Source organism: Colossoma macropomum, unplaced genomic scaffold (assembly GCF_904425465.1).
Source record: "Colossoma macropomum unplaced genomic scaffold, Colossoma_macropomum, whole genome shotgun sequence".
NCBI classification, from domain to species: Eukaryota; Metazoa; Chordata; class Actinopteri; order Characiformes; family Serrasalmidae; genus Colossoma; species Colossoma macropomum.
The window spans coordinates 6,125,529-6,197,617 of NW_023494802.1; the positions used below are offsets into that span (position 1 = coordinate 6,125,529).

Genomic DNA, 72,089 nt, shown 5'->3' on the forward strand with positions numbered 1-72,089 from the left:
AAGCAGAAAATTCTTCAACTGCTAAGACTGAACTTTGGATGTCTAAAAATATCCCTGCAGATTTACTTAAAAAACCTCAAGCAGGTCTCCTATAAAGAATGGAAGCTATAATAAAGACAAAGTGTGGACACACTAAATATTGAAAAAGTTATATTTATTTCCATTTTTATTGTTTGACCTAATATTCTACTATTAATACTAATATATATAATACACAGCTCTAGACTAAAGTAAAAATGGACTGATTTTTCTCAAACACAAAATATATGCCTAGTTTGAAACTACTAGAGTGAATAAAAGGGGAGGTTTTGAGTTTTAAGAGCCAGAAAACTTTTAACCTTCTCTCTCTCTCGCTCTCTTTCTCTCTGCCTCAGTCAGCTGGTGTAATCATACCTTTCTAATCACTGTAAACAACCTCAGCAGGTTGTAGGAACTTTAATAATTGTTTGCTGTCAGTATATTTCCACACAAACCAGCACTTATAAACGAAAACAACTCACGCAATGTGCAGTTGCAGCGCATGACTAACCCGTCACCCATTGTCTTCCTGTTTCTGCCTGTTCATTCTGAGCTGGATCTTTGAACAAAACAACAGACAGGCCTGCGGTCAGTTCCTTTTAGCTACTGAATCAAAGTCCTCTGTATATTTCTGTACATGAATGGTGTGGTTGAATGACTTTTGTTCCTGTCATAGATCAATGTTTAATTCCAGCCTGGTGGAGGAGTGACCTTTAAATGGTTCTGAGAATCCTTATGGTAATTTAGTCTTCAGATTTATAACTCACTTCATTAGCTTTTTCCATTTACCTTTCCAACTGTTACAACTCGGTGCCAGGACTAAATGACAGTAGAGAGCAGAAGGGGGAGAGAGAGAGAGAGAGAGAGAGAGAGAGAGAGAGGTAGATATTTCCACACAGATAATGCACTGAGTTTCCTCTCCTCTTTTTAGGTTATTTCCTCCTAGATGATCTTATGATAAAGGGACATTCCAGTGTTTTTTAACCTAATCTCTATCTTCTGTATCTGCAGCATATGCTCAGTGACCACAGAGAGTAATTTCCTCATACTTGAACTTGAACTGAAACGAACTGTTGCCCAACTGGAAGCTGCTTCAGCATCTGCCCATTGATTTCTATTATAAGCATGTTTTGAGTAAACAGGTTTTCTACCTTTACCAAGTTCGGGGAAGTGTGTTGAAATTAGTGTCTGTTGTAAGTGACCATGTGCTACAGATACAGCAGATCGAGATTAGGTTGAAAAAAAGCTGAAGCATTCCTTTTAATAAAGATCACGATACAAAGAACCTCAAAGATACATTTGCTTATATTTCTGAAATGTGGGTGGACTTGTGTTGTGTATCACCACTGGGTTCCATGAGCTCCCGCAGACTTTCCACTGGGGCTTATCTCTAATTACAGATTTTTTCCACTAGGTTGCCCGATTTTAGAACACTAGGCTGGACTGTGTTGAACTCTGCTCCTACATAAATGATGTGTTGCTGGATGCTGAAAGCAATTAAACAGAACTATAATATATACTAGAATGCAGTGTTAGTAGTGCTACTTTGAGAGTGACATGTAGACACAGATGTTAACTGTACAGAAATGCAGTAATGGCCTCACTAAGCAGACCAGATATTCCATAACTCAATGTTTACTTTTTATTTAACCCATTATTAAACCAACCAAGATGTTAAGAACAAATTCTTATTTATACTGGCCTTCTAGCAAGCGCCAAAGGACACTCGGAAGGCGGAAACAGAGATTTAAAAAAATAACACAATAAAGCAATAAAGACAGCAATACAGGACAAAAACAAGCAAAAAGAGGAAACACAACAACATGACAATGATAATAAGGAAATATATCACTGCAGTCGGAAGAAAACCTCGTGTTTCCATTTTTGTTGTTTTTCAGTTTTAACATAATTTAAAAAAGGCCTGTTGCTCTTTACATTCTATGTAAATTTCATAATGCATATACCAAAAGAAATGGCCCAAAATTGCTTGGAAAAATGTCTGGTTCCATTGACTTACATTAAAAGTAAAGTAAGATTGTTTCCTTCTCCTGTAATATTACCATTTTGTAGATACAAGGTTTTGTTGCAACAGCAGCAACATAAAAGTGATTACTTTTTGAATATGGGACAAACTGGCGAGGAGGATTATGAGGGTTATACAAATATAGCTACTCATATTTGTGCAGTCTCTTATATTTGCTGATCAGGACATTTGCTGATTACATCAAATTCCCTATATATTTATCTGACACCTTCTTCAGTTTTTTTCACTGCCTTTAACCCCCTCAAATGCCTAGAAAATGTCAGTTAGTCCAGGCTTCTACCTATGACTTACTCGGGAATTCCATCAAATTTCCAATATTTCTGCATAATTCATTTGTTAACATGTAAACAAAGTCATCCAGAGTAGTTTAACATAAAACACACTGTTTTAGATAAACTTATGTCACCAGAATTGTTCACAGGAACCAGACATCTAAAGCGTTTAATGCCTCTTAAAGCTCCCTCACAGAAAGTTATTACATGGAATGGTGCTAAATACACTGCCTGGTGGTTGAGACATTGTGTTATGATAGTTCTGAAGTAACATTTATAAGTCCATTCATGAAGGAATAGCAGTCCCAATTAAATATTTTGTTTATATCACAAAATTGGTAGCTTAAATTTGCCAGCATCCAAGAGATCTTTGCTCAAAAATGTAAACTTTTATGAAGGTCCTTATTGAACTCATTGTGCTGTGATTTCTTCCCACATTGTTTATAATGCTAAGTTTACAGAATTAGCTACATGGAGTGTAGCAGTCTATCTTACCCACAAGCAGTCCTGTCAGGACGTATCACTGGCTAGATTTTGTCTAGCTAATTATTTCCAACCATTTGTTTTACAAAATCTCATCCACAAAACAGAACAGACAACCTTTTTTGACAATATGTCGCCTAAAACCAACACTCAGGGCCTTCTTGGCCTTCAAAGAAGGCTTAAGGACAAATGAGTATTTCATTGATCTTCAACCTTGAAATTATTTGTTTGTTTACATTATTAGTTTACATGAGCTCTCTCATTGGTTAGGACTTCAGGAGCTGAACTGAAGGCCTAACTGCGTCCAATTAACCATCATAATTAGGAAGTGACAGAGAAACAGCCAATCATGGTTTGCTTTACAATGCGTGGGACAAATTTTATGAGAGAAAACATTACTTTAGGCCTTATATGAGTCCTATATATGGTATATGACTGTGATTATTAGCCATAGACTAACCAGGACACAGTGTTAGAAATGGAAAACAGCGGCAGCACCTCTATACCAGGGCTCTTTACTCAATAGAGTTGCTGTAAAACAGCTACATTGGTAAAATATGTGTTAATTTGCCTGTTACAAGGTCTATTACAACCTTCGTATATATGTGTTTATTCTAGAACAGCCTACATATTTTCATGTGCACCGCTGTTAGCTTAGTGCTACTGCTAGAAATCCTATAGTAATGCTAGCAGTAATTAGCATTATCAGGGAGATGTGTATTTTTTAATTATTTATTTATTTTTTGGATGTTGTGACATTTATGGCCTGAACTGAAGGCTTAATAGTTACAGTCAGAATGTGCAAAGTCACAGTTGGGTCTGTGGGACCTGTATGAATGTGCGGATGTGTGTCTGTCTGTGTGTTATTCATACCTTATTCATCCACCTCACTGAACCACAGCATTTGTAATGTGCTTCTTAATCCGAATCGTCTCTGGGGAGTGTGAGTGTCCATGTTTGTGTGTTTGTGTGCACGTGTGTGTCCACGTGTATGTGTTTTTATGTGCGTCTGTGCGTTTTATGGATAGTTATATAATACATCTGAACCCCAAAAACACTGTATGATCCAAAGCCACATTAGTATGCATAATGGCTGGTTGCTGTATTCAAGGCTGTAGCACATTTTTAAAGCATTTTACATAATCTCCATCTTCAAATGCAAATAAACACAGCGTTTGGACACCCTGCTGCTCATGATCCTCTCATCACTCTTAGATCATCCCTCGCTTCCTCCATCCAAGCCATCTCTTTTTCTCTCTGTATTTACAGATACCCATTTATTCATTCACACACTAGAGTGAGAGAGAGAGAGAGAGAGAGAGAGAGAGAGATTGAGAGAGAAAGAGAGAGAGATGGAGAGAAGGAGCCAGAGGGAGAGACAGAGTGACAGGCAAAGAAAAAAGGAAAGAGAGTGAGAGAGAGAGACACGGAGGGAGAGAAAGAGAGACAGATGAAGAGAGAGACACAGATGGAGAGAGACAGAGAGAGAGACACGCAGGTGGAGAGAGGGATAGAGAGAGAGAAAGGAGGAGAGAGAGACAGACAGAAAAAAAAGAAGCCATAGAGAGAGACAGATAGACAAAGAAAAAAAGAAAGAGAGAGAATGAAAGAGAGAAACACAGATGGTGAGAGAGAGAGACACGCAGATGGAGAGGGAGATAGAAAGAGAGAAATGAGGGGAGAGAGACAGACAGAAAGAAAAGAAGCCAAAGGCAGAGACAGATAGACAGACAAAGAAAAAAGGAAAGAGAGAGAATGAAAGAGAGAAACACAGATGGCAAGAGAGAGAGAGAGAGAGAGAGAGAGACAGACAGACAGATGGAGAGAGAAAGAGATACAGAGAGAGAGAGAAAGAGGAGGGGAGAGAGACAAACAGAGAAAAGGAGAGAGACGGAGACAGAGGGAGAGACAGAGTGACAGACCGGCCGCTATAAGAGATCCTGGCTGCCTAAAGAGCAGAGACTCTGCCAGCAGTGTGACAGTAACACTATAGAGACAGAGCTGCACTTCCTCACTGAGTGTAACAAACACAAACAATTACAGAAAATATACTTTTTAAATTTGAGAAGATTCACCCCCAATTTAGCCGCCTCAGTAATGATGAGAAGCTGCCCATCCTGCTAGGAGAGAGGAGAGAGAGCAGCGCCTTAGCAGCACGATATGTATCTGCCTGCCACAATATTAGGGACAGTGAGTGACCCACCCAAACACACACACACAGAAACACAGACACAAACACACACGCACACACGTGCGCGCAAGATATCTAAAACTGCCCTGTTTTCTATTATTTATTATTTTTCCTCTTAATTTTTCTTTACAACTCAATTCCAAAGCACTATTTTTGCTATTATTTTATGTGATTCTTGTCATAATTATTCTTATATCAAATGAAATTAAGAGTTCTTATGCTCTTGTTCTAAAGCTCTATGTTCTAAATGTTAATTCTTCTTGTTCCTTTTGATGATGCTTTGGCAATACTGTAAATGAATATGGTCATGCCAATAAAGCTTATTGAATTGAATTGAATTGAGTGAGAGAGAGAGAGACAGATGGAGAGAGAGAGAGAGAGAGAGAGAGAGAGAGAGAGAGATTGGCTTGGTGGGACAGTCCTTCAGAGCAGACTGAAGACCTCTGCTGTATAGTGTCCTTAGCATGCAAAGCAGATACCAGACCACTTTCTACTTGACTTTCAAGTTCAACCTTTTAACCTCCATCCTAATCTCCCTACATTACAGCACCCCCTGGTTAAACGTCAGCAGCGGTGGGAAACACAGGGTGTATGTGTTGAGGCTTACAGAGTGAACAGTTAGTGTGAGCACAGTGAGTCAGCTGTGATGCAGTATTTATGATCGCTTTGCGCGGCTATTTGGTGACAGTTGACGTCAGCTGATGACAGATGAGCGGTCAGACAGCACACACTGGACAAATGCAACAACAGAGCCTGAAATCGTCTGTCTGGTGTCTGTGTGTGTGTGTGTGCATGTGTGTACATGTGTGTGTAGTGTGTGTGTGTGTGTGTGTGCATGTGTGTACATGTGTGTGTGTGTGCGTGTGTAGTATGCCGATCGACTGGCTTTATTGACCTACAAATAAACGAGAGGCTATGCATGGTTAATTTGTATGTAAATCCACAGAAATATATTAATATATTAATCATGATAACTAGTAGATTACTAATATAATCTAAAGTAACAGCACTACAAAAAATATACAGTACATGTGCACCTTTTCCTTTATATTTAAGGGTCACTGACATGATGTACAATTTTTGTGTCCATTATTTTCCCAAAATATAATTTAATAAAAACATGACATAAATTAACAATGCTTCTTTTATGTGAAACAATTTTTAGTGCATCCATGTAAAATTTACTTTAGGTTTTTTTTTTGCTTCAAAAACTATGAAAATATCAGGTGATCAACCATCCAACCATATATGTTGGTTAATTAAACTTTTAAAAAAGATAATTTAGTTAGATAGAATTCTAAATAAAATAGTTTTGCATGATTTTATGTTTTAAAACTTTAAAATAAAATTCATGTTGCAAAATAAAATGTAACCTTCACGGTGCAAAAATTTTGATTTTTAAGTCATGGTTAGAATGGTTCAGTTTACCATATCAGATAGTATGAGCTCAGGAAAATCATGAAAATCTGTAATTACTATAATAGTGTTTATTTATTTGAAAGTAAGTATGTAAGTATAAACCCAAGTTCAAGGACACAGGTTTCTACAGGTATAAGTATATGCCTGTTTAATTTGAAATTAGTCTGAAAAGTCAGGTAGCACATCAGTCAAAGTCAACTGGTGCAACCAGACCAGCACAGTTTTAATAACTGAAATTAAAGGCAATTAAAAGCTTTGATAACACTAATGCAACGCTAATAAATGAATGGTGGTATCTGACTTTTGTACAGTACTGCATATGTACACTATCATTCAGTTATATTTGTGCATGTAACTTCTAAACTGCTTTCATAATTTATGACTTTGGGGAACTTGGGCCAGCATATAAGTTATTATATAATGCATGGAATGAGGCTACTGCATACTAATTAAAGAGCAGCACAGAGTGCATTTCCTTCTTTTGGTTCTTTGAAATATGCTAAAAAAATACACTTACATAAAAATACAGACTGACTGCAGCTTAGTGGTCAACAGCTTCGCCCAATTAATTTGACCGGCGATTTATTTGCAGCCAAGTAATATGGTTTCTGCAACTTCTGTGCAAAAATATAGACAAATGTATCCATTTAAATGGTATAACACAGAACAAATATGTTTTTTGTTAATTATTATTATTTTATAATTTAATGTAAATGATGCTGGCAAAAAACAAAAAATGTCAAGCAGATTCAAATGTTTTTTAAAAGCTATTGAGGCACAGTGAAGCAGAGTAGGCCTTATGACGCACATGTATTGTTGATGCACAACACTGATCGCTTCTGTTTGAGTTGTGTTTACTGTTGGTCTGGTGTTTGTCTGGTGAGGTCTGATGTAGCTCTGAGCTCACCCTCATCCGGTCATGCAGTTGTGGCTGATTGTTTTGGTCAGTTGCTGGTCTGATCATTGTATGTGCTAGAAAACATTAGTTTGCAGAGCTCTGCATCAGCGTTACTTCTGAAATCAAGGGTACTACTAGGGAGCTTGCCCAGCCTTTTCTGCAGTAACAGCTTCTACTCTTCTGGGAAGGCTTTACTCTAGATGTAGGAACATTGCTGTGAGGATTTGATTGCATTCATCCACAAGAGCATTGGTGAGGTCAGGTACAGATGATAGATGATTAGTTCTGGATCAATCCAACTAATCTCAAAAGGTATTGGCTGGAGCTCCATTAATCCAGAGAATGCAGTTCCACTGCTCCACAGCCTAATGCTGGGGGCATTTATACCCCTCTAGCTGACACTTGGTATTGGGCATAGCAAATCTGTCACTGCCAACAAAAACAACATTCTAGAGGAGCTCTAGAACCAGGATTGGAAAAACACTAGCTTAGCTATCCTGTTAGCATTCCTTAAGAACTGGCCCAGATCGTTGGGCCTCATTCACCAATATCGTCCTAAGTTTCTACTTAAATGTGTTCTTGAGAAAGATCCTGAGAAAAAGTCTACATCAGATTCATAATGTGTTCCTAAACCACAGAGTTATTTGCACCTTTGTGCTCTTGAGTGTGTGTAGATTCTGTTCTTACCTATGGAGAAATACCAAATAAGAAAACATTAGTCAATGTCAGAATCTTCGTAAAAAAACTGCGGAAGTGGGCCCATTGTTTTTTCTCATTACTCTTTGTGGTACATTGAGTGAGGACGTTTTTGGAAATTCCATTCACCCTAAAGTGGAACTACACATTCTTCTAGACATTTTAAGGACGATGTTAAACTACAGAAAATGAGAACGTTCAGTTCGAAGAGGACTTCAGACACTGTGGGAAAGTAGTGAATTACAGTAACAACTGAGGAAGTTGACAGGAAAAGTTAACTCATCAGTCATTGCATGACTGTTATTGCGTGACTTTTATTGCCTTATGTTTTCTCAATGCACACTTTGTCTGCTGTTTGACGATGATATTGCAGGGCATTCACACTCAAGGAGTTTAATCAACTCCAGTTCACTTAACCTGTAATACAACCTGGGAGTGGAATGGGGTCACCACAACAAAGTTGCTTCAAACTTTTGAGGACCACCATACTCCTGTGTTTTGTCATAGGCTGTCATGTGAAAATATGTCTTAATCTAATTTTGATAGCATTATGAATGTCATAATAAGAATAGCCATCTCATCAGAATCCACACTTTTGTATATGAGTGATGCATGATTTTCTTTTGTTCCACCATCCTAATTTCCTAAAAACAATATTGTGAAATAATGTAATATAATACATAATAAAGTGTATTTAAATTGTAATTAAGCTATGCTTTTCAACAATTTAGTTGCCGATTTAAGAATGTAATTTGTAGATATAACTGTTACTACTTCAAATATATTATAAATACACCACTGGATGTGCTGATACATCTTCTTATTGAGTTATTAAAATGTGTTAAAAAACCATTAAATTCACTTAAATATTCAATAAATAAAATGTCTGTACTTTAAACACAACTTATGCTTAAATGATATTAATGTTCAATGCATATGTTATGTATAAAAGTGATTTTCTGGTGCAACTCATGTTGTAATAAAGCTCAATCAGTTGCTTGTTAACACTAACTTGCTAGTTAGTTTGAGTTGTATGAGAATTTATGTGTCGTTTTTTCATCCCTTGTTTTTCCCATAGTGTCCCATTCATTTTTGCCCAAAACCCCAGCCCTGTTTTTTCCTTTGCCCAACAGACGCCAAAATACATGTACTCACTCAGGGCAGGTCCCCAAGTTCTAAACCACAGCCATACTGACCCACACACCTCTATGTGTTGTTTTTTCATCCCTCGTTCCTTACATAGACTCCCATTCATTTTCAACAACACGTAGCTACCACTTGGCAACTCCCTACGAACAACTAAAAAAACACCCCATATACCATGGCAACTGCCTAGCAGCAATTTAGCAACCGCAAGAGATTCCATAGCAACTGCCTAGCAACACCTTAGCAATCACCTGGGATTCCATAGTAACCGCCTAGCAACAACCTAGCAGGAAGTGGGAACCATTTAAGCTGTGCAACCATTCTGTGTTTCCGTCAGGAATGCATGTTACTAGTTTAAAACGTGATACTTTAAAATTCTTCTTTTATAATAATACAGAAAAGTATATTTCAGGTGTACTTCCATAAAATAAAAAATTTACATTTAGTATTCTCTATGTAATTCCCAAATACTAGTGATGTGCTCAAGTACGCTTCCTTTTCATTACTAATTTGTGGGTTTAGTTGTAACAGACAGAGGGTCAGTTTAACACTTGCTAGCAAAGTCTGATGAATTAGTGCACACACACACACACACACACACACACACATACACACACATCATCTAAACCGCTTATCCTTCTGAGCCACGGTAGGGTGCTGGAGCCTATCCCAGCTGTCATTGGGCAGAAGGCAGGATACACCCTGGACAGGTCCATCGCAGGGCAGACAGACAGACATACACATTCACACACACCTAGAGGCAATTTAGCGTATCTAATTAGCCTGACTGCATGTTTTTGGACTGTGGGAGGAAACCGGAGAACCCGGAGGAAACCCACACAGACACGGGGAGAACATGCAAACTCCACACAGAAATGACCCTGGTCGCCCGGCCGGGAATCAAACCCGGGCCATTTTTGCTGTGAGGCGACAGCGCTACCCACCGCGCCACCGTGCCATCCGTGAATTAGTGCAAACAAAGTTAATTCAATATAATTCTATGTTGTAAGAAACAAATTATTTTCCAACTAAATTGCATATTTATATTTAAATATTTATATTATATACCTATATGACAGACAGACAGATCAATTGATAGATAAACACATATATATACACACACACACACACACATACACACACATCAAATTACATATGAACACTGACATGAGACTGTGTGTTAAACAATGACAAACGTAGGACAGCAAATAAAAAACATCACACATCAGTAAAATATGGAACATTGTTTCAGAATAACTACAGTTTTATCAACTGTTAACATCAATTTCATTAATATACTTACTTAACAGCAAAACCTCTAATCTCTGAAAGATACTAATAAAGCAGAAGAAAGTTTCATTTTCATTTTTCATTTTTAAAATCTGTGCAAACATGTGAAACAAAAAGACAAAGTTTATTTGTTTGTCTTTGTTTACTAAAGGTGGCTTAGTTGTAACGCTTTGTAACAACTAACCCCGCAGTATGGAGGCTGTACTTACGCCTAGCTAGCACTTGCTATGAGCTTGTCACATGCTTAAAAACAGTGCTACGTTGTGGGAAATAAGATGGTGATTAAAGTCATATAAAGTTTGATTTTGTGATTTACACAAACAGCTCAGTAACTGAAAAACCTGTGTTGAAAAAAATTACCCACATGCCCTGAAAAAAACACTTTGGCACAGATGGCTTACACGCTAAGGCTTATTATTCAGTAGCTACAGGGACTTCAGTGCAAACTGGCTGAGCTATTTATAGGATATGGAAGTGCGTAATAAAACATTGGGCCTGCCGGTGGGCCCTGGCCATTTAAGGGGGTAAAACGCTGAAGAATTGCTCTGAATTTTTGCAGGAGACCACAGCTAAGACATGTGGTAATGTGGCCAGAAGCACAGGCTGCTTGACCTTGTATAACAACATAAAAAGTCTGTGTTAAATTGAGCGTTAGGTTGTTATTGCGCTCCACCTGTATTGTTGTATCCAAAATGTTGAGAAAGCAAAAACCTACTTTACTTTTAATGCAAATCATTGTAAACAGACATTTTTCTAAGTAATTTTAGACCATTTCGATCGGGCACTTAAAGCATCCGTATTTTCGATACCGAAAAAGAAACGTCACCATCGACAGTATCGGTATTTCAGTATCAATCCGCCTAGCACTACAGCATCCGGGCACTTTTCGTCTGTTATTTATGAATATTACTCGTTCGGACATTAATCTTTTTATTATTGTGCTCCTATTCTGTGATGTATTTATTTACAGTAGGACGATTAGTAGTCTGATTTCAAACTCAGCTTTCAGGCCCGCCCATTTCCGCTGAAAGCCTGGGTCAGTCAGAGGCAGCCGGAATGCGGCGCCTGGAGAAGAGAAAGGCGTCTCTCCTTCAAACTTCTTAAGACCTTTCACAACATTTTCTGGTCTCTATCGCCGTCCCTATGAAAGACAAATCCTCGCAGCTGGCATGTAAGTGACTTGTTGAACCCACTGAGGGAAAACAGGATACTTTGTTTATGTTTTCAAACTGAATGCGGGTGGGTCTCCATGGTGGTGGTGGGCTGTTAGGAGGAAATACACCGGCAGTCTGCGAGCTACAGCTGAGCTGTGACCGGGTTTTAACACCGCTTACATCCGTGTCTATCCCAAAAAACCGACAAGGAACTTACTTTGCTTTCGTGTACCAGAGTAGTTAGAGCTCCAGTGTCTCCAGTTGCTCGCTCTGGCTCACTTTTTCGCAGGTTTGGCGATGAGGAACAGCACAGAACTGAAAGGTTTGTGCCTTTAAGGCTTTATTTTGATTCAAAACATTCAGTGCTTTAGCAGTGCTAGCAATAGTAAGCCAAGGCTAATGACTGGTGTATAATCAGTGTATTGATATTGATGATTTCGAGTTTAATCGATTCGAATGAGTGGTGGGAACGTTTGGAAGATTACAGCACAAGTCAAGCTGTCTTGGCTTCCTTCTATTAGACAGTTCAACGACCTCTGTGGCTGGAAACCGTCTTATCCGTGCTGCTTTCTATACACTCTTAGAAAATATGGTTCTTCAAGGGTTCTTTATTAAAAGGAATAGTTCTGCATAGAACCATGAGTACAATGTAGAGCCATTTAAGCATGAAATGCATGGTGAGATTCTTCTTCAAATGTGTTGTAGCCTATATTACTTTATCTAGAACCTTTTTGGTGCCATGTAGAGCCACTTTTAACAAGCTTCTCTGTAGAATATATACATTATACACCTTCTCCACCAATCTGAAGAAGATTTAACCATGCAAAGAGCCAATTAATCATGAAATGGTTCTATATTGAACTTATAGTTCCCTTTATTAGAGAACCCTTGTAGGACCAAGAGGCTTTTCTGTAAACATATGGAAGGTGTTAAACTGAGTTTCAGATACTTTTTTGGTGCTTTGGTTGTGTTTAAGCCTTAACACTGGCCATAACATTATCATTCAACTGCATAACTGTATGCTAGTCTCACAGCTGGATTAAAGCAGCGCACAAACAGCTGGCTCTGTCGCCTCGTGCCAAGACTTAGAATGAGCCAAACCGTTTTTTTTTTCCATCATTATCATTAATGAATGAAGAATGATGATTCCTCGGAATCGCCCCGGTTAATTAGTAGTCCACCCAGGTTTTGCATTGCATAACCGTGCCAAAAGTAGGGCATCGCTTTCATGGTATAGAGCGCGTGCACGAGTCGGTTTTCCATAGCAAAAGCGCATACCAAAGAGTTTTCTTAAGGCAAACGTCGCCTAGTAGGAGTAAGTCAAGGTGACTGCACTTGGGATATAATCCTGAAGACGCTATGAAAGCATATTTAAAAGGAAACTGAGATCAAAGCTTGAGTTTAGTGGTTTTGGCATGGGCTCCCTCGCTTTTGTCTCGCGATGCATGCGTCACTGAACACCAGAGAGAGGGAGAAAGAGAGAGAGAGAGAGAAATCAGAGCTCACGCGGAGACCCATGGGCGCGGATCACCTGCACATCAGCGGCTTTGTACTCGGAGGCATTGACCTGTGGTGGACTTTGGCTCTTCAGGTAGGCTGGGCTGCTCACCTGTTGCTGAAATTTGGGAACTGCACGCGGGAAGGGCAATAAAAACACTTTCGTGACGCATGCAGTAGCCTATGATGGTGCAGTCAGTGTTCTAGAACAGTGTTTCTTAAGATGTTCCGCTTGTTCGCTCAAGTCCGGCTCACAACAGTGTTTCTGAGGCTGAAATGAAGCAAAAATGTGGTGCTCGTGCGCTGGACTTGGAAACGCTGCCGTAGTGTGGTTGCTAGTGTTGGTTGGATTATGAACACAAAGTGTTTTGGCGCTGTTTAAAGCCTGTGTGCTATTTCGTGTTTCTTCTTATTTCCAGTACCGCTTTCGTGCAAAGAAGTTTCGCCTTTTTTTGTAAATAGAGCCGGGAGTACGTTGGGTAGTTAATTATTCACAAACGAACGCCTCTGGTTGGTTGCCGGCTGCTTACGTCACCGTGCCTCACGCCCCAGAGAAAGGCGAGATTGAAGCTCCTCCTCCTTCCCCTCTCCGTCCCCTATTAAAGTTGGAGCAGAGGTGTAGGAGTTCAGTGAAGCTTTTGTGTGCTCTTGGGTGGCTGCCCACGGTGGAAAAGTACTGCAATGACAATCCAAACGGAGACTAGCGTCCCAGCTCCGCCGCTGACCTACTCTAAGACAAGGGGACTAGTGGCTAATCTCAGTGGTAGGCTTTCTTTATCTGGGATGAATGGAGCTACTTGAGCCAACCTACTTCAGTGATGTGATGGAAGAATATCAAGTGATTCCTGTTTTTTTCCCTCTCTGTCTCTCTTTCTCATCTTGCAGCCTTTATGAAACAGAGGAGAATGGGACTGAATGATTTTATTCAGAAGCTTGCCACCAACTCCTATGCATGCAAACAGTGAGTATCAAACCTTTTAAACAACAAAAGTGTTGTGCAAACTGTACTTGAGAAAGACTCCTTAATTGTGCTGTTTATTGCACATGCTTGTTTGTTATGATAACTTCGTTTTAATCTCCTGCTTCTTGTTTACGGTAGCAAAGCTGCTGTGTTTGATGGTCCACCGTGTACCCGCACTGTTCATGATAATTATGGTTGTTATTTTATCTCCTAGCCCGGAGGTGCAGTCCATTTTGAACCTGACACCGCCGCAAGATGCCGAGCTAATGAACACTAACCCCTCTCCTCCTGTAAGTGTCTGTGCATGTCTGCATGTATGTACATATGTGTTTATATATGTCTGTCTGCGTTCTGCAGTTGTCTGACTGTAACTAAATGTTCCTTCACTGCAGCCCAGTCCATCTCAGCAGATAAATCTGGGTCCTTCCTCCAACCCCACTGCCAAACCCTCAGACTTCAACTTCCTGAAGGTCATTGGAAAAGGCAGCTTTGGCAAGGTGCTGCTGGCCCGCCACCGAGGCGATGACAAGTTCTATGCAGTCAAAGTGCTACAGAAGAAAGCCATCCTGAAGAAGAAAGAGGTAAGAAACCTGATCTCTTTGAATAGGTCAGGCTGCTTGTTAGCTTTGGCGTCAGCCACTAAGGTTTCGTACAGGATCACTGTCTGTAGTCCTTCATTATGCAGAGAGCCTATTAGGATATATAGTACTTATAATGTGTTAGAATTTGTTGTTATATATAGATGGTGTCATATCAAATCCTTTATTTTTTACACCATTTAAAAGGGCCGATTGGCCTTTACATAATATGAGGATTTCTTGAAGATTGGACCAATCTTGCTATATTATAGCAAATTATAATTTAAGCATTTTTTTCCTTTTCTTATAGTTAGAAGTCTTTGTTACGACAGCAGTGATATGCTTTTAGCCGTGTTATCTAAAGAATGTGAGTGAAGAATGTTCATGTCTGACTCATCTTTGACCCCTGACCTTGCTCTCTCTCTGCGTGGTAGGAGAAACATATTATGTCCGAGCGTAACGTGTTACTGAAGAACGTGAAGCACCCGTTCCTGGTGGGCCTGCATTACTCCTTCCAAACTGCTGACAAACTCTACTTCGTACTGGACTACATCAACGGGGGAGAGGTAAGACTGTGGTATCAGTTCTGTTTATGGAACGATATCTGCATGTGAGAATCGCAGTGGGGAGGTGGATATTGGAAAAGTGTTTTTATCAGTAGAGAAGAGAGAAGGGAGATGGTGAAGGAAAACACAAGATGGAGAGAATTAGCAGGAGAGGAGTGGGGGGAGGGGAACAGATATAAATGATATCAGAGCTGAAGAAGAGAGTATAAAAGATGGCCAGACAGTGGAGCCAGAGACAGAGGGAGAGAGCGGATGTCCTGCCATGAGGAGAGAGAGGCTGTGTTCTTTAAAGGAAGCTGTAGGGGAAATGGCTGGGAGGGGATCGTGTATGTGAGGGGGCAGCCAGATTTAGCAGTGATGGTGGTGAGGCTTTTCGTCCATTCTGAGGAACAGAGGTGTGTGTGTGTGCTGTGGGGGATCTTTCAGTAAAGTACACTCTCATTTCCTGCCATTGTTGCAGAAGTGAAGAGTGAAGAAAGCCCTGATTAAATATGGCTCTCAGGATGTAGATCCAAAGACAAGCGCTGTAAATCTGTGACCTCATGACGATTCAGTGTGATTACACTTCTTTATAAAAAGATAACTTGCATAATGTAGTAGATTTGTTTTAGTAGGCATACACCAATACTCCGTTCTGGGCCGATATCTTAATATTTTTGTATTGTATTGGTCAAATCTGAACATTTGTCCAGTACCGAGCATTTATCTGCCTGATGTGATTCCCACATTATTGAGCATCTCTAATTTGAAAAAATACACAAACAGCTGGAGAAGCAATTAATGGAATACACAGTAATGGCATACAGACATTAAAACAATAGGCCCTAACAAAGACTCTCTTTCTCTTTCTCTCTAGCTCTTCTATCACTTGCAGAGGGAGCGGTGTTTTCTGGAGCCTCGTGCCCGTTTCTACGCAGCCGAGATTGCCAGCGCTCTGGGCTACCTACACTCTCTGAACATTGTGTATCGGGACCTGAAGCCTGAGAACATCCTCCTGGACTCCCAGGGCCACATCATCCTCACAGACTTCGGCCTGTGCAAGGAGAACATCGAGCCCAATGGAACCACGTCCACCTTCTGTGGAACACCAGAGGTAGCTTTCCATTCTTTGGCTCTTTTTACCATAGAGAGCGTCATAGTTAGAATAGCGTGCCACCTTTAGCTTTCCCTCATAATGGAATAAAAAGGCTAAATGAATACACTGCTTCAGATGGATTATCCTCTGTTGTAATCCTCACTGGTAGGCTCTTTTCATCTCGGATGAATTGAGCTACTTCAGCCTACTCCAGTGAAGTGGAGACTGAAAAGAAAATCAAGTGATCTCTCATTTAAATGCTTATTCTCTCTCTCTTTGTCTCTTTCAGTATTTGGCTCCCTGAGGTATTGCATAAGCAGCCGTATGACAGAACAGTGGACTGGTGGTGTTTGGGCGCTGTGCTCTATGAGATGCTATATGGCCTGGTGAGTAATACAAAAACCAGTAGACTTCCTAAATCTTGTATTAATTCCATTTTGTATCTTTTGTTTGGACTGTTTTGATTACCATTTAAGCTTTACCACAAGCCTGACTCTATCACAGTAGCTGCTCACGTTAAACTGTCAGCTGTGTAAATGCCATGTTTTACCCTCTACTGAGACTGAAGTTTTAACTTGTTGCTTTCTATGTTTGGCCAACAGCCTCCGTTCTATAGCCGGAATACAGCGGAGATGTATGACAACATCCTGAACAAGCCTCTGCAGCTGAAGCCCAACATCTCCAATGCTGCTCGACATCTGCTGGAGGGCCTGCTCCAGAAGGACCGAACCAAGAGACTGGGCTGCACTGATGACTTTGTAAGTGTTTTTTTGCCAGGAACAGAGTTTATCTTAGCACCGAAATGTCTTTAATATGTTTAACTGTAAGCTTATTATTTGTTATATTATTGTGTAACTACTATTAATTGTTTGCTAACTGTGAAACCAATACATAGGTTATAGATTGAAGTGTAGACCTCATATAGGAAAATGCAACATTTCAAATACAAATGTCACTCATGTTCTTTTTCCTCGTTTCTTTACAGACTGAGATCAAGAACCACATGTTCTTCTCCCCCATTAACTGGGATGATCTGAATGCTAAGAAGCTCACCCCTCCTTTCAACCCCAATGTGGTAAGTTAACTTGGTCATACAAATAAACATTCAAAATCCAAGCCATTCTTACTCATACACAAAGCAGTGGTTCTCAGCCCTGGTCCCGTAATATCTCTGGCCTATATTTTGTTTTTCCTGCTCTATCATTCCTGATTCAACTAATTAAGAAGCCCTTCCTGAAGGGCGTTTGAGCAGGAAAAACAATAAAATTTGCAGGGCCAGAGTTAAGAACCACTGGCACAGTCTATAAAAACGAATCCATGTTTAATCTTTATTGAAGGTAATTTTGTTTGTTTGTCGCAGACTGGCCCGAATGACCTACGGCACTTTGACCCAGAGTTTACAGACGAGCCGGTTCCCAGCTCGATTGGCTGCTCACCCGACAGCGCTCTGGTGACAGCCAGCATCAGCGAAGCGGCCGAGGCTTTCCTGGGCTTCTCCTACGCTCCCACCATGGACTCTTACCTGTAGCCTGTCACCATGGAGACACCATTCCATAGACTCTTACCTGTAGCTCATTGCCATGGAAACGCCGTACCCATGGAGTCACACCTGTAGTGCATCACTATGAGAACGAAGCCAGCCCCATTTTCCCTGCCCCCGAAAAGGTGGGCTGTTTGCACATGGCCTAAGGCAGCTCCACGGGCCTTAAGTTTTAAGGCCTAAATCTCACGCATTGAGAGAACTGACTTCATCTTTATCGTCATCATCATTGTCTTTGACTGCGCTGAGCATGGTTACTTCTCCGCTTACACCCAGGTCGTTCTGGATGGACACAGGGAGGCAAAGAGGGACAGAGTCGGACTGCTGTTGGGTGCATTTGTTTTGTTTTCTTTTGATCCCTCAACACATCTGCTTTTTTGAGGGCTTTGTTGTTGTCAGGAGGTGCAGAATGTTATTTTTATTTTTCACAGGAATGTGTAGATGTGCCTTCATCTTTTCTGTCCCTTTCCTCAAACGTGTACGTGTCTTCTGGGTCATGCAACCAAGCTTATGCCAGCACATGACCTCAGTTTAATCATGCTGTCATGCTTTGGTTGGGTGACTCTATCAGCTTTACAGCTCATGGAAAGATGTCTGTCGCACACTGTGCTACTATAAGGTTAACATTTGTTCCAGTTTTCTCCATTTTTAATTTTTTTTATGCTTAGCTTGACCGAGTGGGCCAGTGCTGGAGGGTTCCGCTGCTACATGAGTGTAGATAGACACCTGGACCAACCAATCAGACGCCTCATCTCATGTTAGTCTTCCAGCCTCCTCTGTGATGTAATAATGCCGCTCAAAAAAGCATTCCGATTCCATCCGAACGCCACATTCCATTCAGTACGACTGTGTACTGCTATTTAAGTTTGTTTGTATATTTTGAGTCTGTGTATTAGTTTTAATGTATATGGAACAACTAAAGATATGCTTATATGTAACAATAACTGTTTAAAAAACTGTTCAAATATGTACTGTAAAATTGTAAAATGTTTTGATCTATGTGACTTTGTTTGGTTTGCAATAAAACTATTGTTATTTTCCCCAAAGCGGTTCGCTTTTCTTGGCTCTCGGCGTTTGGGCTAAGTATGAATGGAGTTAGCTGGCTAAAAAGTGCTGACTGCAGTTCACAGCTAAATTCCAAGGGGAAATGCACTGCTCTCTCTCTGATCTCAAGAAGGTTTTGTTTCCGTGTGGGAAGCACACAGACATAGATGCATATGGCGCATAACTCATACATCCACATACCATTATGCTTATGGGGTGATTTCCCTGTGCTGATCATGCACAGTCCCTCAGCTGACGGCACTTGGACTTTCTCCTCTCTGACCTTAACTAGAAGACCAGACTCATGCGTCAGGACTGTTCCACAACCCTAGACCTCTGACGTACAAACATAAACGTTTATGGCCTGCTTTTGACCTCTCTTTGGGTCATGACATATTGTAGAGCACCTGTGAATTGCACTTTATCTGAAAGTAGCATTGCCTTCTGAACTGTGCTATGAGATTAGATATGAGGGTGTAAAAATGAAGAAACTCAGAAACTCCAAACAAACCCTTTAACTAGGTCACAAGTATAAAACTACTTTGTAAATTACTAAGTTGACATTTTCATAGAGAGACAAAGAGAGGCAAGACAATGGTGAAGATTAGCTTCTTCTTCTGAGCATTCCTGTGTGGCACTCTTTTCCTGGAGCCTGTTTCAGTGTTTTTAGCATGCCCTTTAGCATGCCCCAGGCCACTTGCAGCATGAGGAGACAGCGAGGCACAGATTTTTCAAACTGAACACCCTGTCCTAAGCAGGCTAGCCTCAGTCAGCTAATCAGCTAGCCATGAAAACTCTGCAATGTAAAACGTTTGTTGAGAGGTTTGAGTATAAAGTACATAAAATATGGGAATAATTTCTTTGTCTGGCTTTGGCATAGAGACATGGAGTACTGTCTTTCTTTCATTGTTGTTAGCCATGTAGCCTCTAGCATACTAACTAGCAAGCTAGCAGAATAAAGTGACGATGATGATGCAGTAGTTATGTATAACACACAGAGCAGTTTGCAGCCCAAAGCCCAGCAAACTGAATATTAGGGTTTTGAAACAGTGAGCATTTTAAAGTAGTTTACTGCTGTGGCTTAAAAAACAGCTGTCTGCCATTTTTTCAGGGTTTTGAAAAAGGAATTGTGTCAGGTAGTAATGATTTTTAGGTTAGTTCTCCTGCTGAAGTCAACACTTTTGTTCACTCAATCCCTCATCTGACAAACTTCACTGGAGCTAATACACTAACGGAATGACTCTTAAGATGGTGTTGAGGTTTCCTCCAGGGGAAATGGTGAGGCCAAATGAACGAAGGCTTTTCTGAACCAGTACCGAAACGGATGGCAGTTTCCCTGTGCTGCAGATTTTAGCGTTCGCTGCTCTAACAGCTCTACTTCAACTAGCATTGAGTCTTTTGATTATCTGATCACTTGTAATGAGCTTGTTACAGCAGGTAAAACACTAAAATGTGCAGGGAAGGACAATTTCAGGACCAGAGGAACCAATGCTGTACAGATGCAACAAAGTCTGAGATCTGGTGCTATCAGGTAACAAAAATGAAACATCCAGTAGTTTCAGTCCGTGTCACTCTGCCCACGGAGGTGCTATGACCATTTAATTTGTATGTGTATATTAAATGTGAAAATTACCACATTTTATTTTTTTCATGTACCTTATCTTGGACTATCCACACGTCCATGTCTATGCACCTCCATGCACTGGATACTAGCAGTCTTCTAAAGAGTCTTCTAAAAACAAAATATAGATTGTGGATTAAACAACGTTTCTGAAATTAACATGTAATGACATCCTCTATCAGAGGGTTTGCTGGTACATACCACTTTGCTTCAATCAACTGTGTTTTTTTTTTTTGTATTACTGTTTTTAAAATCACCTGATTGGTTGTTTTGCGTGTCAGTCAGAGTAGGCCCTTTTCTGTCTAAGTAGTCAGTTCTTGCCCACATTATGAGATGAAACATAACAGTAGACAGAAATTTGGCTTGCAAGGCTAGGGGGGCATCTCATATCTTTTACTGTGCATCCTTCTTTTCTTTACTTGTATCTCGTGTATTAGCTCGTCCTTCTGGGACAATTTTCAATTTCTTCACCTGTTACTGGACTTGAAGGCTCTTAATATTGAACACTGACTTTTCACTTAAGCATATTTTATTGAAATTCAACCACATCAACAATTTAATAAATTTCATCAACCTTTTTTCATTTTATTTGTCCTTTTTTATGATGATTGTATAAGTTAAAAAAAGTCATATTTCATTTTTACATGACCATTTTCCAAACTTTCTTTTCTCCCTCAGAATTAAATAGACTGTAGTTGTTACTGTGCCTTTAAGACTAATATATGTAAACTATCTCTGTTCTGTGCCTCATTCAAGGAGCCCTCTGAGCTGAAAAAACTCCTTATAACTTCAACATGAATGGGCAGGGCTAAACTGCTGTAGGCTAAAAGGCTGATATATCAACATGTGCTGGTTTTCATGACATCACAAAACAGTGAATTCAAAATAGGCTGTTTCTGCAGCTTAGACTGTATGGATTGGGGATTTTGAAACAATATTTACATACCACATCAAACTCTTATTTCAAAGAAGTGAGGAAAATGTGTTTTTCCATGTTACCAGCCCTTTAAAGATGGCAGACTTCCAGGTTACAGGCTGGAGCACATAAGAAAGAGGAATCAAGGAGGCACCAACTTTGAGTTCCACCCTAGTCTTCCACCAGGTTTGATGGGACGGGTGGGCAAGCTCCAGTAACACCCTTCCTATCTTCAGCATCTTGGTAAGTTACAGTATTTCACTATGAAGTACCGCCACAGCTCCAGGGTCATTACAGGGAATCACACGCACAGCATAAATACAATAGATGTGATTCAACCACAACCACTGCCAGTTTGCAACCCTATTGATAGTGAGTGATGGTGTGAGATTGTGAGACAGCAATCATTTTAATAAGCTATATGAAAATGAAACCTACTAAATATCTCAAGGGTTACATTTTTACAATTCCAGGAGGTCTCGGTCAATCCCTTGAGTCTCAAGTCCAATCCCTGCAAGCTGGCAACACTACCAGTGATGCACTTTACCCTGAAATGTAGATTCATATAATCACCCAACAAAACGCTAGTATGAAAACACAAGTGGGGTACCAGCACCAAAGTACTGGAACAAAGATTCATGCTGGTATGGAAAAGGCAACATAACAGCTAACCAATACAGGCCTCTTTCCAAACTGCTGCTGATTCTCGGCATTGTGTGTACATTTATTCTTCAGCGCACTACTGCCACCTACAGGCTGGCTGATGTATTTAAACTTAGATGTTACATAACATTTTCATTTCACAGATTGAAGTCCAGTTGCATCAAAAAGGCAAAAATTCAATGACCCCCAATTTGGAATCATTGCTGGTGGTCAGCTTGGTACAGGACAACAGAGGCTTTTAAACAATGACACAAAAGTCTAGTATCTGCTAGCAACCTGGCAGGTTGGAGGCCCTGATTTGTTATTATGACTTCAATAGAAAATGAGTCAAGTAGAGCAGAGGCTTTGAGAGCATCCCCCTGTAAGAATTTGCTGGAAACTTAGTCTTAGGCTAAATTGTAATATCAGTAGGGATTTACCACAGAAATGTCTTTTTTGTTGAGGATTAGGTCTGCTTTGGTTCTAAGAAAACAAGTCTACATCTAGTCTTAAAAGAATGGTTGTATAAAGTCTAGTAATGCCTTTCGATTGGCCAAGACATGTTTGATCATGGGAGCTATAATGCTAAATAGGCTAACAGGTATCTTACCTTTTGGGAGACATAGACTTCTGTTATATAGGTTTCAAAGCTCCACTCCACAACTAAAGAAGCAAACTTTAAACACCCAAACATGTCTTGGTTGTTCAGCTACTTCTATGATAAGGGAGAAATTGTGTAAATCTGATTTTTCAGTAAATCATTCCTTTAACCCATGTTAACCCACTCAACTGAGGTCTGTGTTTGGTTCCACACATTGGTTCATAACTACAGGACATGCATATTAGTTTTAGAGAAGTTACTGAATAATCAGTCATAACTCATTCATTAACTTGGTAATTAACAAAAGGTTCAAGAGGTCAATTTGAACATAACACTAATTATCCTGAGATAATGTTTTATGCATGAAAGATGTTTGTGTTTGTTGAGAGAGATGATGTTCTGCGCCTTCACTACAAGGCTAGTCTTTAGAGAATGTCATTAACATCTCTTGTTGTCTAGCTCCCCCCAGTGTCAGCATGTATAGCTCACAGTGATATTCCCATTACAGACACTTTCCCAAAACCTAGATTTAGCCTAAATCTACACTAAACCCACATTTTTTAATTGGTGTTTAACCCTACTGGCATTGCAGTTTAGTCCAAGACTAGGTTTTATCCATGGTTAAGAAGGTAGGCCTAAATATACAGGTAATTCAATCATCAAATGGCATCCAACAACTTAAAAGCTATAAAAACGAGCTTAAAATTCGAACAAACCACTGGATGTTGATGTCTGTGTATTATTTGTTACATTCCTAAAGTAATTCATGAAAACGGTGAAAATGTTTCTTTTTTAATTATTTATTTTAGTGATTTTTAGTCATGTTGTGCATGAAAAACAGCATGTCACAGGAGTGACTTCATAGACGCTTAAGCATTATTTTAAGTGAAACAACCATTTTTGGTTTGTTTTTCACCAAATGTCACGTTACAAATATATAAATGTCATTTTAATTTGATAATAAATGTTGTCTAATATTTTTGTTTTTTGTCAGTGGTGTTACAGAAATATAAAATCTCTTTAAAAGTCATTTTTAATAGTTGCTTGTCTGGATATCTCAAAGGAAGAAAGACAAACTCTGAGAAGTCCATAGTGAGTGAAGTCTCTTTTTATATCCTGATAAATTTGGCCAAAATTCTAACAGCTTAATGTATCACACAGAATTCTGTCAGTGGTGTTACCCATAAACCATAAATGATTTTGAACAATTTCAATAAAACAACAACATGAATACAAATATTTGGAAACTTCTACATCCAATGACTTTAAGTGGTAGTGGAAGTCAGAATTTAGTAACTTGTGGTGTCAGTGGTGTAATTGTCAGTCGTGGTAACCACAATGATGTCTGATGTCTGAGGCATTGCTTCATGATAATTTTGAGAGAAGATTTTGACTTAAAATGTATTTTTACATTCAGACTGCAGGGGTACATACAGAGCATAGTCTAGGGGTGTACACAGAGCTTTTAGAATGGGGTATGCAGTTAAGACCCAGTGATTTTATTTGGGTGACACAGAGCTAGAAAAAATAAATAACACTACTGTATTAAAATGTCATTAAAAGTTCTTTCTTTTAACATAATTACATCTGTCCATCATTTCCACATAAATCAAATATTACAGCAATACAATTATTGACAAAAGTAAACTGAGAGAGAAAACTTTATTGAAATGTCCCACTTTTCTTCAATGTACAATATTAACTTTCAATAAAAACATATAAACATTTCATATAGACAGGCCACAGAAGCTATTCAGAAGCTATTTAGCTTCTTGCTACAAGTTATACATGAGTCTAGTGATTAGAAAGTTAGTCAGGCAGAGCTGTATAAGGTAGCCTGCAACACATGCATGTATTCAAGTCTCACTTTTCATAACAGGGATAGCCAGACGGGTGGCCATACTTTATTTCAGGGTGGCACTGGCCACCCCTGGCCACCCCTTGGATTTTACTCCCCAAAGAAAAACTTTTTTTAATCAGCATTACAAATAAAAACTCATAAGACACGTGTTGGTTCATTGATCATTTAGGAGCGCAGATAAAATGGTTATATTTGTGTCGTAGACATTGTGACCCATGGTTCCTATCACCACCACTGTAAAGAAATCTGTGTTTCTCTACAATGTACAATTTCACATTAAAGCACTCTGAATGACTTTGTTTGCATCTTAACAATTGAATCATGCCAAAATTAACAATTGGGTGTTACTGCTGAAATGATCAGTGGTCAGTACAATCTGTCTCCGTTTAACCAATTTCAATCAGTAATCAGTTTTGTTGAATTTTGTCAGGGTAACCTATTAATAATTGACCTTTTGTCATCAATTTGAGATTACTTAACTCAAGTTTATGATTTATGCAGGCAGTTAGTAATGCTAATTGGCAAGCTATAAGCATGTTAGACCAGCATGTCCTTCAGCAGGGTTCAGACACCAAATGTGTCTTGGCTAAGGGGTTAAATTGATAAGATAACCAAGATAGTGAGAGGACAGCAGGCTACTGTTGGCCCGCCGACAGCAAAACTCATGGCACATTGTTTTTTGCTTAGTATTTTCCGGGCAGCCTACTGGTGGTTAAGCAGAGTTTTATACAAAATCCCAATTATTTTCTTCTCACAGTCCAATTTGCATACTTTCCCATCATTTCTATCTTACATTATCTTTTGTAAATTAGTTTTGTAAATGAATTTTAACAGCAATGTCATGAATAAAGCCAGTTATACAGCTAGCACAGAGTCAGCAACAACATTTTATATTAGACCTCATTCATTTTGAAGTTTGTAGTATTTTGTCTTAGTTTTTGTTCCAAAATAAAAGGCTATGTGCACTTAAAATCTGTCTGAGGAGGTTAAAACTGGTAAGATCTGGGTGGTCCGAGGGTGGACAAACATTCAGTGGGGTGTCAACATTATCAAGCCAGCAGACCAATGCATGCTTGCTATCTAAGAAGTTAAACGTCACTGTCCCCCTCTCTCTCTCTCTCTCTCTGTCTCTCTCTCTCTCTCTCTCTCTCTCTCTCTCTCTCTCTCTCTCTTCAGGACAGATTGTTGTAACAGTCTGGAAAAATCCTTCTGTAAAGCAGGGTGTGGTTTTCCAGGAAAGGTTTGTGTTTTTAATCAACACGTGTTACAGAATGATCCTGCACTTCTGTCTGGCTTATATGGAAACTGAAACAGGGTGGTCACGGTGTACCGGGGGGCTTTTTTTGGAGCGCAGCCTTATTGCAGTCAGAACTGACTCGTAGACCTACACATATTACATAACCCCAGTGCGCGCGCGCACACACACGCGCACGCGCATCCACGTTTATATACAGCTACTTTTTTATCACTAGACAGCCCAAATGTGTCTGTTTCACCTCAGCCTTATAACACAGACCAGTGGTCATTCAACTCCCATAAACACCAACGTCTGCGTAATGCGTAATTATTATAAATAAAAACTAAATAAGGAGCCAATAAAAGTGCCCCGCTCCTAATCACTGTGCACAGTGTGAGTCAACTTTGGTACTAAGCAGCGTCCACTGAATGGCCGGACGGCCGGCTGGCTAAGTTGGGCTGTCCTGTTTTCCCACTTTCTGCCGGAGTGGGCGGGGCTTGGAGGGAGCCAGCGCTCCAAAACAAGGCACGAAGGAGCAGAAAAGCAGAAGTGGCTGCAGCCCTGGACGGCGAGGGAAGAAAGAGGCTCCCAGCACCGCCATGATCTCGTAAAGCCGGTGGGTTAAAGTGGCCCAAACGCGCGCGCCGGTGACAGGTAAGAGCTTAGCTGCTGCTGCTGCCTTTACTTCCGGTGGTCGAGTTTTCCATGCATTTTGGGGGGGCTTCCTTTCATGGGTGGGCTTGGAGAGGAGCTGCATGGCCAATCACTCAGAAGTGATTCAGACTTTTCACACCAGCCTGGTTCGCTGAAAAGTGGTGGCCTGTGGTCAGCACGCCTGTTGGGCTGCTGCCTTTTGGCTGTCAGAAGCTCAGCTGAAGTGACCTTGAGGACAGTTTTGTTGTTGTGTGCTCTCCCACTGACTGCTGCCTACTAGTAAACATGTTCCTGTGAACTCTTGGGTAACTGTATGTTGGGACACTATTTTGGCTGAAGAGTTTAGTGACCGTTTGATACATTTGATCCCAAGAGTGGTGCTGAGATAGATAGATAGATAGATAGATAGATAGATAGATAGATAGATAGATAGATAGCAAGCATTATTCATTCTAAGTAAGTTAGCAGCAGAACTATACAAATCACATACATGCACTACACTGTTAAAATAAAGGTTCCTGATAAGTTCTTGGTCTGGTTTGGCATAGAAACTTTACACTATGTGGAGATTTTTAAAGGGGAATTCCACTAATTTTTTCAAAACTGTACAATCCAGTCATCGAGATGTAAACGAAAGTCATTCACAGTGGTTTGATGTGAAATGCTTCATTGTACACTGTTAGAAATAAAGGTTCTGTGCAGGTACATTTTTCATTCATTTCATACATTTTCAATGTAAATGTTCCCTCAAAGGTACAACAGTGGTTTTAAGGTTTAATTGTGAACCTTAAATAAACTTTTCCAGGTGAAAAGTACGTATTTATACCTTTTTATAACCTAATGTTTTAAAACAGATCAAAAAAATAAAAGCCTGGAGACGAGATGGGGTGTGTGGAGTCAATACAACTTAGAAAATATAATTTCAGTGGATTATGATACAATTATGTTCCCTTACTAAAGGTACTGAGATGAACCCTCGAGGGTCCCACCCCAGAGACAAGAGGGGCACTGCTCCAGTGACAATTTCATACCTTTATTTCTGAGAGTGTAGAGAAACTCACTGACTCTGATCTCTTTACAGTGGTGGTGAGGTTTTAGGCCAAAACCTTATTTCAAAACAAAGTCTTGAGCATCAAAAACCATATTTATAACCATTAGTTTAATAGTTTCCGTGAGGTAGATTTCAGAGACTTTAAATATTTCAGACGTCTGGTTCCTATCACCACCGCTGTGAACAGTAATGACCTGGTAAGTATCTATAAAATGAGACATTTTATATCAGCCCACTCTGAATGACTTTCTTTACATCTTAATAATTTAACTGTGTAGAAATTTTGAAACATTGGTGGAACTCCTCTTTATCCTTTAAAGAGACAGTTCAGATGCTCTAATCTCATTTACAGAAGTGGCTCTTTAAAGAACCAATTATAAATTCTTTATTGTTCTTCTATAGCATTGCTTCAGAGAACCCTTTATTTTTGGCACCTCTATTCTTAAGAGTGTAGGGAAAACTATAAAATGTGACTGCATAAAATACTTACACAACACTATGGGTTTTAAAGTGTGTGCTTGAATGCAACTGAGTATTGAAATATGATATTATGATATATTTAAGTAGTCAATGAGATAATGGCAGGAACAGCATCATTTAATATATTGCATATCAATGATGAGGTGAAGAGAAACATTCAAGTTTAAATGTTCTTTAAAAGGTAATAGTATTCTTGTGTTCTTGTAATGATCGTTTTGCACTCTCTCTTTAGCCCTTAGAATTAAACAGGCTATGTCGTTAAGACGAATATATGTAATGAGCTCTGTTCTGATTGCCTAGCCCAGGGGTCGGCAACCCAAACCTTGGGAGGCACAACATTTCATATCCATTTTACCACCTTGGCTGTAAATATGTCTCAGTATGTGCTAATGTACTAGTATAGGCTAAAAAATATATTATAAACGAAAACACAGACTTACTTTGCTCTGCTTTAAGTTGTAGCTCAGCTACAGCTTTTTTTCTCACATCTCCGGCAGGAAACTTTTCCTCAAAAGTAGAATATTTTCTTGTAAAATGTCTCTCAACGTTCGACTTGTTACGGGGCTGAAGTCAGTTTCTCATTCACCAGCTTCTTGGGTGAGTTTTCCCGTTCCATCTTAAATGGCACCTGACGCAATAGAACGTAACTGCTGCGCCATTTAAGGTGGAACGGGAGAATTCAAACGAGAAACTGACTTCAGCTTTTGTAGAAACCAGCTGGAGTGCTAATAAATGCAAATAAGTCTGTTTGTCTCCAAATTATCAACGTTTATTCTAAATCTCTCTATTTGCCTTTTTGTTAGCTACTAGCTAGGAGAGACTGCTGTCTCTGTTGCTATGGTGACCAGCAGTCTGCATGCCGATGTTTAAGACCGTTTATTGTTAAAACTGTGTTAGAATGATCAGCAGAACTTTATTTTCCTGCAATTGTTTTATTTTTACCTGAACATCTAATTCTGCTGTGGAGCCACAACAGCCCAGTAAAAGAGCTGCATGTGGCTTCGGAGCCACATGTTGCTGACCCCTGGCCTAGCCTGTACTGTGCCTTATTTAAATAAAGCATTCTGGGCTGAAACACTCCTTAAAACGTCAGCATAAAAAGAAAGTGCTAAACTGCTCTAGGCTGAAAAGGCACGTATATTTAAACATATTGGTTTATTGACATCACAAAAAAATTATATACAATTCATTGAAAACAGGCTGTTTTTTAGCAGCTTAGTTTCCTTATATGGGCTGTATAGAATAGATGAAACAGCAAGAACACACTGCCTCTGAGCTGCTTGTATAAGCCAAATGTCAGAGTTATGCAAAATGTTGTTAATAATTTATAAAAAGTGTGACATCAGAGCTTCCCATTTCCGCTGCAGCATCTGACTGTTCTCTTGGTTTCCCCCCCTTTGTACCTGCAGCAGCACTGGCCTAGTGAGAGAGAATGGACACTGTGGCAGAGACTGACAGAATGACCTCTGACCTTCAGAGCAAGGCTGCACTGCAGAATCAGGATGTGCACATGCAGCCTGAGAAAAACACACCTGCACACTCAGGTACACTCCGTCTCACGCACTTGCAGGTAGATGTTTCCCTTTGGCCTCTTGATGATTGTGCCTGCAGATTACCTTCCACCCACCTCCACACCACATGAAAGGTTTAACTAGAGGTTATCTTTGCAGTCTTGCTTGGCAACTTTTCATGTGATTTTACTGTAAAGGGGAGAACTGATCTGGTCTGTCAAGTTTTATGTCTGTGCCTGTGTGCAGCTGTGAACTAACTGGGTGCTTAAAGGGGAATCCAACCCAGTTTTTAACACATGCTTTGAATCATATGAAAGTGATATTCCAGAAAAAAGCCAACTACATTCTTTACCAAAACATACAAACAAAAAATATTAAGCCATGAATGCTCACATAATTCACAGAGGTAGAAATATGTATTCATCCACCCTTTTTTCCAGCTTTCATTCTTTTCAGGAGACTTGCTTTTAGTTTTCAAAGAAATCTGCAGGGATATTTTTCTATACCTCCAAAGTTCAGTCTTGGAAGTTGGTTGTATTTTCTGCCTGTAATGATCAGTGCTCCCAAATTTAGACTCTTCAGTTCACACAACCTTACTACACATTACATTACAAAAGCAAAATTGACATAATTCGAAAAAATCAGCTGCACTTTACACTGTGTGAAAATTTCATGTTGAGTAGACCAATAAAAATGCTCCAGAATTGCTTGAAACAAAATCTTTTTTCATTAACTTACATTAAGTAAGGTTTTTGCCTTTTTGCCTTTTTTTACTTTTTATTTTACTCATTGTGGTTTTACTTTCCCCTTCCTTGTGGATTATCTTCTATATCTTATATCATATGTCATTTAATAACCTTACTTCATAAGCAGTAGAAATAGCCAGATATATAACTCTTAAAGCTATTTTATGGCCATTAATGAAAAGTTGAAGTTTATGGTACCTAGATATATTACACAGAAAATACTTGGCAAACAACTTGATTTGTGTGTGTGTTTCTGTTAATTGCACCAGCTTCTGTCAGATGCGCTTGTTTTTTTCTAGTTCTAGTTTAATCATTTCCCTTCTTTAATCTAACTGAATTATTTCAAAAAATAATAAAAATAATAAAAAAATAATTTGTGGGCTTAACTGAGAGCTAGTGATCTATAGATATAAACCCCAATGATTACTACATTCAGTGGTGTCCCCCTGCTACTATTTGGTGGATTACATGGGCGGATTTGACAGATCCTTATATTTATGAAAATACTTGAACTGGTGGACTATACACTGAAAAAAGTAATGCACTGAATTGACTTCATTCAAATGTAAATAATTGCCAAAAGTAAGTGAACTGAAATACAGAATTATGTTGATGTAATGTATTTTATTAGCGTACTTTTGGTAAATATTAGCCATCTGATATGCAGATCTCTAATGAAAATATTTCTACATGAATGATTTACTCCTGATGTACTGTATGAAACACATGAATTTCTGACCTGTACCCCTGGATCTTATGGCTGTTAGTGACAAATAACTTGCTTTGGTTCTGAGAGCATAGAAAAAACACTGACATCAACATGTGTCAGGATTCCCCTTTGTAAGTATGATTTAAACCTTTACTGCACAGGACTATGGTGGTACTTTAGTGGTCATTTGATTATTGTCAGACATTACAAATCAAGAAATGTCATTCGACAGTACTTACTACATTACTATACAGTATTTTACAAAAATCAGAGACCTGCATTTATTTAATTTCCAGTCAAAACAGCCATTAGGTACAAGTTAATAATTTTTCAGGAGGCATTTCTGAAAAGATTAGATATGACAATCCACTCACATGAGGAAGAGGAAAGTCAAAGGAAAATGAGTGAAACAGTCAAAACTGGAGTTCAAAAATGTTTTTAAAAGATAACTTCGATTGTGAGAAGCAAAAAATTCAACCAACTTCTAAGACTTATATCCCTGCACATTTCTTCAAAAAACTAAAAAGACTCCCAAAAAGAATAGAAGTTGAAAGTAAAACTATAAGAAGCTGACACTACATATAACCATATATAGTAGTTGTCTTCCTCCTTAGGTATATCCAGCAGGGCCTAGCAGCCTGAAAGCATCTGTTAGCTTGAAACACACCTAAAACAAAACAAAAGACTCTATCCTTGTGTTTGTACAGGCATGTTTCAGTTGCCAGCAAATTACAGCACATACATGTCACTGTGCAGGAGCTTTGTGTGAGCCTTCATTGCTTGGAACAACCAGAACATTAGAATATCAGTGTCAGATTACCCGTAATTGATAATTAATTATGTAATGATTATTAACTATATCCCAAATCAATATTCACCATCAGTTTTATTGTATAATCGTTATGTGGAACATGATTGCATTATCATTTCCAGAGTGCCGAGGGTGAAGGCCAGGTTACTGTAAGATAACAACATAGCAACACACATACCCACAAACATACAGTACTGTGCAAAAGTCAGATTTCCAGTCAGAAAGTCTATTCAGTACAAGTTACTGAATTTTCAATGTCAGAAAATTACACAGAGGTCTCAACAACTATATATAATTTCAAATATTTTAGTATGTAGTGCGTCCATTTATTGCTTTTATTACAGTCCATTTTGAGAGACTTCCTTGAACTTTGATTGGATTTATTTGACACATTTCTACCAATCTCGTAGCACCACAGGCAGGACAGAGACAGACTACAGAAGTGATGCAATCTAGTAATGCTGTGGGTGGGACATTGAGTGAGAATACAAAGTTGAGTTTTTTTGATAGTGGTTGTGTCAGATATGCACATACATAACAAAAATGCTAAATCTAGACTCTGATTAGTGGCTGGGCCAATAATCGGTCGACCACTACGCTCAGGTCTTGCAGGGGGTTGTTAATAGTCCCACTTTCTCTATATCTTTTATACATTTTTTGAACTCCAGCTTTGGAAACTCTTTTTTCACTTATTTCCTTTGACTTTCCCCTTCCTTGCTGGTGGTTGATCTTATTTTTAGTCTGCTCAGAAATACGTTGTATCTTAAATAACTTTTACTTTATATTGTCTGTCTTGACTGGAAATTACACAAATGAAGCAAGCATAGTTTTGCTATGTATAAGCATAGAGGCATTAACAGGCATGTCATCACCCCATGAAAAGAGATGAATGAGTGAGCCCTGCCTGTGGGCAGTTCACATTTCATCCAGCTTTCCAGTGAACAGACTAAGCTAATCCCTCACCTTACTGTAAACGTACATACCAGTAAGATTCCTGTACTGACAAATATGATGCATTCAGTTTATTTGATTCGTATATGTAGACTATATATTTTCCACATGAATAAAGTATATTACAGTGCTGTGCACATGTGGGACCCTGCTGAGTCTTTCAGTTTACTTTTGCCAATAATTTTATAGTATATTCAAGGCATCACTGCATTACATTTTTCAGTGGGTGGTTTAAATCCCAGGCTTATTACATACTAAGGCTTATTATTCAGTAACTACAGGGGCTTAAATGCAAACTGGCTGAGCTATTCTTAGGTTATAGAAGTGTGTAATAAAACTTTGAGCCTGCCAGAAGAAGCCGCCATGTCAGGGGTTAAAGAGATGGATATATAGCCATCATTAGTAGTGCTGGTATGTCAGGAAAGAGAACTGATTGGTTCTATATACATTGGAGAGGAACTGGGAAAACAAAAAATAATAAACGTTATCTTGGATATTTATCTGTCATCTGTTCTTTCAGTGAGGATATCTGCTTTAGATCATCACCATGTGTTTTTGAGGTAGCTGGTTAACCCTGTAAAGTCTAAGCTTATTTTTCAGTTATCAAAGTGTATTATTAGTATTATTATTCAGTAACTACTATAAACTATTCATTTACTATTATGAAAATCATATGTCAGTTATGTTGTTATGAGAGTGAGGAACTGAAGTCTGGACTTGATGAAGGTACTCAAGCACACACAGTGTTAAGGTTCATGCTTCAGGGATAGTCTTTGTTTTGTGACTTTATAGTAAATGTTACATTTACTTTACTCTCTCTATCTCTCTCTCTCTTTCTCACTCCAGGTTGTGGTGCAATGCTGGTGCTGTGTGCCGTGTCCATTGCATCTCTCAGCGGTCTGATGCTGGGCTATGAGCTGGGCCTGATCTCTGGAGCTCTGCTGCAGCTCAGGGAAGTTCTGGCCCTCTCGTGTCCGCAGCAGGAGCAGGTCGTTGGGGCTCTGCTGCTCGGAGCGTTCCTTCTCTCCATGGTAGGCGGCTCCATCGTGGACCGTTATGGCCGCCGTTTCTCTATCATCCTCACGGCAGTGCTGTGTGCATGTGGGACGCTGCTGAGCGTGTGCGTGCCGACCTTCTGGGCGCTGCTGGTGGGGCGGACGTTCGTGGGCATGGCTGTGGCTCTCTCAGGCACTGCCTCGTGTCTGTATGTGGCAGAGGTGGCACCTGCAACCTGGCGGGGCCGGTGTGTTTGTGTTTATGAGCTGATGGTGGTCCTGGGAGTGCTGCTGGGGTTCGGGCTGAGCTGGGCATTCACAAGTGTAGAAGGTGGCTGGAGGTTCACCTTGAGCGCTGTGCTTCTGCCTGCATTCCTTCAGGTCTGTGTGATGCCCCTGCTTCCCCAGAGCCCTCGTTTTCTACTCGCCCACAGGAGGGAGAAGGAGGCTTGGGCCACGTTGGCCCGTTTACGGGGTGCTACCAGCCCAGATGCTGTGGAGGAAGAACTTCGGACCATAAGGGTTGCGTTGGGGGCTGAAAATCAACAGGGATTTCTGGACCTCTTTCGTTCACGGGACAACATGCGCAGGAGGTTGTTTGTGGGCTTGGCTTTGGTGTTTTTGCAGCAGGCGACAGGACAGCCCAACTTGCTAGCCTACGCCTCCACTGTCCTCCGCAGTGTGGGTTTTCACAGCAACGAGGCAGCCACGCTGGCCTCCACTGGGTTGGGTTTGGTTAAAGTTGGTGGGACCATTCCTGCGATCCTGTTAGTGGACCGAGTTGGGCCCAAAGCCTTCCTGTGCTTGGGGGCTGTTGTCATGACGTTGTCTACTGCAACGCTAGGGGCAGTTACCTTGCAGAGTCAAACCCATGTCTCCAGCTTGTGCCAAAGCCCCGTTCTTCTCAACCACACCCCAGTGGGGAGGGGGTACGACAGTGACTTTCACACACACCTGCCTCAGGGCTTGTATCATGCCCACTTTCAGTCCAAACTGAATAATACGCACTATAGAATAAGCCCTGCTGTTTTAAGCTCATTTAACGACACTCAGGTGCACCAGAATTTAAACTCAACAGAGGACCGTAGTGTAGTAGTGAGGAACTCTGGGATACCAGCACAGGACGGGAGAAAGAGAGCTGAAGTTGCACTAGAATCCATGTCCATAAGCGAGGTGTCGCCTTCACTGAAATGGATCTCTCTGGTCAGTCTGCTAGTATATGTGGCCGGATTCTCTTTCAGCCTGGGACCAAGTAAGAGTCACTCATGTGATATTTACACTATCACAGCACATTCATACAGCATTAATAATGCACCAGAAAGAGTTCTGAGATTTTTATGATGTCGAGCATGTTACAATAGAAGAACCCTTTTTGGTGATATATAGAACCCTTTTCACAAAGGTTCTATATAAAAAAACTCTACAGCACATTCTCCATCAATCTGAAGACCCCTTTCATTTCCATCATTTTAAAGTGTGTACATTGATCATTTAGACAATTATCCCTGAAATAAATTAGAAGAATATTACCAAAGAATATTACCAAAATTTCTTACAATATATATCATGTTTTGGAATTAACTCTTGAACTGTAACAACACATTTTATTAGATATACACATTTTAAAGTGAAGAAGACAAAGTTATTGGACTGGTACACTGTGTCCAATATCCTGAGTTCAAATATCAGAGTCAGGATCAGGACAGAAAATGTCAGAAATGCTGCATATCTTGCTTGAGGCTTTTATATGATCCGAGAAATTTTGGACAAAAACCCTTTTGAACCCACAAGGCTTTACCAGCATGGTTTTATTATGCTGCAAAGCATACTGTGGTTGCAGTATGCACACGTTTAAAAAAGATGTTTTTTCAATGGTTCTTTAATAAAGACAAAGGTTCTATCTAGAACCATGGCCTCTCAAAGAACCATTTGCATGCTTAAATGGTTCTTTGCAGGGTGAAATGGTTCACCAGAGTGATGAAAATATGGTTCTGTATAGAATGTTTTTAAAAAGGGTTCTGTATTTCACCAGAAAGGGTTCTTCTGTTGTTACAAGCTTGACATCATAACAACAGCGGAACCCTTTTTTTGTGCTATGTATAACTCTTCTAAAAAACAATCTATAGAGACATACAACACATTTTCCATTAGTCTGAGGAACCATTTCATTATGCAATTAACCCTTTAAGCATGCAAATGGATCTTTGAGAGTTCATGGTTGCATATAGAACCTATGTCTTTACTACAGAACCTTTGAGGAGCCTTCTTTTTTTAAGAGTGTAGCAATACAATTGTAGGATGGTATTTTGTCCACATTGTGGAGCCCTACTATTAAGGCATTAAGGCATTAGGCGACAGTTTTAGCCCAGTCAGTGTAATTTATGTAATCATTAGTCCTGAAAAATCTCCCTGAAAGAAGCAACACTTTTAATGCATGATTATTGTTTATTACACATCACACTACCATAATTAACCCATCTTTAGGGCCGATTTAGGGTATTTTGTGTCTCTCCTTAATGGAGTTTTTACCACCCTGATATCCATTTCCCAGCAAATGCAAGCATGTGATGGGCTTCACATAGTGACCGGAGAAAGGAAATGAACTTTCCTGAAAGGCCATTCTGAAGCAGTCACAGGGAGCAATGGGACTTTAGTGATCAGTGGGTTTAACATAGACCTAAATGACATAATGCTGACCCACATAGCAGCATGTTACTCTATTTTTTAATAGGTTTCTTGTAACATTTCACTTAATGCAACATTTCTTAAATATATCCTTTACACAGCACAGTCAAGTCAGCCTGCTTTTGCTGAGCAGCTGTAACACCCTGTTAACAAAACTGCTTGTGTGTTTTGGCATTTGAATATGTCAACAATGAGAAGATAGCAGGTCACATAGCAGCAATAAGATGCACATTATGGACAGTATTCCATATTACCACTTTATTTCCACATACTGAAATTATGATGAAACTTACAACAACTCAGTGAATCCTTGATGTGATGTGGTTAAAGATTGGCTTGCATTATTTTTGACCAAAATGATTTACGTTTTTCATGTACATGTACAGAAACACCTCTGGAACATCTGCAATCTACAAAACAATAATAATTGGGTGATTCTATGATTGAGGTGTCATTTAGCCCTTAAAACTCTTTAAAATGAAAAAAATAGTATAATTTTTCAACATTGAATCAAAGAAAACATGCATTAAACCATTCAAAACTGTGTTATCTGTTTTTACCAGGTTTCTAAACTGACAGTGGCTTAAATGAGTAACAGGGTTAGGCACAGTTTTAGCAAAGACACAAAATGTGATTTACTAGCATCCATGCTAATGCCATTAGGACATTAAGGACACTCTAATGATTTACTTAAAATGTATGTTTCAAAAGCATAATGTACTCTCAATCTATAACAATATCTGTCTATAGAAAGGTTAAACTTTCAGAATGACCTCTTCAGTCAACACCACAAAATCCATTGAAAAGTTTGAGGAAAAAAAGAAAGAAAATCTACTTTTCTTCTTCCTGCAATTTTCAGTAAATTTGGATAATGCAAATCCTAGCTGAACAAATATGTTCTGTATATTTTATCAGAGTGAATGTGATTCCAATATTGTGCGTCACTAATTGCAACCTTTTTTAATATTAATATTACAAAGGACAATATCATGATCATGATTAACAGAAAATATATTGTGCAGCCCTCTGGCTTGCCAGTGCTTATCTTTGTATGTGTGATGGTAATATTAAGGCACCAAGCTTAACTGCAAACATCATATTAACTGCAAACATCATATTAGAAGTTACTTATATCGTCACTCTATTATATATTCACTCTGTCTGTGTGTGTTTTGCAGTGGTCTATGTGGTTTTGAGTGAGATTTTTCCCACTGGGATCAGAGGAAAAGCTGTGTCTGTGGTCTCAGCCTTTAACTGGGCCATGAACCTGCTCATATCAATGACCTTCCTTACACTAACAGGTAAGACTTACGGGTTTGGATAAGGGCTCTGATTATTTAAGTAAAGGTGTAATCTTCTGTTTGGTGATTAATCAGTTTTATAGTGGTTGGTGTAGAGTAATGAGTAACACCGCTCCCCTCCATGCAGGAGAACAGGGTTCAGTTCCTTGCTCAGGCAGGAACAGCACGCTAAGTGTCCTAACTAGGGTTGCACCAATGCCATATCAGTGTTGGCTGATAATGATACTGGCACTAAAATGCAATATTGGTATAAGCAATGAGAATACAGATACCTCAATGTGATTTCTTATACGCAGCCCTAATACTGAGTGACGCATGCTGCGTGCCAGTAGACAGAACTCAACAACACATTTAACAACACGTTGGCGGTGTGGGTTGACGAGCAGAAGTAAAAATGCTCAGTATTTTATGCCAGTATTTCATAAGAACGCAATGGTGATATACCAGTTGGAATTCTTCACAAAGTATTAGTTTCATTGGTATGCCACAAATAAGCCAGATAATGCAAAACACGCTAACGGTAGCTCTTTATCTGAAAGGCTGAGTCAGGCTTCTTTCAGTATCCCCTTACCTCCTACTGTGTAGTCAGTTACAGTCTGAGTCAATGTTAGTCCAGGTTGTTTTTGAGGGAGTGAATGTTAGAAAGACATACGAAAGGAACTGCTGGTATCTTGGGGTAATGATAGCCTTTAGCCTTGCTTTTTATGCCTTTAGCATATCAGCCCACTAGCCAAACTAGTGTGTGCACAAGCCCTGTCTGCGATGTGCCTCCATCAGTTAGCTGCACCAGTAGCATGGACTAACAGGCTGGTGATTCCATTAAGCCGAGAAATCTGCTGAAAATAGCTGCTATTGACAGCTTTAATGACTGTAATGTTGCCTGACCAGCTTCGTGCTCGTGATGTTTGTGATGGTGTTTGTGCCGGAAATGAAGGGACGATCGCTGGAGCAGATCTCCAAGGAGAGATGTAAGCGTGAATGAACAGAAAGCCCAAATGAGACAAATCACTTGAGAAAGTCCGATGTGAAACAGTATTTAGCACTGCTATGAAAAGCTGCATGCTTACATGTACACACCACAGGTTTATCTAAATATTGTTCAGTTCTGTTTTTAACTATTTTACACAAAAATATTTACTTTAACTTCAGTTGTTAAATACTATATTTAACAACTGAAGTTAATGTAAATATTATTATTATTATTATTATTATTATTATTTAGTAATAAATACTAATGATAGTAAAAAACTACGTTTTTTAAGCATCTAAAATGGTCTAAATATGTGAGAAGTGGAATTGTATAAATATCAGGACTTATAAGCTAGTTAAGTTAGAGTTACTAGTGGTATCGGTACTCGGTATCAGTCAAGTATTGGAATCGGAAGGGAAAAAGCATTATTGGTGCATCTCTTCTCCTAACGTTGCTCTTTTATAGCTCTGCAACACAATTAAATGTGGACATAGTGACATAGTTTCTTTCTTTTAAAGACTAAGTAGACTTAACAATAAAAAGCCTTACATACTCAAAGATTCTAAAATACTCATCAGAGAAGATAAACTTAGAAGCCTTCATTTAAAAAGATATACAAACATTCTGCGTATAATGCATATAAATGGCTGTGTCCATCAGGCTGTTTCTTACTGTTAGAAAGACCAGCGGAATTTAAAAAACGCATTGTCATCATGCAAACTTTCAACTAATTATTGTCAGTTTATCAAACAGTAAAATGTAACCGATAGTTTTATTATTGTATTATGTTATTAATCATGACACCCCTAACATGGATCCACCAAAAGACTTTCGATCCAGCAGGGTCAGTGTTCTTACTGATAAACAGCAAAATCATAGAGATGGGGTGAGGGAGCTGTATGTATGTAATTACTATATAATAACAAACCTTTTTGTTTTTTTTAATTGAATATTGTAGTTACTGGATAATAACTGAATAATAAGCCTAGAGTAACATTCATTCATTTGCATGTCCAAGTTATAAACATCTGAATTGACAAAGCTTTCTTATTATTATTAGGGCAGTCAGCAATTATTGACCTCAAAAATTAATAATTAGTTCAGTTTTGTTTAGAAATTACAGATAACTGGAATTCCATAACTTAAATAATTGAAAATCAACCAATGTCAATAATTAGCAAGTGATGACTGTGTGATCTGTGAGAGGTTTTCAGATGTTTTCGTGGATATTATTGGAGATTCATGGTGGAATGTTGTGTAATCTCTTAAGCAATGACTTTCATTAGATAATCCTTTTCATAATAGTTCATGCAAGCCAGAAGGTTAATGGCTTATCCATGTGTTATAAACCTACTGCTTAATGATAACAAAGAAGGCTGATGATAACAGCTCTCAGTAAAAATGTTCACGCATGCCTTGGGTTAATGTAATTCTTTGAGTGAGTGAATGATTCCTCAGATTGATGAAGACTGTGGTATATTTTTTTTTAAAATGGTTCTATATAACACCAAAAATGGTTCTGCTACTGTTACGATGTCAAGCCTCTCACAATAAATAACCCTTTTTGGTGCTATATTGAACCATAAATCTATATAGAACCATATACAACACATTGTCCATCTGAGAAATCATTCACCATGCAAAGAATTATTTAAGCATAAAATGGCTCTATATAGAACTCAATGTTGACTGATTCTGGAATCATCACAGATTTTGTTATGCTCGGTTAATGAAAATGCTGCTAAAGGCAAATCAGACAGGTCACATGGGCCGACTTGAGCATTTGCTTGTGATTTTGGTTAGACATGTCTGAACAACTTTCCCGAAAGTGTTTGTCTTTACAGTGTCATTGGTTTTCTTAGAAAACTGTGTGAATGATGTTCAACCTAAAACTAACATCTTTGACCTTTGAGCTATAATCAGTAAGAGACAGAGGAGAAAAAGAGGTCTTAGCAATGATTATTGTAAGTAATAAATAAATAAATTTAATTTAAATAAGTACTCAAATGTGGGTTTGAGGTGATAATGTTGGGTAAAGGATATAAATACCAACAACTGCCAGCTATAGCATTTCTATCAGAGCATTATCTAACTGGATAACACAGAGAGCTATTCACACCCCGCTACTGTCAGAACAGAGATCACGATGTGTCTGCGTGAGTGAAACAGTTGATCTGAAGACCTGAAAGAAGCTCTGACTCAGCCTAACCTTCAGGCACAGTGCACCTTACATAAGAGAGTTAAGCCTGTCATCAAAAGAGTCTATAAACAGTGAGTGCATGAAAAGTGACTTGGCTAATGAAAATGAACCTAAAAGCCAAAGGCTCATGAATGGGAGAGGTAATCCTATAAAGATTAAATATTTTTTCCACAAAATATATGAAGATACCGGCGACAAATTGCTAAACATCTCTTTTTGTGCTTTAAGCTCTTATTTTAAAGTGATAGTTCAGCGAAAAATACCCAAATGTAGTTGATCATCCAGTATACAGTTGTATGCAAAGTTTGTGCGCCCCTTTGTCCCATTTTAATGCATAATTACTGTTGATTTATTGTTTTTTCCCATAGTGCAGCTGAAATTTGTGAAAATTAGTGAAATTATTTTCACTTAGAAAATCAACAAATATTTTACCAGGGGTATCCATACCTTTGCTTATGACTGTACAGTGTGTTTGGTGCCTGCAGTTTGCTTCCTTAGATTCGCACTAGAGTTATGAGACTAATGAAGCTAACAAGCTTAATGAAAGCTTATGCCTCAGAAATTAGCATCATGCTAACTGCCTGCATGAATCATCAGTCTTTTCTCAAACCGTGTCAAGTTGTTGAATATCTCAAACTGCATTGTGTGTTTTCTAGATGGAGATCAGGCATACTGTTATCTATACATATGGATGGAAAATTAATAGAATAGAAAAACTACTGTTTTTGCGCAGCTAAAAACAGTAGTAGCCATCTTGAAGCATACTTTTTATCTGTACATTAGTTCATTTTTATTGTTTTTTCTTTCTTTTTTAAACATTTAGACTATTTTTAAACAATGTTAAACCTCTAATACAGATTTAGAGGTTGCTCTATGACATACTGTGGAGGTTTTTGTGATTGTAATATAGGACACTATAGTAAGGTTGTTGTGTGGTTGCAGAGAGGATTGGCCTACCCAGTGTTATCTTCATTTACGCTGCTATGAGCTTCGTGCTGCTGATGTTTGTGATGGCATTTGTGCCGGAAACGAAGGGACGATCGCTGGAGCAGATCTCCAAAGAGCTTGCCATGAAGTGAGGACAGACACACACACACACACACACACACACACACACACATTGTATTGCCATGTTCACATTTCATTCAGCTGCAGTCAGAGTGGCCGTGATCATCTATCAGTCAAGTTGAACTGGTTCCAGAGTTGTGAGTCTACCTCCATGATGAACAAACAATGTAAGCTCATTTACTTTTAGAAGTAAAGAATTCTTACTGTAGTAAAGGAAAATTTTTCTTTTCTTAAAACAACACAAAAATAACTATCCAATTCAGATCATTATACAATAAAATCTCCTCCTTTACTTTGTAAACACAAATAGAATATCAATTAAAACTTAAAATCTGTCCTTTCAATAGATTTTCGCAGCTTATTTCAATGAGCTGTGAAAGAAATTATTAATATAAAATGATGTCATCCGTGACAACTGCAACTTCTAAGGGCTACAGACAGCCCGAAAAACAGTTTAGGAAAAAGTATTTCACTCTTTACCATTATAACTACACACCGTCACTGCTCACATCACACTGTGCACATCAGCATGTGAATATATACTGAGCAGGTATTATTTGGGTGGTGGATCATTCTCAGCACTGCAGTAACACTGACGTGGTGGTGGTGTGTTAGTGTGTGTTGCACTCGCCTGAGTGGATCAGACACAGCAGTGCTGCTGGAGTTTTTAAACACCTCAGTGTCACTGCTGGACTGAGAATAGTCCACCAACCAAAAATATCCAGCCAACAGCATCCTGTGGGCAGCGTCCTGTGACCACTGATGAAGGACTAGAGGATGACCAACACAAACTGTGCAGCAGCAGATGAGCTATCGTCTCTGACTTTACATCTACAAGGTGGACTGACAAGGTAGGAGTGTCTAATCGAGTGGACAGTGTTTAAAAACTCCAGCAGCACTGCTGTGTCTGATCCACTCATACCAGCACAACACACACTAACACACCACCACCACGTCAGTGTTACTGCAGTGCTGAGAATGATCCACCACCCAAATAGTACCTGCTCTGTGAGGCTCCATGGGGGTCCTGACCACTGAAGAACAGGGTAAAAGGGGGCTAATAAAGTATGCAGAGAAACAGATGGACTATAGTCTGTAACTGTAAAACTACAAAGTGCACCTGTATAGTAAGTGGAGCTGATAAAATGGACAATGAGCGTAGAAACAATGTCATAATGTTATGCCTGATCGGTGTTAATATATATAAATGTGTGTTATATATATATACATATACATATATATATATATATATATATATATATATATATATATATATATATATTAGTTGTATGTACAAGTTACATGTTTTATTGATTTTGTTGATTTTCTAATTTAACACATCCTCTAAAGGGAGTGCCACAACATATAAAATGTGCCATAAGTTTTGCACGGGTCATAATTTTCATTACAGTACAGTACATCACAGTACTGACTTTGGCAATACTAATATCTAAGAAGGCTATAGTATGGAAGTATACTATACATAGTAAACAAAAAGGCTATATTTGCATTGAATACATTGTGGTTCCTATCACCACCACTGTAAATAGACAGTACATTTCTTTACAATGAAGCATTTCACATCAAAATGCTGTATTACTGGCCTGACTTGTTTTGCAGGAACCACCTTGACAGCACTCTTTTGTGCCACACATGGCGAAAGAAGCCCAAAACGGACCTACCGCCGGAGGAAAAGTCCCTAGCAACAGTCTAAATCTGCACTCAAGAGAGAGAGAATAATACATTAATGAAATTAACCCAGGAGTTTGATGGAGCAGTGATGGAAGGATGGCTGATCTGATTATTAGAAGATAGGAGTGTGGTTGCTTACAAGACTGCTCTGAGCACAGTAACCCTAGAATACAGTGAAATGGCTACTGATGTAATGTTAAGAATTAGCTGTTTCTGACACTGTGACACAGCACAGAGAGGAGTTAAAAAAAGTGTTTGTCTTAATCTTTTTTAAGCACCTGATTTAAATCATCCATTGAAAATGTGTAGTGTAGTTTTGGTACGCATACAGGTATGGGAATATCTGTAAAGCCCTGAAAAATCAGACTTTTTGTTGTGATTTTGTTTTAAGATTATTTCAATAGATTCATACATTTTTCTCAGCAAGTGTTATGAATTGTTTGTATATGGTGTCATGCATCTTGAATGAATCATCCTATTGCTGTCTAGAACTCAGATCATTAACAAAGCCTTGCATCTTAGAACTGGTAACTTTGCTCCAAGTAATTCTGGACCATTTCTATTGGCCTATTCATCATGAAATGTTCACTCAGTGTAAAATGCAGCTGCCATTTTCAAATCATGACAAAACAGACAGGCAGGTTTTGATATGATCATATTATTGTTATGAGTATATGCAATGAAGAACTTAAGTTTAACCGCTGTGAATGGGGGGAATTGACTTAAAAAGTATCAAATGTAAAGCACAGCAGCCAAATGTTGTTCTGTTGGGTAAAATTTGGTTAATGTAATTGGCTTAGTGGCCCAGTCACCTTAACAGGCTGTTCTGTTCTCATTAGGAGGCATCTGTTCCTTGTGCCCTCAGTTTGGCTACCTTTATATATAATAATCCCTCAGTCCTCTGAAGGGTTGAATAAGAATATGGAAGGGGTCGGCAACATGTGGCTTCGGAGCCGCATGCAGCTTTTTTACTGTCCTGTTGCGGCTCCACAGCAGAATTAGATTTTTAGGTAAAAATAAAATAATCCTCCTTTGCAGTAAAATAAAGCTCTGCTGATCATTCTGACACAGTTTAAACATTAAATGGTCTTAAACGCTGGAGTTAACCCAGATAGTGAGCATATATCGGTCCACTGGCTTGATAAGGTCGATGAAGTTGGCACTCTTTGACTCTTTGCCACTGTTGGTCCACTGTCTGGCCACCCAGATTACTGTCCTGCATACAAGCTCTAACTAGTTTTTAATCTCCTCAAGAGACAAAAGTTACAAACATCTGAGAAATTAAAAATTATGGCTAGGCCTGATATAAAATGATTTTATAGAAAATGGTATTGCTGGCACTGTCCTAAATTAACATTATTTGCTGAACTTGTTTACAAAGTATTACTAAAGAAAGGAAGGAAAAATAAGTAAATTGGAGTTTTTCCGTTCCACCTTAAATGGTCCAACAGTTACATTCTGCCACCTCAGGCACCTTTTAAGGTGGAATGGCAAAATTTGAACAATAAGCTGGGAAATGAGAAGCTGATTTCAGTCTCGTAAAGTTGAACATTGACATTTTACAAGAAACTACTAGCACATACTGAGACATGTTTACAGCCAAAATGGTAAAATGGACAGACATTTTGTGGCTCCCAAGTAGGTTTGATTTTTGTTGAAAGGACAAAATGGCTCTTCTTAACATTTGGGTTGCCAACCCCTGTAATAGGGTATAATATTCAAATCCACAGTAGACCTATTTAATCTCACTATTGTATACGATGGAAGAGGTCATCCACATACTTTATATAGTCATGAAATAACAAAGGGTCATGAGTAGAACCACATTGGAAGCTCCTCCAACCTCTCCAACCTTTCTGTTGCTGTGAGTTTTCATATTCCACCACATCCCCATCACCAGCCTTACATTCATCTTACATTCATACTCGTCTCATACTAAACCCATATGATGACGCTGTGGTTTGCACTTGCAATATGAAAGAACAAATAAGAAGCATAAGGGTTATTTTATTTGTTCTTTATTATAAAATACAAAATGAGAACATTTACATAAACATGTATACCGCAGACGGTCTCACAATCTAGTTCAACAGAATGCAGTAGGTAAATTACATCATAGTACATCATATCCTGTTTAATGTCTCTAAGGTGTTTGCCCTTCAACCTCTATCCTCCAACCTCGTCTATCACCAGGCATCACTCCAGTAAAACTTGCTTCCATCTCTGTATAAAATATAGTCACTGTTTTTCATTGACAGATCCACTTTGGTGACCATGCACTAAAATACTTAGGAACTACAGGATGACGAGGCCTTTTACTGAACTTTACAAAAGTGTCCAATGTTCTGTGAGAGGTCAGAGCTCAAAGGGCAACCAACCCAGGCCTGCTCAGACTTGAACTGACAAGAGCTGTGCAGTACAGTACAACAGTTTAAAGTCTTGGAACACAAACACATTCACTCATAAGGTGCTTCTTCATTTCAGACGGTGCATGTGTGTGTGTGTTTGTGTATTTTACACCAGTGTTTTCTGACACTCAAGCAGTAGAGGATATATCTGTTCCACAGCCATGGCAACATTCTGAACATTTGGTCCTAGAGAGAAAGAAAAAGTGAAAGTCAAAGGGAGTGGATCAGGTAATCAAAGACTACATTCAAACTGCAAAACAAAACACATTATTGTACCTCATACACTTGACAAGGTAAAATCACCTGGAATTACTGAAAAACTGGAGTAATGGAGCTGCACAGATTACTTAACTTAGTAATGCTGCCTATAGTTGAGTGTATTGAGTAACAATTTATATACAGTAGTGTGCAAAAGTCAGAAACCACCCTTCATTTATTTAATTTCCAGTCAAAACAGCCATTAAGTAACTCATTTTCAACATCAATTAAAAAAAAACAAACACAAAAGCCTCTATTTTTCAGTATTTACTGTGTCCACCCTTTGCCTTTATTACAGCTTCCATTCTTTTACTGGAGATTTGCTTTCAGTTTTTCAAAGAAATCTGCAGGGACATTTTTCCACACCTCTAAAGTTCAGTGCTTCTGACAATCCAAATAATTCCAAATATATTTAGTGATGTTGAGGTCTGGACTCTGGGATGGTCAGTCCATTGTTCTGAGAAACACCAGCAGCTTCTTTGTTTAATCGTCTTTTGTCAGTAAGGGCTTCTTGACAGCTACGCATCCTTTCAGACTCATAGCGTTGAGTTGTCTTCTCACAGTGGATGGACAGAAACACCTGTGGATTTTATTGCAGATCTGAAGAGTGGAGCTTGATTTTCTCCTCTCTCTCAAAGATAAAAGCTTTAAGTGCTGTTTATCTGATGGGGGCAGTTTGGGTGGTCAACCAGGCCTTACATGGTTGTTAAATCCCATTTTCGCTGTAGCTTTTAACCAATTTTTAAACTCTAGTTTTGGAAACTCTTGTTTCCCCCCCCCCACTTATTTTCCTTTTTCCTCTTCCTTATGCAACTCTTACATCTAATCTCCTCAGAAATGTATTCTGAAAAATGAACAACTTGTTCCATTTTAATTGGAAATGAAATAAATTAAGAGTTGTCTCTAACTTTTGCACAGTACTGTACACAATATATGTTTATAATTTGGAAAAATTCAGCTGCTTACAGCACTGCTTGTTAGCCTATTAGCTGCAGAAAGAGCACTTCAAGATGGTAGCTTGTGCCTTCAACTGTAGCTAAATCAATGGCTAAGTCTTAAAGTTATGTGGCTAATACTGTAATCGGTTTATCCTCCATAGGAAAATACAGCAACAGCACTCAATAAGGACAAATCCTGTAGCATTTTCCTTACATTTTAATTAAATCTGTTGGCCACAGAAGGCACAATAATATGGAATTAAGCAAATACTCTTTACATCCAGCATTATACTTATATTAATGCATGTTAAATCAGGGGATTAGACTTGCCTTACTTGGCAGGTTTCTAAATTCCATTCATGGAGGGTCACTGCACAGTTTAGTGCTTTCGCTAGTCCATCACATCTGATTCAATGTACTAGTTCAGCAATTCACAATCTTCTTCCTCACATACCCCTTGCACAGCACATTAACATTTTCCATACTAACACATCTGTTCCAACTAATCAGCTGATTCAGAAATTAAGCAGGAAAGTTAAAGTTAAAGCAGGAAACACTACAGTGTGCAGGGCAGGCCGGAAACCTATACATCAGTTAATTATCAGGTTGAATGAGATGTGTCAGCTAATCCATATAGATGTCTCAGCTAATCCATATAGTGAAAGAAAAGAGGCCTTCCTGATATCTTGCGGCAATTGTGCTCTTTCTACAGCAAACACAGACTTCATCCTGATGTGCAGCCTTTACCTGTTACTGTTATACTGCCTGTAGAGAACACTTGCACTGTGGCCCTGAGGTTTTTGATTCTGTATGATGCAGCAGGGTGAATCTCAGGCTCATAACTGAAAAAAGGTAACACAAACCAACAAAATACAATAAATAAATGAATTAACTCAAAGCAATAATACATATTAAAAGGCCAGGAATTAGCTTATGCATTACTTTGTCCACCTGAGATGGACATAATCTGCCTCTTGGAAACTGGTGTGCTCTGTTGCCTTATTACCACAAGAGGGAGCTGTTACTCTACCACTACAGTGATCAGAGAAATTCTCCTTAAATCTATTAACCTCTAAGTGTCCTAACTAAGAGCAAAATCTAAAAGCAAAATCAGTTTGTGTCTTAAGTAAAAATAAAGGATATTTTTTGTCAGTAGTACCTGGCAATGGGACGGTTGTTCTTAGTGAACTCAATGAGACGGATCTGAAAAGGCAGAGAGCAGACTGCCAGGACATTTACAACCTTGAAGTCTGAAAACCTCACCTGCAGGAGAGAAACACACACAACAGCAGTTTTATACCACCTGACTCGTCATATTCAGTATAAATATTAATTCAAAAGGTCCAACAAAGCAAAAGGTAAACCTTGAAACCTATCTTCTGGAGGCAGCGGGCTAACCTTCTGGCTCCGAGTTTAGCTTCATCCTCACTACAGAGAGAAATAAAATTGACAAATTATTAGTGCACAACATTTACAAACTAGAAGACCATAGAATGCAGAGTTGTCTTTCATTTAAAGACCTTGTTGCTCCAGTGCAAATGATTTTCCCTGATGACCATATGGAGGCAGTGATGCGAGGTTTCCGTAGCTTCATCAGAACTTTCTGCAGTGACAGAAGAAATGAAACAATGATGCCTTTTCGGTACATATAGCTTCATTAACCCCTTACAATTCCAGGCTTATTACATACTAAGGCTTATTATTCTGTAACCACAGGGAATTCAATGAGAACTGGCTTAGTCTTAGGTTATAGAAGTGTGTAATAAAACTGGCCCTGTCCATTTAAGGGGTTGACAAGCAAAGAACATCTCACACATAACATCAGTCTTTTACAGAACTTCTTGTCTGCATGCACCATGATTAGTCAGAGAGAGGGAACCAAACAGCTACAAAGAAGCACTCAAAATCTCAGATTTTGCTGTTCTAGAGTGATAGAAACAAACAAAAGCTGCACTGGACTTGTTTGTGCTTTTGAGTATATACAAAGAGAGTAAATTTTGAATGAATATGGGGTAGAGAACTGTGGATATATTTTATTCCGCAGTGAGAATCTGAGAGGCATTTTACTATGAACTGGCAAGCCAATGTGAGTTTGCCTTCTGGTTATTGATGCGCATCTCACATAGGGGTGTAAATCAACAGGTTTCATCACGATGTGATCCTACATCGACTCTTTTAGCCAATGATCCGACGATTTTCAATACCTCAATGCTATGCTGGAACGTGATTTGATTCAGTTCGATACTGGGGTCTATAGTCGATATAAAGATACTGTAGCATAAGAGCACCCCTGAGTTCAGTACAGTTATTCTGTTTAGGAGCAGTTATTTAGTCTTTTGTTGTGAGGACTCATTTTGATGGGCAAGGCTGCATACTGAGGTAAACAGTGTGAACAGATTAGGCTAGCCAGCTAGCAGTGAGAGCAGAGTGCGAGCCTGAGCCTGAGCACCAGTTTCCCCTTGTTTTTGTATTTTTTTCTAACAGCGTTTTAAAAAACCCAGACACTGCAGACATAATCTCCACCGCCCCCTCTTATTACCTTTGTGTGTTAATGTTGATGACACCCTGTCAGATATTACAGTGATGGTGGTGAATGATGAGGAGACAGAGCTAATGTCTGGCTGCTAAAGAATTTGGGAAACAAACTGGGGAGCAGCGACGCTCTGAGAAACAGCACAACACGCTGTCACAATATTCCTAACTTCAAGTTTTTCACGCTTTAGCTTGTTTGACCTTTTTTACATCAGTAACAGTGGCTAGTTGTCTGGCTAATAACCTCGATTTTTTTTTATTGTGTTTATGTTTCAGCTGTGCATGTATGGTCGGTTGATAGGTAACAGACATGACAGTTGATTGTCGACTTCTATCGAGTAGGTTACGATTTCCTAACTTGCGATAAGATGCTGCAATATAAGATTTCTAAATTAAAATGAGTTGCAAAAAAGAATTTGTGAAAAATCTTATCTTGACCTGTCAGATCTTAAGTTAAGACGAAAAGACAGGACGTTTCTGTAACACGAATCTACATGATTCCTCTCTGTACGCTCCTACTCTGTAGGTGGCAGCATGCGGTGTAAGCTTGTTGCGTTGTGTAAGCGTTGGAACAGGTATGAAAAAACACCAATGCATCAGTGACACCGGATCATCTGCTATTTGATCGATGCATTGATACAGATTGATGGATTGTTACATCCCTTATCTCGCAGTCTAAACGTGCATGAACGTTCAGAGTAGTATACATTAAGCATTCTTGAAAACATCGGGAAGCTCCGATCACTCCAGAACTACATCAGGAAGCTAAAGAGGGCTGGTTCCCTCTCACACACTGCCAGATCATCCTGACCAGGAAGTTCACTTACAATTGTTAAAATATGTCAGAAGGGGCAATAAAATCATGTAATATACACCAGACTTTACGCTGATCGGGCAGCTATCCAATTGTGAAAAAGCAAAATATAATTGCAACCAAGATGCACTGGAGATTGACTGCTATTCAAGCGCTTAGCTAGGCCATGTGTCAACACATCTGTTTCTTCAAGCCCCACATGTAATCTTTAATTCTCCCAAATGGAACTATGTTGTTAGTGAAAATGAATTATAGACAAAAAGCTGCTCATAACAGCTCCTGTAGCCTTTTACAACATAAAACTGGAGCCCATTTCTCCCTTTAGCTGTGATTAAATGCATAACTGCACAAAGCAAAATTTACGTGCACAGCATCATTTCAGGAGATTCCTGAAGGGAATTCCGTGGATTAATATGCATGGTGGGAAAAGCAGCACTGGTGCAAATTGGATTGCTGTCCAATCGGATTTCTGTCCAACAGAGAGACGCATTTTAGCTGCCAAGTGTAAATGGATTGTTGATAATTCTTATCTGTACACAATGTGAACATAACACATGACAAAAAACAAGAGTAAACAGGCTCTAAATGTGACTAATGTTTGCTGTTACTTACTCCAACTTCTGGCTTATAGATAACGTTATTCCCCTCCAGGCCAATGGTGCGGAGGTTCAGATGGCACCTGGTTCTAAAGACAGAAACCACGTTCGTAATGATAATGTCCAGCGCCACATCATTACTCTGTTCCACAGGTTCCATGAGGCTTCTTTGGACCGAATAAACTTATGCTTTTACAAATGCATGCCCCTTTCACATGTACCCTGAAAAAAATAAAAGACGTATTGGTTATACATCTAATATGCTGACTATGTAGTATGTTACTGATGGCATGGTTGTTGATGTTCCATGACTGCAGGTCACCCTGTGAGTGTAGCCTACCAAATTTAGGTGGTAATTTGACATCGGGGCGGCTTTAATGGCTTATGGAGGCTGTCGCCATTGCTGTACCCTCTGGAGCTGTGTGTTTCCTCGACACTTTCCCAAACAGTACAAAGAAGAGTTTCAATACGCTGCACTGGACCCTACAACATTTGCAACTTTGCTAACCATCGGCCATGTCCTGACTGTACTAAAGGCATGACACCTGCTATCAGCACTTACTTCCAAAAACAGGAAGATTTAGCCATTTATTAACCTAAATGTGAAGTATGTATTGATACCACAACTACTGAATAACATCTTCCGATTGAAAAGTGTTAACTGTGGCTTCTGGAGGGTTTGGTTCCTGTGTTCATCCAGAGAGAGAACTTGGTCATACCGCAGTTTATACATCTACATAGTAGTAGTATAGTTGTATGTTGGATCACTTCATTTACCACACTAAATATCTGGGACATTAATATTGCCATACCACACAGTAACACATAACCATGTTTCTAAAAGCATAATGATTTGTCAGCATTTATGTTTGGCATTACTTAAGAAAATACCTTTGGAAATACTTTAAATGCATCAGTAACCTACATCTGTGTTTGTAGTACCATCCTCTCATAAAACAAAGTTTAAAAAGTTAACACTTGCAAATTTAAAGGAAAAATCCACCAAATTCTCAAATTTCTGAATAATTCAGTGGTTCAGATGTAAACAGTTATTGAGAGTGGTTTGGTGTGAAATGGTTCATTTCTTTACAGTGGTGGTGACAGAAAGGGTCACCATGTGTACAGCACAAATATATATTTACTATCAAAAACCATCAGTGAACCCAAAGTACCTTTTAAGTGTTTATATGTACTGTTGATTATGGTAAAATAGTGGAAAATCTAAAAAAGTAAGTTTGCTTTGGGGACTATTTTGCCTCACAACGTCCTGCACGTACCTCTGCACCATGAATGGATTACATTGCTAGATTAAAATACATTTTTAGCCAAAACTTTATCACGAAACTATAAAAAAACAATGTCTGAGACATCAGGCAGTGTAACGCTATTCATAACCACTTCATGCAATAACTTTCTGAGAAGGTGCTTTTAGCGGTGGACGTCTGGTTCTCATCACCACCACTGTGAACAATTCTGACTTGGTAAACTTGTCTAGAAGGGAGCATTTCAAAACAAACCACTCGGACTGACTTTGCTGACATCTCAACCATTTAAATATGTAGATTTATTTTAAATCGGTGGAGTTCTCCTTTACGTTAGCCAGCTTTGCTTGCTGCGCGGCAACAGCAGCGCTAGCGCAGCTAGCTGCATTATTTCAGCTGTTTACAATCTGCAGTCAACTTTATTGTAATTCTTACTAACTAGGCAGCTAAAATAAATATATTTCCTTGTTAACTAAGCAGATGCTGGTATTTACCACCACACGCTCATCGCCTAAATGCCTCTTTTTAGGCTCCAGTTTCTGAATGCCTACTGTTAACAACGCCTAACTAACCCACTAGCTCTCCACTACAATGCTTCAGCACTAGCTTGCCAGAAATTGAGCACTTACTTGGGAAACGAGATTCGTTTAAACGTTTTGAGTACTACTGATATCTTTAACGGTACTGAAATGCTGTTTGCCGTTCTTATTTGCAGGAATTAGGAAAAGTGGGCATCAAACCGAACAAAAGGCTCCGCAGTGGCAACAAACAGCCCGGCGACTGTTGTCAACACCGTCATGTCCTGTTATGGTGAGGGGAAAGTGTAGCATACTCACGCTATAGCGCCCCACAGTGGACGCGGAGGATATTTTAACCTCTTACTGTATGAAACGTGAAATATACATGAAAAAAATGCGTTTCCCATTTTTTTATGTGTACAGTGATGAACATTAATTTAAAGAATTGAATATGGCAACAAAATGCAAAACATTAATGCATAACTATTTTTTGGAATAGAGAAAGATATGAAAACTATATTGAAAAATCATCAGCTTGGAATGTGACAGTGGCAGTGTATTCATTTACTTACAGTGTGTGCATTGCAGATTGCAGTAACACTATTATATACTGTTGCCACACGGCAACACTTATATTTTATCATTTTGTACAACACATATAGCATATAAATTTGCCATGCAGTTAAAAGTGGTAGTTAAGGGTCAGACAGGTTGCAGGCCTACAATATTCCCTGATGCTGAAAAGTTTGGTGATGAAAGTTTTAGTGTTTTTTTTAATCTAAAGAATTTAGTTTCATGGATAGTATTTTTTACATCTTGGGTCATGTAGAGATGAAGCCAAAGCAGAGGAGGGAGACAGGAGGAAAGAGGGAAATAGCAACAGAGAGGACGAACAAAAGCCAGGCCTTAACTTATAACAGCTCACAACAGCCACACAGCTGGACAAAGTTATAATCAGAAAAAAAAACTTTGGGCCATAAAATGGAATGACCACTACTTGGGGTTGGTGTCCCAAAGAGGGGGGTGGTGATAAGAATTTCTGCACATACACGCACACATTAGCAACCACCTGGGATACTATAGCAACAGTTTCATAACACATTAGCCACTACCTAGGATAACATAGAAACAGCCTGGCAAGACCTTAGCAACCACCTGAGGTTTCATAGCAATGGCTTGCTATGGTCAAGCCAATGCAAATAAACAAAATCTCTCCTTCTATTTATATATGCTAGTAAGCCTGTATGTATTTGAAATCAAGCATAGCTGTGTAACTGAGCTAATGTTAACATGGTGGCAAATGTGTAGTGATTAACAGCTTGATGTTTTGGTTAGCTGCAGTTCAGCATATCCTTTTATATCTCAGATGAAGATTTTTCTCAGTTAGCCAAAAAATCAAGCATGAGCAATAAGAGGTCAGGAACATTCCCATTGGACATTCTACACTTTTGGCTTATGTTGTCCACCTTACTAAGATATCCCCCTTTATGAGATATCTCTCCTGAGTGTGAAGGAAATGATTTGTCTTGTTGAATACATAACACACACATGCACAGGCCATATATGTGTCCGAGATCAGCAGGCTGGACATGTGTACTTGTGCACTTTTGCCGTGAATCCGCAGATTCAGGCAGCGTCCAGCACAGCACTTATCAGGTTTGTGTTTGACACCCTTTTGTGCGAGCGCCTGTGGCTGTAAGACACTCTTTCTTCACGGCTTTCCACGGCTGTGTTTATTTTGTCCTGTCTCAGGTCCAGTTTTGGAGGTCAACAGCTTTTTGTCCAAAGTGGACACATCTGGTCTGAGTGCATTGTTTGTGGTTTGCGGTTTCTGGAAAGGTGACAGCAGGATCTAAAGTAGTGATCCTGACACGGCCGAGCGGGGAGACTGGTGGTGAGGGCTCTCAGCTGTCGAAGTGGACCATGAATGAGAGCGAATGGAGTCCAGGAAGAGTTTACTGAATGAACTCCATCTGCCTGAGCCCATGCATCCATGCATCCATGCATGGATTATCTTTTAAACAGATGGTGAGGATTTTATCAGCGAGGTTCCTGAGAGATTTCGCGTTATTGCTTTTATTTGCCTCTCATTTGTTATAAGAATGTGTTTACAGAGACATCTGAAGTTCACTCACTGCATTGCAGTCATAAGAAAAACTCATAGATCCGAAACATTCTTAACTTTAAAGGGCCCATATCCTACACTGTTTTTTGACACTTCAGACCTTTGTGTGGTTTTATATACTAAAAAACATAAATCATAAATCATTTTACATGAACATTTTCTAATATCTCTTTATCCCCTAGTAAAAAATTATTAAATCAATATACAGAACAAATAGATGTTTTTGTTACAGTGTCTTTAAGACATATGTAAATGATCTCTAATTGCCCTGTATTATGTTTCATTCATTCAATTCATTCTGGGCTGAAAAACTCCTTCTTACACGTGAGTGGGTGGAGCTAAACTGCTGTAGGGCTAATAGGTATTTCGCTACCTTGTATCTCCAAAATGGTAACTTTACAGAAGAAGGAAAAAACTTACTTTACTTTCAAAGTAAATAAATGGAACCAGACTTTTTGGAACCAGAGTAATTTTGGGCCGTTTCTTTTGGTCCATTAATCATGAAATTAAGACATAATGTAAAGGTCAGCAGACATTTTCAAACTATGTCAAAAACTGAAAAATGATAAAAATGGAGATACAAGGTTTTGCTCCGACAGCAGCGACATGTAAATGTGTTGGTCTTTGTGACATCACAAAAACAATGCATTCAGAACAAGCTATTTTTGCCGCTTAGTTTACTTATATGGACTGGACAGTGAAGGTATGTTTCGAAGGAATATTTGCATAATATATTAAACTCTTAAAAAAAAAAGAAAATGTTCATGATATGGGCCCTTTAATGTTCTTTCCAAGTAATGTTGGACTATTTTTATTAGTCCCTTCTATTGATCATGAAATGTTTACACAGTGTAAAAGGCAGCTGCTGTTTTCAAATGGTATAAAACAATAAAAGCTGAAAAAATTGGAGCTACATGGTTATGATATGACAGTAAAGATTTGGGTTTGAATTAACTGCCAAAAACACAGTGTTCTCTCTCTCTCTCTCTCTCTCTCTCTCTCTCTCTCTCTCTCTCTCACCACACACACACACTCTCTCTCTCTCTCTCTCTCTCTCTCTCTCTGCTCCTCAACTGGACCTTTCCCAAACACAACAGCACAATAGCTCCGGAGTGATTCAGTGCTGTTGTTTGGGTCCTCCTTGGTTACCAGATAGGCTTTGTGAAATCTCAAGGGCCACTCTGGCAGAAATATACTGATGTAAATAAAATAAATTCTGCTTGGAAAGCCCTGTAGAGATGTCCTGAGCTGTTTACTATAAAGCCCGAGATTTAAAGCAGGTTAGTCCAGTGTCGGACCACAAGCGATGTCCCCCCTCGACCCCCACCCTCCTCCCCCCCGCTGCTGCAGGCTTCAGAGTCTTAAGTGTGTTTATAGACTATAAAATAGAACTTAACGTCATTGAAATTCTCTTCCTGAGAGAAATAATGCAGTGTTCATTAAGATAGAAGATACATAAACAGGCAGCAGGGAGAGTAAACACATTCTCCATCACTCCCTCCACTCCTGAGAGAGTTCAGCCTGACCACAAAGCTCCTACTCCCGTCTGTTCTCTTCTCTTTTCTTTTCTTCCATTCTCTTCTCCTCTCCTTTTTATGTTTCTTCTCATCTCTTCTCTTCTCTTCTCAGTTTTTCTCCTGTCTTTTTCATGTCTCCTTTCTTCTTCTCTGTTCTGTTTTCTCCTCTTCTGTTCTCTTCTCAATTATACTTTTTCCTCTCTTCTCATTTCCTTTTATCTCATCTCCTCTCAATTTCTTCTCAATTATTCTCTTCTTTATTCTTCTCATTTCTTCTCATCTCTTCTTCTGTTCTCTTCTAATTTCTTCTCTTCTCTTCTCTCTATTATTCTTCTCTCTTTTTCATGTCTCCTTTCTTCTTCTCTATTCTTCTCTTCTCTTCTCTTCTCAATTCAATTGCAATCTTTCCTCTAACACTAGCGTTCCCAGTTAGCAGAGCAATGCTAAAGGTCAATCTGAGGAAGTTCTTGAGATCCTTTCAGACAACATGAGCACAAAACATGAGTCATTGGCTTCAGACTAGCTGCATTCTGCTTTCTGTGCATATTGTCCTCGTAAAGAGGAGGCCACAGGTCGCGTGGGGCTTAGGGAGTAGGGGGCTAGCAGGCCTGGGTTTGTAAGGGAGTGTTTAGGGTTAGAAAAGGGGCGCTAGGCAAACACGTGCTTGGCTTTGCTGAGGCAGGAGCGCCTGAGTTTCCGGAGCCCTTCAGAACCCTTATAAAACGTAAAATCAAACGCATCTGGACGCCTGGTTGTCTGGTGTGAGAGTGGAGACATTTAGATGCCATGTCGTATTAAAGGTTGTTTGCTCCGTTGGACGTGTTTCTGAGGTAATGGGGGTGATTTGTAAACAGGGTGGGGCGGAGCATGACCCAGCCGCGGTGTTTACGTTGGGCCGACATCACACGAGTCAAACGCTGGGAACTGAAATGTTGCCTCACTGCATTCTGGGGAAGCATCACTACTGGGGAGGTGCTCCCTCATATCCTTTGTGTCTGTGTAGATGTTTGCGCTTTTATGTAGTCCTTATCATAGTCTGCAAGAGTTTGTGCCAAACCACAATTTATTACACTTGAAATGTTACTTAAATACTCTCCAGGTCAGTGTTATCTAACTGGAAGTTAATATTGTGGACTTGGATTGTGTTTATCTATCTAAACAAAAAGCTATGAGAGGTCATGTGTTGCAATGATTTTGTGCTATTGAGGGGTGTTGTTAGGCATGAAATTATAATATATTAAGCCAATTTTTGACAGAACTCACACTGTTAGAAATGTTTTGTGCTTGTGTTGTGTTTGTGTTGAAGTCTAACAGTCATTAGAAATCCCGCTATGGCGATAAAGAAGTCCATTGATGTAGAGGCTAATAAATAAAGATGCATTTTTTTTGGCCAAAGTGATCCTTTAATTTATTATCAATATTAATCTCAATGAAAAGTTCCTCGACCAGGCAATGCAGGTCATTAACAACAGGCTGTGGTTACCGAGCAATATATTGACTGAACAGTATTCCAAGAACAGCACAATGTTTTTAATTGATTGGCACATTAATACATAATTCAATGTGTGTGGTCATGTGCGTCTATATCATGTATTTTACTATGGCTGTGCACATGATTCAGCCAATCGAATTATAAAATCAAGATTGTCTGGTTTATAAAACTCTTTAAGCTATAAATATTGACTTTCATCTGAGTTTGGAAAAACAAATCTTAATACATGAAAACTGTTCTGTCCCAGGATTCCAGCTGAAGAAAAAAGGGAGTTCATTCCGTTTCAGCTCTGCATCTTGTCTTTATTACATCTGGGAAAGAGGAAAAGAGAGTGAGATAAAGAGGAAGAGTTTGAGTCAGCACAAAGGACAAAAAGAATGGAGGAGTGAATCTGACTGAGAGAGATAGACAGAGTGTATAAGAGAGAGAGAAAGAGAGTGAGAAAAAGAAAAAGGGAGTTATTGAAAAGGACAAAAAGGAAAGAAAGAAAGAAAGAAAGAAAGAAGGAGAGAGTGCACAAACAGAATGAAAGTAAGAAAGAAAGAAAGAAAGAAAGAAAGGGTGTGTTAGAGGGAAAGAAGTCGAGACAGACACTGAGAACAAAACAAAGAAAGAGAAGAAGAGAGGAAAAGAAAGAGAAAAAGAACGAATAAATGGAAGAAAGAATTGAGAAAGTTTGAACAGAATGAAAGAGAGAGGCAGAGAGAAGGAGAGAATGAAAAACAGACAGAAAGAAAGAAAGAAAGAAAGAAAGAAAGAAAGAAAGAAAGCAAGAAAGGAAGACACTGAAAATGACAGAAAGAGAAAGAGTGAGAGAATGAGAGAGAGAGAGAGAGAGAGAGAGAGAGAGAGAGAGAGAGAGAGAGAGAGAGGAAAGAGAGGCACACCTGCAGTGGGTGATGGTTTACGTTGTGTCTGATTTAAAGGCTGTAGATTTATGATGGTAAAGTGAGTGTCTGGAGGCCCAACAGAGCAGATTAACTTTTAGCCACAATTTAAAAAATAAAATATAAGATATGAGCCTTTTAATGTACTTGTATATATGTACATGTATACTATGATAAAATGATATATTTAATATGAGAGAACGTGTCTATGTGAATATCTATGTATGAGAGAACTAAGTGTGTGTGTGCGCGTGTGTGTGCGTGTGTGTGTGTGTGCGTGTGTGTGTCTGGGAGAGCAGACTCAGTCTCAGCTCTTGGCCGTAAACACTGAGCTGGGAACCTCCATCTGTTTATATCAGCCATTCTTCCCAGAGCAGTCAGCAGCACCTTCGTCACTCGTGGTTAACCACACATTAACCCCAGGCATTAGAGCTGCATGATACAGACACAATTCTATATTGTGATTTTATCACTGCTAATTGCAAATACAATATAACTTATTACATGTTAAAGTGATGGTTCAGACTGTAATGTTAGTGGTGCAAGTAACGTAATGAATGGAAGCAAATAGCCCCAGATTAGAATTATAAAAAATGACACCATGCTAAGTGGTGACTAGTAGTTTCCATTAATTATTAGTAACACATATACAGTAGACCTATGAATAATGATTAGAGTGATCATTTGCATAATCTGTGAAATCAGTATTGCAAAGGCCAATATCACAATAACAACTATTAAACAATATACTGTGCAGCGCTATAAACACACAAATATACCACTATTATTAACCTGCATACATACAATCACCCATGTATATTAAACCTCACCTACCATCCTCTAAAGGGGCAAGCTGAATATTAGAGCTAAGCCTTCAGCATGGAGCATACATGTCAAAACCCACCTCTTTAATAATGCTAATTTCTGCTAGCACCTTTATGGAATTTCAAATAGTATGTTAGTACTAACGTGGTGCTTGTGAAAGACATCATGTACAGTATTTTGTCTTTATGTTGCAGTTTTATAGTGACACTTTCAGTAAAGAGTCCTGGCATAGAGCTGCTACTGCTGTTTTCTTTTTCTAACAATGACATGACATATCTAGAACTTTCAAAAGTCCTAAAGGGATGTTTTTACTCACAAAATTCGCTCACTGAAATCGAAACGTGATTGGTTGATTCCACTGTCAGATCCTAATTATGTTGATAGTAAATCTAATGCATAAGGCCTACAGTTCAGCTTCTGAAGTCCTAACCCAGAAGTCAACAACCCAAATGTTAAGAAGAGCCAATTTGTACTTAAAAAAAAAAAAAATCAAAGCCACAACATTTTATGTCCACTTTACCATATTGGCTGTAAACATGTCTCAGTATGTGCTAATGTACTAGTATAAATACTAAAAATATAATATAAACTAAAACAAAGACTTACTATGCTCTGCTTCAACCTTCAGCTCAGCTAAAGCCGCTTTTCTCACACCTCCAGCAGGAAACCTTTCCCCAAAAGTAGAATAGTTTCTTGTAAAATGTCTCTCAAGGTTCGACTTTTTACGAGGCTGAAGTCAGCTTCTCATTCGCCAGCTTTTTGTTTTTTCCGTCCCACCTTAAATGGTGCCCGAGGTGCCAGAATGTAACTGCTGCATCATTTAAGGTGGAACGGGAAAATTCGAGCTGATGAATGAGAAGCTGACTTCAGCTTTGCGAAGTGTTTGACAGTATCTCTCTGAGGTTAAACGTATCAGTCAACCAGCTGAGTGCTTATAAAAACAAATAAGTCCAAATTATCTATGTTCGTCTTAAATCTTTCTCTTTGCCTTTTCGTTAGCTACTAGCTAGGTGAGATTTTTGTCTGTGTTGCTATGGTGACCAGCAGTCATCTTCAGGATTAAACGGTGGTGAATTAGTAGTTGTACATTAACTCCTGCATTTAAGACAATTTATTATTAAAACTGTGTTATAATGATCAGCAGATCTTTATTTTACTACAAAGTAGGATTATTTTATTTTTACCTAAAAATCTAATTCTGCTGTGGAACCGCAACAGAGCAGTAAAAGAACCACTGACCCCTGTCCCAACCAATGAGAGAGCTCGTTTGGCTGTATCTATCTAGATACCACACAGAAAAAAACCCTGATTGGACAATTGTCTGTGGGTAATTTAGCAACACTGTGAGTTATTTGCATGTATTAAAATGATGCTACGCTCTAAATTGTATTACTATTCATATACAGTAATTTCTTTTATTCACATCCAATCAAGTAAATCCAATAATTACTATTTTTCAGCAAACAAAGGCCGTGTTTTTAGCAACAGGTAGGAGTCGGATTTGGTCAAGGAGCCTCGAAGGGTCAGCCCGTTTCCACAGAGATGAGAGGAATGGGTGTGTCTTTTTCTGGCTGTGTTTGGACTTAGAGAGAGAGGCAGTGAAGAAATGTTTATAGAGAAGAGTCTCTATCTTCACAAACACCTCTCTCTATCCCCCTCTCTCTCTCAATCGCTCTCTCTCTCTCTGCCCCATTAGCTCCGTGGCTCAGATAAATAAGCTGATAATAGAAGGGAGGGTGGCCTGTCTTGTTGCCATGACGTCAGCTGAACCTCAAGAACCTCTGGAACCTTCAGAACACCAGTGATGTCACACCTCTTCCTGCCATCAGCACAAAGTTAGGTTTTTGTATATTTGTGTACTCGAGGTCGTTAAGTATATCAAAGCTCAGAGCGCGGACACTCTGTTTTCACAAGGCTTCGCTGTGAAAATCTGTTCTTGACCATGTGCAGACACCTGTATACACTCTTAGAAGCTGCGCTTATCAGCGATAACAGTTCCACAGTTGTTTTTGCAAGCAGATGAGGAGATTTTATTTCAATTTAAATTTAATGAAAAGTTGCTGTTGTGTGTACTGTCTTGTTTTGCGGAAAGAAAAAGCATTTTTCACAACTCACTGCTGTCTTTTACCCAGAACAGGGGTTGGCAACCCAAGCCTTTTTGTCCTTTCAACAAAAATTTAACTACCTCTAAAGCCACAACATTTTCTATCCATTTTACCAACGTTGCTGTAAATATGTTTCAGTATATGCCAATGTACTAGTATAGGCTAAAAAATATAATATAAATGAAAACACAAACTTACTTTGCTCTGCTTTAAGCTTTAGCTCAGCTACAGCTGCTTTTCTCACATCTCCGGCAGGAAACTTTTCCGCAAAAGTAAAACAGTTTCTTGTAAAATGTCTCTCAACGTTTTTTACAAGGCTGAAGTCAGCTTCTCATTTGCCTGATTCTTGTTTGAATTTTCCCGTTCCACCTTGAATGGTGCCTGAGGAGCCAGAATGTAAATGCTGCACCATTTAAGGTGGAACAGGAGAATTCGAACAAGACACTGACTTCAGCTTCATGCCTTTTTTTTTGTTTGACAGTTTCTCATTGCAGATTAAATGTATCAGGAAACCAGCTGGAGTGATTATAAATGCAAATACGTCCATTCATCAACCAAATTATCAATCTGTCAAAAATATCTCTCTTTGCCTTTTTGTTAGCTGGTAGCTAGTTGAGACTGTTGTCTGTGTTGCTGCATTGCTATCTGATCAGCAGTCTGCGCGCCAGTCTTCAGGGTCAAAAGTTGGTGAATTAGCAGTTATAGGCTACATTAACTAGTTTCAGACCATTTATTCCTTAAACTGTGTTAAAACAATCAGCAGACCTTTATTTTACTGAATATTTTCTAATTCTGCTGTGGAGCTGTTACAGGGCAGTAGAAGAGCCGCACGCTGCTCCACAGCCGCATATTGCCAAACCATTTTGACCCACAAAAATATCTTTTATATGAATTTACATAGATTTTTGCATAATAAATTAAACATTCACCTCAAACAAAGAAGCTCTAATGCCCAAAAAAGCAATAGTGTTTCACAGGGTTTCTTGACTAGGATGCCTATTCATTAGCTTACCATAGAACATTAGCTGACACACAGGATTATGGGAAATGTAGTGCAGCAAAGGATATGCCTTCAAAAACAGCTAAGTGGAGGATCCTCCTCGAGCAGAATTTTACTATAAATAGTATTTATAACATTTTTAAACTGATCTCTGCTGAAAAAACAGGTTCTGGTTTAGCTGGTCACACCAGCATGGTCATATTGGTCACACCAGCATCAGAATACAACATATGCTGATTTTGCTGGTGATCAGCATATCAATCTCCATTGCTGCTGACCAGCTTTACCAGCATCCAAAACACATGCTGGTTTGGCTGATTTTTTTAGCAGGGATCTTCCCAGGTTAATAACTTCACCATTAACATGACTATATAGTTTAATTGTCATATAATCACGAACAGTCACACATTCAATTGCAGTGTTTCATAAAGTGAACTTTACTTTATAAGTAGCCTTTGTTGTTGGTAATGCAAATTAGCACATCTAGCACATTTACAGAAATCGGCATGTTATGTCAGCACTTTCTCACACTGAGTTTAATACTACTTATAGCAGCTGTACCTGGTTTTCAAAGCTGGAGAATGAGAAAAAAAGTAACTGTAGTATATTATTGGAAACCTGATGCATATCCATTACACATTTATCATTGCAACTTCAAACACATTGAGATTGTGCTATGATTGCCAATTTTTAGGTTCAGTCTGCTATAAAAACTAAATGTACAGCAATGTTGCAATAAGAAATGCAGACTGATTGTCTCTCTCTCTCTCTTTCTCTCTCTCTCTCCCCCTTGCACACACACACACACACACACACACACACACACACACACACACAGTGTACAGTGTAGGTTCAGGGAGGATTTCAACTGGGTATCATATTCTGTGTAGAGGGCCTCAGTTATCTGTCCAATTACACAGCTGATTACCCCCAACTACCAAAAAGAGACCCTCTGTGTATTAGATAGAGACAACGGTGGGAGTTTTGACCTCATACAAAAGTCACTGTGGACTGTGTGTGATGTGTTAGAGCTTAAGTCACACACAGTTATGTTAAGGTGTAAGAGTCAGTTTAGACTTGATATTTTTTCAGTAATATGTTATGGGGGACACACTCATCAGCCTGCGGGATATCTTGTTTGTAAAGAAAATAAGCATCTGATATAGGAGTCTCCTGAGAATTAGTGTTGTGTGTCTTATGGACACTTACAATCTTAAACATGCATGCATGCACACATTGCAGTTCCTGTAACTACAAAATTCTAGACTGTGTACTGTAGTGATATAGCCTCTATATATATATATATACACACCTATGTACACTGATTAAGACCATTTATCTTAGCAATAAGATAAGGTTTTTTTAAAGACCATATATCATTACAATTGATGCGCTGTGAGCCAGTTTGGTGAACAATGTTTGATTCCAAATTTCATGTGTATATATATATATATATAATATATATATATATATATATATACTACATATGGGACATATTATCATTACATATAGTTACATACACACACACAAACACACACACCACACACACCTATGTATACACTAACCAGCCACTTCATCAAGTACACCTCCATGCATCTACACTCAGATGAGACACAGCAGTACTGCTGGAGTTTTTAAACTCCTCAGTGTCTCTGCTGGGCTAAAAATAGTCCACCAACCAAAACCATCTAGCGTCCTGTGGGCAGCATCCTTAGACCACTGATGCAGCAACAGGTGGGCTACTGTGTCTGACTTTACATCTACAATGTGGAGCAACAAGATAGGAGTGTCTTAAAAACTCCAGCAGCGCTGCTGTGTCTGATCAACTCATACCAGCGCAACACACACTAACATGCCACCACCATGTTACACCACCAGTGTACACGTGTAATAGGAAGCACAAGTGTGCTCCAACCCCAACTATTTCCATTTTCTCCTCTCTCTTCCAGAAGAAGGAGGTGTCTTTTAAGGGCTGTTGGACATGAGAAATATCTTTTTACATTTTTGAGTGGCTATTTTTGGTAACTGTCCCAGTATATGACCTTTTTTAAAGGTCATTCAGTCGTTCAAGTAGTGTGTATGTGTGTGTGTGTGTGAGTGTGTGAGTGTGTGTGTGTGTGGGGGGGGGGTGTTCTGAAGAAGTCAGCCAGGGGTTTTTAGTCATCAGGGGAATAAGATTCCCAGAAAAAGGCTCTTCATCATCACCATGGCGGCGCTCATTAGTAACCATAACGAGGGACAAGCTTTAGCTTATAAACTTAACGAGCTCACAGCAACTCCTCACAAACAACAAATCACTGCCGAAACCTGAGGATGTTAATAAACTCCCAATGAATACCAATAAAACAGTGTCAAATACACGACTGTAGACTGACCCCAGCTCAGGACTGCCCCTCAGCTTCCTCTCTGCTCCCTCTCTTCCTCTTATAGCTGATATTCTGGGACAAAACAGTCTTTAGACTTATGTGGTCACCACAGTGACAATCAATCAATCAATCAATCAATCAATTAATGAATCTTTCTTTCTTTCAAAGCAAATACAACACTGTGTGTGTGTGTGTGTGTGTGTGTTTGTGTGTGTGTGTCTGCTTCCTCTTACAGCTGATATTCCAGGGCAAAACAGCCTTTAGGCTTCTTTCTTTCTTTCTTTCTTTCTTTCTTTCTTTCTTTCTTTCTTTCCTTTTCTCTTCCTTCCTTCCTTTCTTTCTTTCTTTCTTTCTTTCTTTCTTTCTTTCTATATTATATTACTGTAGGACTGACCCCAGTGCAAGACCATTCCTTAACTCCTGTTTCATATTTTGAACCATTCCCCTGTGTGTGTGTGTGTGTGTGTGTGTGTGTGTGTGTGTGTGTGTGTTTGTGTGTGCCTTAGCGTGTGTAACCTCTCGTTTGTTGTTTGTTTCTGTCTATTGGAGATAAATCAGTGGAATTATCTGTGTTTATGCTCATACTTGCCCATCAAAGGCCGAGGCTGTATCAATAGAAGTTAAAAGGAGTGCATTCCCCTGATAGCTTCATTTTATCTATCCCCAGTGAAAATATTACACTGATTTGTTTGTGTGTGTGTGTGTGTGTGTGTGTGTGAGTGAGTGTGTGAGTGTGTGTGGGGGTGTGTGAGAGACGCTGTTGTTCAGCCACAGCTAGAACAAACGGCTAAAAAGTGTGCTGTGTTTGTTCTCAGAGGCTGTACAAGACACAGCAGATCTAAAATGCTCTCATGGCTGCAGCCAAGCTCCTCTATTAGAACTCAATGTGTGCCTGGCTCACAGTGCAGGACAATGAGACTGATTCCCCCAAGTAATTGCAAAAGGTGTACAGATGTCAGGCCGAACTTTGCGGCCTCCTCAATTTAGAATCATAAATAAATGCGCTCAATAATGTCTGCCTCATATGAAATGCAATGCTGACATCATGTGTGAAATACTTACTGGCTCTGTTCACATGCAAAGATGTTTGCCAATACAATTGAATACAGTCCAGTTATAGATTAAGACTGAGGTGTTTGTATGCAAACTGTACTCAACAATCTGATCCATTTACATGCACATTACAAGTAATCAGATCCAAAATTACCACTTATTGTAGCCGTTACCATGACAACAAGCATCACGAGTCCAGTCTCCTATGTGTTATAACATCCCCACCATTTTGAACATTAAAAAGTTTTGCTATGTGAACACACATGCGCAGAACATATTTAAACTTTCCGATTGGGAATGTAATCAGATACAGGCGTTTACATGGTTATTATTCTTCTATTTGATGGATTATTTACAGGATTACCCACCTTGTTCAATCGGATAGAAATTGTATTCCGAATGGCCTCAATCTGACTAGTCTATTCTGACTGAGGTGTTTACATGTGGACGTTTTCTAGTCTGATTGAGCTATTAGTCAGATAATTAATGGATTATTAGGCTGCATGTAAACAAGGCTACTGAGAACCAAGCTGAGCAGTGGTCATCAGACAGTATGGAAGAAGTCAAAGAATGACAGTTAAAAGGGAAAAGCACATGGACCAAATAGATTGAGGAAAAACCCGAGGAGTTACGGCAACAACTTCTCACTTGTAAAATACACTGATCAGGCATAACATTATGACCATCTCATTGTTTCTACGCTCATTGTCCATTATATCAGCTCCACTTTATATATAGGTGCACTTTGTAGTTCTACAATTACAGACTGTAGTCCATCTGTTTCTCTGCATACTTTGTTAGCCCCCTTTTACCCTGTTTTTCAGTGGTCAGGACCTCAATGGACCCTTACAAAGCAGGTATTATTTGGGTGGTGGATCATTCTCAGCACTGCAGTAACACTGATGTGGTGGTGGTGTGTTAGTGTGTGTTGCGCTGGTCTGAGTGGATCAGACACAGCAGTGCACGTTGTCTGGACTCCAGGTTTTTTGTATTATTTTTTTGGTTTGAAACATTAGGTTATGAAAATGTACAAATATGTACTTTTCCCTGGAGAAAAAACTTATTTAGCGTACACAGTTTGACCTTAAAACCACTGTTGTGCCCTTGAGGGTACACTTACTTGGTAAGTTGATGAACTTTTACAGTACCTTTTTTCTGATATCCTTCAGTGTGTGAAGCTTTGATCTCTCAGCAACACATCGATCATGGATGCAGCAGGTTTGCAACTGGCTCAGATTTCAAATTTTGCAGTACCAGTCAGGCCTGGTCAGGTTGGGCCTCAAAAATGCAGGTATAGGTCAGGCTCAGCTTTTAATTTTGTGTTTTTAGCCTTACTTTTCTTTGTTTCTTTGTTTCATTGTTTCTTTCATTCTTTCTTTCTTTCTTCCTTTCTTTCTTTCTTTTTTTCTTTCTTTTTTCGTTTATCTTTTTTCTCTATTTAATCCTTTTTTATTCTTTATTTTTCCCCTTTCCTCCGATAGTTTTTTCATCTGTACTTTCTTGTGTTCAGTCTTTTGTTTTTTTTTCTTCATTCTGTCTCTCTGTTTCTTTCAAGCTGAACGATAAGGCAAAACAACACTTATATGGTAACTGTCACACATGTTTTCGGAGAGTTTCTCTCTCTCTCTCTGTCTCCCTCTGTCTGTCTCTCTCTCTCTCTCTCTCTCTCTCTGTCTCTATCTCTGTCTCTCTTTTTCACTACTCTCTATGTCTCACTTCTCTCTCTCTCTGTCTTTCTCTCTGTCTCTCTTTCTTTCAAACTACTCTTTCTATATGTCTCTCTCTCTCTCTGTCTCTCTCACTACTCTCTCTCTATGTTTCTCTCTATGTCTCTCTCTGTTTCTCTCTCTGCCTCATTCTATCTCTTTCTATATGTATTGGATTCATTAATGTTTACTTGTGCAGCCGTGTGTTCATGAGTGAGTGCATGTATGCATTGAGCTTAGTGTAATGTGTGTGTGTGTATGTGTGTGTGTGTGTGTGTGTGTGATGGATGAGAGGCTGTAAGTGAAGAGTCTCAGAGAAGAGTGTGTGTGGGTTTATTATCTTTAATTATGAGGAAGAGAGATAAGGACCACCACACTGCCATTAGAGTGATGGATTATACACACACACACACACACACACACACACACACACACACACACACACACAGCTTAGCCCCATACTGTGTTCCTCTCCTCCTCACACACATCCAGTTTCTTTTGAAAACTTCTCTTTCATATTTACACAATTCATTTAGCTCTTACATGTCTGGAGTTATAACTATTGTTTTGTTAGACTGTTTAAAAGTAGTTGTGTAGTTACATGATTATTTGTACAGTTACATAATGAACTACACCAACACTCTGGATCAACAGGCTCAAGTCTGTTTATCTGATTTGAAACAAGAAACAAACCCAAATCTTAAAAACATGTCTCCTCTTCTGCAACAATCTTCTACTGTTTAGCTCTGAGGAACAGTATGGAGCCCCACAGCTGACATCCTGTATCAATAAAAATAATGCGTGGCCATGACTTAGTAAGGCATGGGAACAAGATAATTATGTCATGGAAAGACATAGTAAGGCGTGGGAATGAGATCCGAATGTGTGGCCACGACTTAATAAGGTGTGGGGATGAGATCCTAATGTGAGGCCACGACTTAGTAAGGCATGGGCATGAAATACTAATGCATGGCCACAACTTAGTAAGGCGTGGGAATGAGATTTTAATACGTGGCCCGACTTAGTAAGGCATGGGAATGAAATGCAAATGTGTGACCACAACTTAGTAAGGTGTGGGAATGAGATTCTGAAGCATGGCCATGACTTAGTAAGGCATGGGAATGAGATTTTAATACGTGGCCACGACTTAGTAAGGCATGAGAATGAGATTCTAATGCATGGCCATGACTTAGTAAGGTGTGGGAATGAGATTCAAATGCGTGGCCACGACTTAGTAAGGTGATAAGGTATTGTTGTGAAACTCACAACAATTAGATTAGAGATTAGATTTCTTTACAGTGATGGTGATAGGAACCAAAGATGATGATGACTACAACACAAATATGGCCATTCTATTTATTATGCAAAACAAAAAACAGTGAAGCTACATTATTTTGTTTAACAGCACCCTTTACGTCTCCGCTATAAATAGATAAAAAAAAAAAAAGACCACAAGGTAGATCTCAAATCTACCATTAAACAATCTTCAGGCAATGTATTTGTAGCTGTTTCATGTGAGGGAGATTTTAGAGGTATTAAACCAGATGTGTAGTTCTTTTCACCAACACTGTGAACAATACTGACTCTGTAAGTTTCTCTAGAACTGAGCATTTCACACCAAGCCACTCTGACTGACTTTGTATGCATCTTAATAATTTAATAACACAGATTTTTTTTTTCAATAAAAGTTGTGAATACTGTGATGACATTCTTTTACAATGGCTTCAAATATGGCTCAGCCAGTCAGATTTTAGAACTGCATCTGCTTTATAATCTTTTAATCAGATCTGCTCTGAACAGATGAAGTTGTTTAGGAAAACTCTGGCCTGCAGCTTCTGGAGTGAGGATGAGGCCGTATCAGATAAACTGAGTTTGACGTTTCACCAGCCCTGTAACCGTACTGCACAGAGCTCTCTCCTGATAGTCCTCAAGAATATTTTACAAGACAGAGTTTCCTGCTTTTCGAGGTTAGATTACATTAACATTCAGCTCCAGGTGATACAGGGTTGTTATGAAGGTGCTTTTTTCAGCGTTTTTTGTCTGAAGCCTGAAACACAGAGATAACAACAGGAAGACAGCAAAATGTGTATTTTCCTACCTTCCATTTATCAGGTATGTGTGTGTGTGTGTTTTTTGGAATTCCTCAGCTTGTGTGATCTGCATGATCTTTGTAGTTCTGCTTCATTCATCAGCAGACTCATGAGCTGTGTTTAGAGAGAGAGAGGATGAAAGGGCCTCAGAGGAAGTAAAAGGGAAATGAATAAGGTATATATGTATGAGTGAGCGTGTATATATGTGTGTGTGTGGATCAGGTTTATGCCACATTGTGGGGACCAAAACCTGTTCATACACTCATGTTGTGCAGACCACAAGTTGGTCCCCACAATGTAAATGAATACATTTTAAGGTGAGGTTAAGGTTAACATTAGGGTTAGGGTTAGGATTAGGGTTAGGGTTAGGCTAATAGCAGTTTTGGTTAAGGTTTGAGCAAGTCCTCAGAAGATGAATGGAAATCTATGTAATAGCCCCACAGTGTGTGCGCGCGCGTGTGGGTGTGTGTGTGTGATGTGAGGACCTCAATTGGTTAGTAGATTATGACAGTGATATCAAAGGTTAATTTTCAGTCAAAGCAGTGATCAAGTTGTTCAGCATCAGTAAATGATTCAGTAAATAATTTAACAGAAGATTAAAGAAGCCTCAATAACTAAATATAATATTTTTGTCAGTATTTAGTTTTTCTACCCTTTGTGTTTATTTCAGCTTCCAATCTTTTCAAGAGACTTGCGTTCAGTTTTTTCAAAGAAATTTGCAGGGATATTTTTCCAAAGTTCTTCAAAGTTGGTAAATCAAAGGTAGGTTGGTAAAGACAGAAGTAAATCAAGTGCCACTCAATGCCAGAGTCTAAACCACTGAATGCGTTTGGGTTACTTGGATAATGAGAAGCTGAAAATGCAACCAATGTCTAACTCTGAACTTTGAAGGTGTGGAAAAGTATCCCTTTGAAAAGAATGGAAGCTGTAAAACAGGCCAAGCATGGAAACATTATAAAAAAATGACATTATATTTAGTTCTCGTAGTTGTTCTGGGTCAGTTTTTGCTAAATATGCGTTTTCTGTTTTTTTCCTGATGCGAAAAAATTAATAACTTGAATTTAATGGCCCTCTTGACTGGAAATTAAATAAATGAGGAGTGTTCTCTGACTATTCCACAGCACTGTATTTAGTTGTTCTTTAGAATAATATTAAACTCTTTTACTAGTGCAATGAAAATGTACACTTTGGCAACATGAAGGTAGTGCATGTTTTCCCATGAAATGTTTTCCTCAATTTCTGAACATTTCCATTAGCTTTTCAACCAACACAGTTTGGAGAACTTCATGCAACACACAAATCCTTTGTGACTTGTAAACTAAAGTGAACATGATTTTGAAAATCTTGCAAATTCTACTGCAGTTCAGTTCTGCTGCATGTCCTGTATTAGTTTTAAACCTCAGCTGCACCATGAAGAGAGAGAGAGAGAGAGAGAGAGAGAGAGAGAGAGAAATATGAATGTGTACATAAAGGGTGCAGATGGCCTTCCAGATAAACAGATACACACTTAACACATTTCCTGACAGACAATAAACAAATGAAACCTCCTGTTAGCTGACGACAAAGAGAGAGAGACAAATACATCAGAAACCAGTATTCAGCAAGATGATGCTACTTGTCTGCATAATTATTTAGCAATTAGGTCTATAGGATATTGTAAATTCTGTCAATTACTGGAACATCAGATTTTGCTCTAAAATCCATTATGCCTAACCAATATGAATATTATAAATGATATTTTCTAAGTTGTATTGACTCCACACACCCTGTCTTGTCTCCAGGCTTTTTGTTTAATTGCTGTTTTAAAACATTAGGTTATGAAAAGGTACAAATATTTACTTTTTACCTGGAAAAACTTCATCTGTACACAATTGGACCTTAAAACCACTGTTTTACCTTTGAGAGTACTTTTACATTGTTTGTACCTTGACGAATGAAAAATGTACCTGCACAGAACCTTTATTTCTAACAGTGTAGGGTGGTACATATATTTACAGCATCCAGAACGACTAAAAAGTGCTTT

General features: G+C 39.0%; 3 protein-coding genes across 4 annotated transcripts; 2 read left to right on the top strand and 1 right to left on the bottom strand.

The window, feature by feature from the left end:
* The first annotated feature begins 11,488 nt into the window (after positions 1-11,488).
* On the top strand, positions 11,489-18,874 carry LOC118822004 (serine/threonine-protein kinase Sgk1-like). The gene is given in 11 exon segments (XM_036590766.1): positions 11,489-11,628; positions 13,994-14,069; positions 14,284-14,359; positions 14,462-14,650; positions 15,082-15,213; positions 16,070-16,306; positions 16,578-16,586; positions 16,588-16,674; positions 16,891-17,046; positions 17,274-17,363; positions 17,649-18,874. Coding segments are annotated over 11 exon segments (1,248 nt in total). The 5' UTR covers positions 11,489-11,600; the 3' UTR covers positions 17,817-18,874.
* A 7,374-nt stretch (positions 18,875-26,248) lies between these two features.
* slc2a12 (solute carrier family 2 member 12) lies at positions 26,249-43,996 on the top strand. The gene is made up of 6 exons (XM_036590671.1): positions 26,249-26,404; positions 29,345-29,479; positions 33,510-34,910; positions 37,522-37,644; positions 41,757-41,889; positions 43,503-43,996. The coding sequence occupies exons 2-6, from the start codon at positions 29,368-29,370 to the stop codon at positions 43,594-43,596; spliced, it is 1,863 nt and encodes a 620-aa protein (XP_036446564.1). The 5' UTR covers positions 26,249-26,404; positions 29,345-29,367; the 3' UTR covers positions 43,597-43,996.
* Positions 43,997-45,576: 1,580 nt separating this feature from the next.
* tbpl1 (TBP-like 1) lies at positions 45,577-53,185 on the bottom strand. Of its 2 annotated transcripts, XM_036590672.1 has the most exons (8): positions 53,012-53,185; positions 51,461-51,556; positions 51,137-51,342; positions 48,699-48,781; positions 48,543-48,606; positions 48,338-48,441; positions 47,926-48,020; positions 45,577-46,168 (listed from the first exon to the last, which is right to left on the bottom strand). In XM_036590672.1, exons 3-8 carry the CDS (start codon positions 51,278-51,280, stop codon positions 46,089-46,091), a joined length of 570 nt encoding a protein of 189 aa, XP_036446565.1. In that variant the 5' UTR covers positions 51,281-51,342; positions 51,461-51,556; positions 53,012-53,185; the 3' UTR covers positions 45,577-46,088. The 2 variants fall into 2 exon arrangements, with proteins under 2 accessions (XP_036446565.1, XP_036446566.1); XM_036590673.1 differs by lacking the exon at positions 51,461-51,556.
* Positions 53,186-72,089: the final 18,904 nt, after the last annotated feature.

Excerpts from the sequence above, each read along its gene's own strand:
- slc2a12 (XM_036590671.1), top strand. The coding sequence starts at position 29,368 with ATGGACACTGTGGCAGAGACTGACAGAATGACCTCTGACCTTCAGAGC. Across the intron at positions 29,480-33,509 it reads AAACACACCTGCACACTCAG|GTTGTGGTGCAATGCTGGTG; the intron begins GTACACTCCGTC and ends TTCTCACTCCAG. Across the intron at positions 34,911-37,521 it reads CTCTTTCAGCCTGGGACCAA|TGGTCTATGTGGTTTTGAGT; the intron begins GTAAGAGTCACT and ends TGTGTTTTGCAG.
- tbpl1 (XM_036590673.1), bottom strand. The coding sequence starts at position 51,280 with ATGGAACCTGTGGAACAGAGTAATGATGTGGCGCTGGACATTATCATT. Across the intron at positions 48,607-48,698 it reads ATTTGCACTGGAGCAACAAG|TGAGGATGAAGCTAAACTCG; the intron begins GTCTTTAAATGA and ends TTCTCTCTGTAG. Across the intron at positions 48,021-48,337 it reads AACAACCGTCCCATTGCCAG|TTATGAGCCTGAGATTCACC; the intron begins GTACTACTGACA and ends ACCTTTTTTCAG.